The following is a 72,089-nucleotide window of genomic DNA, read 5'->3' on the forward strand; positions in this document are numbered from 1 at the left end:
GACACCAGGACACCCTACTTTGTCGCCTGTTATAACTCCAAGTCCACGTATTAAGAACTAGGTGTGTTGTCAGAGTGATACAGATGGATTTAGCAGAGGCTCCCAGCAGAGAAGGAGTTTCTCTGACTGCACTGGTCTGCTATGAAGACTATTAGCAGGGACAGGGATGGACATCATTTTGCTCCCATAGGAGCCTATGTCTCTTCTGGGGGTAGATTCAACTCTTAGCTCTAGTGACGTAAGTCTTGGGGTGTTTGTGCAAAAATGGCTGTTACTTATGATCAGCGTCCGTAACGGTGAGGTCAGATGCTGCCCTGTCCCTGGGGAGGAGATGGGGTGACGCAGGCTGGGGCGCAGGCTGAGCAGTGTCACCCGGGATGCCAGCTGGGTGGGAGGGAACGACGGAGCTCACCCCGGCAATCTGGCACACCAGGCTGCAGCTTCCACTGCTGTCCATGTGAGGTGGAATCTCAGGGATGACTTGTCGCTGTGAGCACACTATCACCTGCCATCTCCGCTGGGTGGGTCCCCACTCAAAGTGTAATTTAAAAGTGGAGGAAATCTAGGGCAGAGCCAGAGACGAAGCTGATTTACCTTCAGTGATAACAAAATTTTGGCAAGTTGGTTTCAAAACCCTAAGTTTTGGAGAGTTTTTGGGTTTTTTTTTACTGATTTGAGGGGTAATTTTCTCTTGTGATGTTGCTTGTATTTGGGATTGTAGTTTATGGGTCTTTAAGGGTTTATGGTTTGTTCCATTAAGCCTATATGAAGTCTATACGTTCCATTAAGCCTATATGTCCCTTATAAAGAACAAGGGACTTCATATACTTCAAAAATGAGTTTGCCTCTTCTATCTGAAAAAAAAAATTGGCCCTGAATTTTAACTTCATTTTCTCACCCCTACGCTTCTCTTGCTTTTTCCCACTACAAAGGGAAAGCAAGAAATGTTTCCTGCTGCTGTTTTTGTCCCTAGCTGCACACATTTTCGTTTTTAGCTAGTACTCTGTAACACGTATATTCTACAAGCATGCATGTGACAGACTACTGACAAACGCCTTTCGACAAAACAAATGCAACCGTCAGGGAGGTGCAGGACATAAGCCACCTTCCCCTGTGCCCTTGTTTCTCCTCTCTGTAATTTTAGGGCTGTTCCCTGCCCTGCCAACGGCATGATCTGGGAGTGCGTTCCTGCTTTGGGTCTGACTGAGTGCAGCGTGGGGGGAGGCTGGGGTGGGCACAGCCCCTTCTCCACAGGGAGGATGCCCACGCAGGTTGGCTGCTGGAGAACTGGGGCTATCTGGACCACAGAGGGTTGTGACCTGGTGATAGACCACAAAAAAAAAAAAGTTGCTCTGCCCTTCAGAGATGGCTGGCCCTGCAGCATTCACCCTTCCCGTGCTGACCTGGGTGATGGGGGACCTGGGCTTCAGGCTGAGCCTCAGCTCGGCTCTTAGCACTTGGGGAACAAGGGGTGCATGCACAAGTCCTTCTCCTCCACCATCCTTTTTGTCCAAGTTGAGCTTGGGACAGGTCCCACAGCAGTTGCTCTGTCAGCCTCCCAGCACCGTGTTTCCTTCCTTTCCATGGGTTAAGGCATTGGGCTGATGATGCAGGGATGGTCTGTCAGTAATGACGCGAACTGGGTGATGGGAGCAGGACTCCAGAGAAGAGTCAGATGTGGGGGAATAGCAGTCCCTGGCCGGGATGTGTTCCCCGGACCCTGGCTCCTCTTCCTTGCTCCCAGGAGGGAGAGGGGTGCCTGGGGAGCTGCCCTGGCCATGGGGGGAGCACTGACCTGCATACCCAACAGTACCCGTCATGAGGAGGCTGAGATGGTCTTTTGAGAGGCAGGCTTTAGGAATCAAGGGATCAGATGATTGATATGAGATAGGTCCCTGTTTACTTTCTGATAGCCTGTTACGTCAAACACCGTCATTGGTGAGTCACCTACCCGTCTGTGACTGTTGTCGTTGCTGGTCTAAATATAAATGTCAAAGGATGTTGAGCTGTAGGAATAAATCAGGCTGTGCTGGGATGTGTGTATCCGACAGGTCTTCCTCTTCTACATGTCCTTCTCCCTCCGTTATTGAGGCTGGTATGGTCAGTGAGAAACAGCTGCAGAAACCCAAATGAAAGCCAGAAGTACAGGTTATATTTTCCTATGGAGATCTGGCATAGCCACACATTGGATCTCTTCTTGCTGGTACTGTCAAAATTATACCTAGGAAGAGAGAGAGAACGGTTTGCTTTGACAATGTGTCAAAGGTAGAAACACTGAGAGACTGAGCAGCGTTTTCACACCCTTTTTTATACATACAGAATGTGTGATTTTTAAATAAGCACCAGAGAGAAAGTGACTTTGCCAAGGCTACCAGCCACTGCTCGTGAGCCATGGACACGAGTATTCTGTGGGACTTACACTGGTTCACGTTAAGGCACTTTAATTAGCCTCTCAAGTTAGGAGTTTCAATTATGAACACAAATAGTCATTGTCCCTTATGTTTTATCTTACTGAGCTTTTTTTTTTTTTTTAGTAAAATCTATTTTTTTAAGTCAATAAAATAATGATGAAGAAGGCCAAAAGAAAAACATCAGGAACCTGAAATTGCCTGTTTACTTGCCAGAAGCACTCTGCTCTGGCAACTGCAGTGGTTTGGTTTGGTTTGTTTTTTACCTGTTGTGCTCCCTTTACAGCATCTGAAGTGGTAATGAATTTTAGAATGAGCTCTGCCTGTGCAAAAAAAATACATCTTGATTAAAAAAAAAAAGTTTATAAAACCCTATAGAATGTAAATAGAGGGGGCTAACGCTGCTTCACGTTGCTACTCCCCTACTGAATGCTGGTGTGAGGATAATCCTGTATTACATGATGGAGGATGGTTAGAAGATCTATGATAAGGTTGTCCTTGGTGCATTTCTGTAAGGATTTTCCTTAAGGATTAAAGAAAATCCTATGGAAATATTAAATTTTATAGCACATATCTGTATCTGTTTCAGTTTACTCATTACCATCAGAGCACTCTACAATAATGACTCAGGCTGCTATTTTCAGGGGAAAAAACGACAACAGTGCGTGTGGGCAGAAACCACCTCCTCCAGCAGCGCTGCAATATTCAGGGCTGCTTCCCTTCGCACCAGACGCCGGGATGTCTCACGCATGGGGCTCACCCTCAGGCTTCAGCCCCTTATTTTAGAATACTGCGGTAATTTTTACACTTTGAGTATTTTGTAAATAACGCCCTTCTGGGGAGTCAGGATTTCATACTCCTTAGCCGTGCATTTACGGTTGCTTCCCTCTTTGGCTGATTTATTCTTTCCTGTGCTGTGTGTTCCTGATCTCCCCCTGTCGCTCCTTGGGGCCGCAGTGGGCTTTCCTGGGTGCGGCTCCCTGTCTGCAAACAAGGAGAAGCTTTGTTCCTGGTGGGGTGGATTTCCTGTGTCTTCGTTCATCAGCCCCAGTTTCTGCCTCCCTCTTCTCAGTTATACTTCTTTTCTTCTTTCCTCTGCCATAGGGCAGACCTAAGAAAGGAGTTCGGCTTCTGAAAAGCAAATCAGCACCCAAAGCTTCATCCATCCTCAACTTTTGACGGGGAAGCATGGAGTTGTATTCGGTACAGACAGTACTTAGTCCCTGAAGTCTGAAAATGTAGGAAGGTGGGAGACAACTGTGAGAAACAGAAACGCCAGAAAAATGTGGAGGATTTGGCAGCCCCGTCTTTCAGTCTACTGTGTTATCCTGCAGAACAGAATCGAAGACAGACATATGAATGTGCTAACGTTGAAGTGACTGGATGCGAGTCTGCTACTGAATTACTTTGGGGGATTTTTTGGTTTTTCAAGGTTAATTTTTTTGTCATCGTTCTGCTCTATTTAGTTTCCCTTCAGATAATAGTAATGAAAAGTTACTGTGCTCCAGAACAACTCCAAAACTTTGTCTTTAAAAATACTCATTTGATACTGGCCTTTTTTGGCTAAAACCGTGTCAGATCTAATTGATTGCTCTCAGAATGCTATTGCTTTGTGTCACCAGCCCGGGAACCAGGCTGTAGTCATGAACCTTTCAGGAAAATCCATCATAAGAACACTGATAGGAAGCTGGTTAATACCAGTCTAATGCAGTTAAACAGATTATCTTAAGAGTACATACCTCTGCAACCCCTCTATAACTGTAGCACCTGGACTACCCAGGGCTTTTAACCATTATTCTGCTGCAAAGAGGGGAAATTCCAAGCCCTTTGGATGCAAAAAGTAAAACTTGTCAGCAGGTGTCAAAACAAGAGAAATTATTTCAAAGTCAGACTAATTGTTACCGAGTATTGTGGTTACCTCTGATGGGAGACTATACTACTGCGTCCCTCCGTGTCTGAAACTGCTTACAGCTGCTCTCTGCAGTTCTCATCGTGCATGCAGTCAAATCTTCTTGTGTCTGCCACCGCCAATACAAAGCAGTATACTGCGGGGATACCATTTACCATCACTGCAAATAATGCTGAACTCATTACGAAGCTGTTAAAAGTGACCTAAAATTTATCTGCTCTAATTAATGTAATGTGACTGTTGACCTCAATAGGCTGACTGAACTCACAAAAGTAGTTTCAGTAATAAGAAGCAAAACAAAATGTTATTTGCTGTAAATACATAGAGTCTCTTGCCTAGGAGGAAGAGAGTCAAACTGAGCACAGACCTGAGCTGCTAACTCATGCAGACTGGTGGGTTTTTCTTGAATTGGAACTGAAGTCGAACCATTACTTCAAAGTCCTGGCTGTATGTGATCCAGAACAGGAGTGCTGCCTGCCTGCCTGCCTTCCTGCAAAGTATCTCTAGCTACTGCTCTTAAATCCTGACGTCCTCCCGTGCCAGCCCGCGTAGCCCACGTCCCGTTGGCAGCTGCACGGCAGCACCATGTCCCAGTCTTTTCCCTGCACTGAGATGTCATCCTGCTCTGCCCGAGATGCCATCCTGCTCTGCCCTGGGTTGCTTTGGAGCTCCATGCATGGACTGGTGCAGGACAGAGCTTTCCTGCCACTGGCTGAGCGCCGTAAGCCCAGACTTTTGTGGGATTGAAGGGGCAGAAGTGTGCAGAGCGGACATCTCTTGTGATGCCCTGGGGCAGGCAGGACAGCACTGCAGGCTGTGGTACAGCCCATCACACTCTCTCTGCCTTCCCTCTCTGGGTCTGCATACTGCTGCTGAAGCGACTGCAGAGGGAAGGGGATGGGAACACAGCCCAGCCTCACACTGAGAGTCTGCTCCTGTCCCGTAACACATAAATCTTGTGTTCACAGTTAGGTGGTTCGGTGTGAGCAAGTTTGAGGCGGTTCGTAACTACCCAAACTGGTTAACAAATATTTACTGACCTCCAGCCAAGCTAAATTGCAATCATGCTGTCAAATGTGGTAATTCTGCCACTTCCCTGGTGTGATATTCAAAACCATAGAAGTGAAAATTAAAGCTTTTATCTTTATTATGAGATTAATATGGGCTGAGGCTTTGTGGTTTTCAAAACCTGCTTGTGATAAACATTGCCATGGCAATTAGACAATCTCGATGCACAAGGTGAGAGGGTGCTGGCTGTGTGGTCATCCTCCTCTTCCTGGGGCTTGCTGCTAGGGCATCCGGATGCTAAAGCTCAGCCGGGGGACTGTAGGCAGTGGGTCCTCCCTTTTCAGTGCCGAGCACCAGTCAGGTTTTCATGCAGTTACCTGTGGTTTGCACCACAGAGCTATAAACGTGTCAGTAGAAACAGAGGAGTTTCTAAGTGGGCAGAAAATGGTGTGATGCTGCACACATCCTGATATGCCTCTGTCTCCTTGGACTTTGCTTTTTCTTAGCTTTCAAACTCATAGAAAACTTATTTATCTCCAGTGAAAGCTGTGCCACGCTGTGCTGTGCCACGCTGTGCTGCACATATTCCTTGGCCTTCAGGACCATGCTGTGCTGCCCATATCCCTTACCATGGGGTCCCCTCAGCCAGCTCACCATAATGGAAGAGCCTGGAAGTGGCACCTACTTGGCAGCAGTAGTGACACCATAAGCACATCCTTTATCTTGAGTGAAGCAACATACTTTCATATAAATATCCAACTGAAAATCATGTAAAAACTCTAAAGACCACCATGCTGGTGAACCTCATCCCCGATGGGAAGTCTGGATAGCGTGCCGTGCCCTGATCGCAGGTCCATCTGACACTGCGTCATCTTGGGGTTCCAGTGTCAGAAAGAACGTAAGATCTCGTAGCTTGCCACCGCCTTTTCTGGGATATTAATGAAGCAGTTGCCCTTCTTTGAGAGTGTTTGTCTTTCTTTTTTGGGATCCAAAAAGAACCAGCACCTCTTGGTGCAAAGCCATAGTCCACTGATATTTGTGAATGTGATTATAGATGATGTAGAGAAAAATCTGTTCCTAAATATATGCCCATCCAGTTAGGCCGCCACTAATACTGTGCATCATTAAGTCTTAGTCAGTGTAATATTGTGCTGTGTGGGAAGGAATCCCAGGCTGAATCTATTTTGGACCTCTAATGGTTGATTTACAATGAATTATAGTAGCAGAGTTCAAATCTTTATGATTATTGCCGAGCTGGACTACTATTAGGCGGTTTTAAAAATAAAACTTGCAGTTCTAAGAGCGTCAGTGAAGTTCCCTAACAGCGCCCTGCTTGACCTTTCAGCAAACTCACTGGATTTCCTGAGCCGGCACTCCCAGACGCGGCGTATGCAGCGGGGCGATGCCACCCAGCATGGTGGCTGCTTCGTGGGGCCATTGACCTCTCCTTGCTGGTTCTCTGCTTTTCGTGAGGCTCTTCATGTTGTGTTGCAGTGCTCAAGATCTTTAAGTGTCTTCTTGGAGGAAACAATAGGAAACTAAATTGCTGGGTAGAAAGGAGCCTGCAAGAAATAAAAATTGAGGTGTAAAGAGAAATGAGCCACCAAGCGTGGTCAGCGGGTTGAAGAATCAACCGTGTTGTGCTTGCAGAAGTGTGGCTGGGCTCTGCCATACCTATTCTGTTCCTCGCAGAAGTTCAGTCTTCAGAAACTGGCGAAGAATGGGAGCCAAATTTCGCTGTCCTTTTCCAGAGCTTCCCCCAGGGTCAGTTTTTCCTGTACCTCGGCCAGGCCCTATGTGTGGGCAGGTGGGTTCAGACACTAACGATAGTCTCAGCTGGGCTACAGGAGTGTCTTCACAAGAGTTCCCTTTCAAGGAAACGCACAAGTCCTTGGCAGTTATGTCCGAATGTGACTCTGCTGTGTATCTAATCCTGATTAAATACGTGACAGGTGTTTTTTGGTTTTGTTTTGCAGGAAGAAATCATTCCTGTTTTCAGCTCTGTACGCTGCCTTTATATTTGGTGGTCGGCACCTAATGAACAAACGAGCAAAATTTGAACTGAGGAAACCACTAGTGCTCTGGTCCCTGAGCCTTGCCGTCTTCAGGTAGGCATGTCTTCACACCAACTGCCTTGGACAGTAGTCCACAAAGAGGGTTTGGGGTTCTTCACATGCAACAGCACCGCTAATGCAACAGCAAGCTCCCCCCAAAATGGCATTTCTTTAGTTCTGCAGTTCAGGGTTCTGTCCTGATCCACTCCTCGCCACTGCAATGATCCCCTTTGACTTTCTGGATCATACGGCATTTGAAGAGGAGAGGAATCAATAACCCTCTTGAAGAACAAAGATGAAAATAAAGTGAGGACATGAGAAAAAGTGCTTATCATTGTAATAAATTTACCATGAAAGCTACAAATGGAAATAAACACATTGAGATGTTAGTCTTGTTCTGTAGTTAGCATGACGTTTATATGTGTGCACATGTGGAATATTTAGTGTAGACTCTGATCTCTATTACCATGAGGCAAACCTAAAGTCACTGCTTTGATGACAGATAAATTATGCCACTGTGATTGAAATCAGAACCTGGCTTCTGGTTATTCTATCACAAAGAGCTTGTGAATGTAGCAAAAGGGTGGCCTCACAGGGAAAGGCTATTTTTTGGCGATGCACAGCTCTCGTGCGTTAACTCTGTCACCGAGTATGGGGAAAGTCAGGTTCAGATTCTTGATAGTTGCTGAAGTCAGGATGAAAAATGACCAACCTGGATTCCACTTTATCTGCTTAATATGCTAGTTTTTAATGAGACTGAAGATAAATGAATGAATTAACAAATGCTTATAGAAATAGCCCGTTCAAACACACAAATTTTTAGTACCATTTGCTAATAACAGTACACAGAAGACCTGAGGACTGTCCTTCATTTTGGTACCTATTGGGAGTTTAAGTCATAGTTCACTCAGCAACATGGAAGCCATTTCCAAACCATTACCAGACATTGATAGCTGTACCTTTTTCTAATATCACTGTAATAATTAATGATTATATTAGTTCCCAAGTACCTAACACAGGGTTGCTTACTGACCAGCTGTGAACGGTACATGATTTTTCACAGGATGGGAATAATTTGAGCTGAGAGTTTCTACAGAGTAAAATAGGAGTGAAGAAGTTTGATTTCTTTTGTGGCTTTTCCTTTTTCTCTCCAAAATTGTTCTGTCGCATTGACACTTTCTAAAACCCTGTCAGGGGAAAATAAATTGGCTTTCTAAGTTGTCTCATCCAGCTAGGACGTGCTAACAGAAGAACTTCGTGTTGGCTTGATTTTAATAGAACGTCAATGCTTTTAAAAACAAATATCCTAGTGCTGACAAAGCTTTGAACAGTCTGGGTAACTTTGAAAGCAAGTTCTAACACTGTGAAGATGTATAATTTTCATCTGGTTGCACTTGGCGCTGTGCTTCTGGCTGTGTGTCTAACTACCATGGTTTTGCTGTTAGGGTCCTGTAAGCAATTGTCGTCATTTGTTCCAGAAGCAGCTGAATTTCATCAGCTGTTGAAGTGGTTCCTAGGTGGCATGTCATTTGTGGATCAGTTTGTAGTAGTGATTTGTAGCCAGCAGGATCCCAAAATGCATATTCCAATTACACTTCCTTAGTGAATGTAGCCACTAGAAACTAGCACGCAAAGTATTTGTAATTTAATTCCCAATCCAAGGGGGGGGCAGCATGATTTCAGAACCATCCTTTGCAGAAGGTATCCAGGGTGAACTTTTAAATCACATTACTTTGAGATGGGTTTGTGGCTGACATTCACAGGGTGGGGCTTTTAAGCAATTTCACTAATTAATTTCCTCCCAAAGTCATAAGTGATGCACTGATCAATGAATAGCAAGAATACACAGTATGCTGTGAAAGCGCTGCCTGGATGGACTTTGAAATGAACGTGTTTGTTACTTGTATCATACTCGTTCCCATCCTAATAATACGAAATAGCTAACGCATGGCTGGCATGAGCTGCTGAGTGATGCTGGGTGAGATCTAAAATGTGGACTTCATGTTTTTGAAGCTACAAGTTGCCAGGATCAATGGGAATGTGAGATGTTTGAACTACATAAGAAGCACTGGGCATTTAAGCTGCTGGATTTGCTGATGAGGACCAGTTGATTATGAAAATTATATGGCTGTACTTAGAAAGATTTGCTCTTCTGAGGCACTGAGTAGTATGCAGAAGAGTGAAGGACAGAAGGGACAAAGTGACCCAAAATGTTTGCAGGAAGACAGTATGAAACCTCTGCAGCTTCCATAGTAACATGCAATCCTATACAAAACCAATCCAAACACAAAAACCCTTGACTTCTTGCCAGGAAAACAGAGAAAATGCGGAATAGTCATTAAAACCTGAGACGGAGACTTATAAAAAGTGTTAACTGGAACATCCATTTCCAGGTGTTTCACCACCCCTGTCCTTTCTAGGGCCATCGGTCACTCCCAGACTTAATGACTCTCTTGGCAAGCTGCACAAGACTTTGAATGCTGTAAGCTTTCCATGGTAACTTGGATCTTTTTTTTCTTGCTCCTCACATAACTAGGTGCTTCATTTACATATGCTTGGCCCGAAAGACATTTCTTCTTCCTCTGAAGGTCCACTCAGATGGATTTAGATGCTGATGTTCTGCCTGTAGACTTACTATGGATCCAGGAAAATGCTCTGTAACTTTAAAAAGACCTCCTCTTTGGGTTTCTGGGATGCTGAAATATTATGACTTTTACGATACCTTGCAGAAATTCTAAGAAATGTATTTGCCTGCCCTGAGTGGTTGTACTGAGGAAGAAAAACCTGCCTGGAGAGCCCTCAGTGTTCTGCCTCAAGGTCAGTGTGAGGCTTTTCTCCGGAGTCCTTGTTTATCTGCCTTCTAGCACTCCTACCGTTTCACCTGCTTCAGATATCCTCAGGAATAGTAACACTTAGTGGAGGCTGGAAAGATGTGTTTTGGGCTTTAAAAAAAATAAAGGAAATTGCCTGCAAGGCAATGACACGGTCCTTCTTGAGAATGTATCCCATATGCCTTGCTCTTGCCAAAATCATTTAAATGTGGTAGCAGCTACAGCGGGGAACTTGCCACGCTTATAAATAAACAAAACAACTACACCACCCTAGTGAGCTTGCTGAGCATTCAGGAGCTCAGTCAAGAGCGAGTTTTGTGTCAACACTGGCAGCCAGCAGGATTTCTGAGGCAGCAAAGCAGCTTTATTTCCCTTTGGAAGCTTCGGCTAGCTTGGAACATTTTGTCTCTGGAATAAGGTTACTGCTTCTCAGTGAAAACTTCTGCAGGAACAATATACAGTAAATCTTGCTTTTCACTTGGAAACCGCTGTGAAAACATGATCTTCTGAAATCTTTTGCTGAGAAATTAGTTTGGGATATTTTTCTTGGGTTGTTGGGTTAGGTTTTTGTGTTGTTTTTTTTTTTGTCCCCAGCAGGTTTGTTGACTTGTTTCCAGTATTGAAGGTTTATTGTTTCCTGAAATCTTTTTGGTCTTTTGTTTTGTTTTCTACGCTTTAATTAAGTGGTTTTGCCCAGCTTGGTTATGTACCAAGGTCCTGGGGGAGCAGCGCTGTGCTGCTCTGTGTCAGTGGGAACCGCTGGTAGGAAGCTGACACAAGAGTTCATTTTTCAGTCTCGTAAGACCCCAAGGAAACTGTTGCTGATTCACCTACACATCAAAGTGACAGTCAGCTCTGTGTTTCTGAATATTTCCTGCGGTTAAAAATCTGCAAAAACACATCAAATCTGCGTTGCTGGTTTTATATTCATGGCACTTTGAACATAAAGTTAGGGTCATTCATTCACACCGAAGAGTTTTTTACTTGGAATATATCAACAGTGTCATGCTGGCAGCTCTAGGAATCAGCAAAGCTGAGACCAGGACTCTCACAGAAGGACACAAGGTCATTAATTCATGTTGTCATTACGTCTCAGCTGGATTGTTGTAATTCCTTTTATAGGTCTTAGCAATGGCTCTATCAGGGAGCGTACGCGTGTGTTTGATCGCCTTGCCTTCACACAAGCCAGCAGCACGGCACTGTTTTGGCTGGCTCTGCATCCTTAAGGGGCTGCCAACAGAAGTCTCAGGGCCAAGGTACTAAATAATAATAGTAAAATGTTGTCTTCCCTAGGGAATACCGTCACATCAGTATGGGAGAGGAGGAAGCTAAAACATCCAATGTGATGCGGTCATTTGTAGGCAGAGGCTAAGCCTGGCTATGACGGGTGCGGTGGGATTTCTCTTTATCTGGCCAAACCACAACCATTAACGCTGCTGTCATCACCTGAGATTACTTAAATCCTAATCCAAATTCAGCTATGTTTTGTGGCAGTGGTGGAAGTAGCTTGATGTCAAGTTTCTTCCTGGGAAACACTGTCTCTCGAAGTAGTAGAAATGGTATTGGACGTAGCTGAAGGGTGACTAGCTGCTTGCCACAAAGCTAACCAGAGACTCAAAAGCAAAGTGTCCCAACAGCAACAGGTCTTCTGTTTGAAAGACAAAACCAAGAAGGCTCACTGGAAGAAGGCTATTCACTTTGCTTTTATGAGATTGGTGTAATTGATTTGTGCCTGCAAGCAGAGCAGCATTTTATAGAGGGGTTTGCATTTGTTCTGCATAGAGCTCCTGCCGGGGCAGTCCGACACACGTCTTCATGTGAGGAGCTCAGTCCTGAGCTGAACTGAACAGAAAAGACTAAACATAAGTTTAAATGTAGGATTTGTGACTCTGAAATAAGTTCTAGTCATCACGCTTATAAGTAGGAAAACTTATGAAGAATGATTCAAATTTACGTCCTATCTCAAAGCTGCCGTTCACAGGTACTTGCCATGGAGATTAAAACACAATTTCATATGTTGCTGAGCAACCCATCAAAATCTTAAAATATTCTGAAATTTTATAGATGTCCTGACAGTACATTCCAAAGGAAAATTAATTCCTGAAAAGGGCAGCATTTGCCAAATAACATTAAAATTAACAAGCGGCATTTAAGGTGAATTAATGATTTTCTCTCTTATAAACTTAGAAGCAAGTGAATCCCATGTGAAACATTCCCTCTTCTCGGTAGGATGTTTCTCAGAACCCAAATTAATAAAATGCTTAATATAAACCTACTTAACAATTTATTTCTATAGGACTGGGTTCAATTTTATGTACTTACCTGATTTTCTTGTACCAGAGATATTGGAAACATCTTTGTACTGACCATTTTGGAGCAAAAGTTGAAAGTTGGGTGAACAGCATGAATTCAGAATGGTTGGAGATAAGACAAAAATCTCTTGGATGAGACTTAACAGTTTAAGAAGAAAAAATTATTTTCTGTAAACTGAACTGTAATCCCAGTAGGGAAGTACAAACAATGCTATGTAGGGTGAATGTATACATTGCAAGACAAATGCTAGCTGCATTAAAAAACAGTGTAGAGGTGATAAAAATATGCAGGCTAAGAGCAATAAAGTAATGTCAAGAAGGTGTATCTCCAATATGTACCTTATTTCTTCAAAGTAAGACGATCATCCCATGACAAATATCTTTATTCCCAGAATTGTAATTGATGCCCTGTGACAAAACCTTGTGCCCATCCTCTTTTGAGGTCTGGGAGCCAGACCTTCCCTCTCCATTTTAAATGGGGAACAGACTGAAAAGTGCGTTTGAGCAATAAAGAACATCTGTCCGGTGGCTTAAGGAGGGAACTGTGCTAGAGAGAAAGCAGGTAATTCATTCAAAAGAAATCAGACCTCCTGTCTGTCCCCCGTGGCAGCGCTTCTGCATTTCACTCAGCCTCGGTACGTGGTTCGTGTGCATGGACAAGGGTCCTTCCCTGTGCAGAAATCCCTGGGGAACAGAAAGCTCCATGTATTTTCTTCGCAGTAAGTCCCCAACAGCTTGTGCTTGTTGGAAACAGTGGGAATAAAACCCTGAGAGGTGATAACTTGCCTGACCTGTCAAACCCAGCATTGCCTCCGCAGAGGAGCGTGTTAATAAACAACACTGCCAAAGCCCCAGCGCTCACATGGGGGGTCGTGTGCGGGCATCGAGCCAGGGTTTAGCGAAGTCACCGTTTTGCGACGAGTTTAACATCTTCTAAACAAATGTGCATCCTCCTGCCTGTACCATTCAGCATCTCCCCTAGGTTGCTGAATAAATAAAATATATTTATTTTTTAACAACTGAATAAATAAAATATATTCCTTATTTACCAAAGGCAGGCGAATCCCTGAGATCTGAACTTCTCTCTGTGTTTGTAGGAGTACTGCCCCAGGGAGGACAGAGGGAAAAAGGAAGATCAATGGCTCCAGGCCTGTATTTGCCATTAAATTTATGGATCTAAGCAGCTCATTACAGCTGTATTATAACTTCTAGCTTCTTTAAGCCTTCTTTATTCTGTCAAATCCTAATCTTTTCCTGTAACTTAGATTTTGCTTACTTTGTTATCTGCCTGTTTTACAGCTTTAGCGATGGCTGGCTCCATTGGTTGGCTTGATTCTCTGCTAAATCTTTTACTTTATTACTTTTTGGCTTTATTTGCCTAGGATAATTTCAAACTCCTGAATACATACATTTCAATGCTGTATATGACAGTTACTCTACCAGCTTGATACATTTGATCCTGTAAGTGTCTTTAATTTATCCTGCAGAAATAGATACCCCACTTTTTTCGGATTATTGTTTAAATCACTGCAATATTACAGTTATTCTAAAATTTTCTCGAGATAATGTTAGATGCTGAGAGTAATTTCAGTAACGACACAGGAACAAGTACAAATGCCCCTGAAGCATTCATTAAGGATTGCTTAAGAGGTATGCTGTGCTTCTGAATCCTCATGGGCTACTTTAGAAATCCAGAGATGGATTCCTTAATTCTAATGAGATTTTGCACCAAACACAGAGCTTAAGTTGAAAATTGATTTTTTTTTTCCTTTTTAGTAATTTAGCCACAGTTCAAACTTGCTGAAATAAATAACTGAGAAGTAGGAAATCTTTCTTGACAGAAAAACATCTTACTGAGTATGCAGCCTCACAGGATGCCAGGGATCTTCAGCCACAACAAAAGTCCGATTATTATTTAGTGATGGAAGAATGAGTTATTGCTCAAGAAATAACAGCTTTCATCAAGAAATATTGTTCCTGCAAGTTCCTGCCCTCTGTGTGCCAGATAATTAGGGAGCAGCACCAGGTAACAGCACATTGAGGAGCACAGGACAGGATGATAGGTAATTACTATTGATTAGCTTGTAACTGACTCTTTGGAAGTCAGAAGAGATGCAGAGGTGTGTGGGTAGAGCTGAAAAATTATTTTTTGTTTGTGGAAAGAAGACAGTTAACATGTTTGTCAGCAGGGCATGGTTACATGGGTGTCCCTGTAAGCAGGTGATGCTGTTCTCTCGTGTTCCTACAGTGATGATTGAGTGCAGCTGCCCTCCAGCCTGACCATTGCTCCTTGTTTATCTCTAGCAAAACCCAGTGGGCCTTGTGTAGCCACTGGGTATTCTGTGTAGGACTCTCCATGCAAGTATAACCCTTTTTACCTTCACCAATTACTTTCTCCTCTGTTGCAGAGACTACTTGTAGGAATCCAGCCCTGGTGTTCGTTTTTCTGCTTTACAGGCGGTGCAGGTTCTTCCACCGGCTCATGGACCTTTGCTTTATTGATTATTTTTGTACCCTGCTCCTCAGGATTGTCTGAATATAGCTAATCCCAATCATAAAGAAGGCAGGTCTGGGGCATCAAATTGCATTTCCTGGAGAGGGAATTCAGGCACTGTGAGGGGGGACTGGAAGGCGGTAGCTGCGGTAGATTGGTTTTTATCTACACATATAAATAAGCCTTCCGAGTAGTAGTTGCAGCAATTGGCGGAAGTGTTGAGCTTGCCACTTTAGCAAGGGAGAATCAGATGGATTTTACTCTGCTGTGGTGTTAATGTGATTAAAATCTCCAGATGACAGTGTCCATTGATCCAGAGCCCTGCAGAGACGTCGCTGTTGGGGTGTGCTTAATGAGGTCTCTGGAGAGGGAAGGAAATAAGTGAAGCCTGGTTTTCTTTCCAGTTTTGTCAATAAAAAGGACAAAGACATGGTTTTGGGTGCCAGGTGAGTTGCGACTAGGAAATCTGCTGACAAGAAGGAAGGGCTGAAGGGAGTGGCCCTAAGTCAAGGGATTTATTGCTGAGGAGAAAAAAAAGACTGATGCAAGGAGCAGAGTATCTGCCCTCACTTGAAAACCCCAGAGTAAGCTGTCACTGTAATATACCTCATTTCCCTCTCCAAAATTTATCACATGGGAAAGTCATAACCACCCAGGCATGTATGCATATGCTTATGGGTATATAAACCTGCACAAATGATAAATTATTTCTTAGAGCCATGTAAAATATTTGCACAATTTTTAAATCACTCTGAGCTGGCCTGGCTTCGGGTTTTGGTCCCAACTGAAAAGTCAAATGATTTGCATTGAAAAGCTCACTAGAGAGACATCTGGATCAGATACAGTAGGAAGGTATGAAAAGCAGGGCTTGTGTGTTTGGTTCCGTGATGGGAGGGTTTTTTAGAGGTGGAAGGGGAATTCTCTCAAATTTTGCTTTGGGGTTTTGATAGGACTGAGCCCAAACCTCAAAGTATGCATGAACTTATGCAAAGAAAAGTTTTCTGCCAAAAAGAGCGATAAAAACTGCAAAGATCAGCACAATGTCTGCTCACACACATGGTGCCAAGGCGTAGAGCCCCCAATTATAAAACACTTCAGTACTGCTGACCACCAGGTTTTAGGGTAGGTCAGCGCCACGCTGAGAAAAGAATATGTTGTTCCTCATCTCCCCTTTTCTTACCTTTTTGTTAAGAATACTGTGGCTTGTGCTCCACCCTGAAGGGGACTCCATCACCTTCAAGGAGGACAAGGGAGGACTCTGCGGGTGAGCCACAGGACCCATCTGTTCTCCTTCCCCAGCAGGAGATGGGCAGGGGCAGAGGCTGCGGAGCAGCTGGGCAGCAAGATGGTAGAAGGAAGGTTTTGCTGCTGGGGCTTGTTAAATTCTTGGTGTTCTCATGTCCTTGCAGAGATGGTAACTATTCCAGTAAGTATGTTTTTGGAGGCACCCAATTCTGATATTCGGAGCTGTAACAAGCATATAGAATGGGAATGGTAATTAACACAGTGTTGGTACGGTTCCTGCTCCATTCTCAACCGTATCCTGAGTGTACTTCTGATCTTTTGGGTAAGTCCAAGGATTTTCTGTCACCCTCTAAAGGAACCATATTTGAAACGAGATCCAGCAGAAGGATGCAAACCAGTGCCTTAAGTGCCTTTCCAGTGGCTTCCCAGAGCAGAGCAGCTGCTCAGAGCATGGTGCCACGTTTGCACTCTGTAGCCCCGAGGATGGCTGGAGACACTGCCGCCTTCCCTGGTCTTTGTTTGCCCTGCTGTGACTGAGAGGAATGAAATCGTTGAGTTGGAAGCAGAGGAGCCACAGAGAGTGCCCATCGCTGGTTATCACGTACGCTTCCTTGCAGAAAATGAGCGTTTTCAAATAATCTGTTCCCTCATCTGGAGAGGTGAAATTGCCAGTGGGAACAAAAGCGTTAGTCATGTCAAGCTTTCAGGGAGCTTAGGAAGCTTAAAATGTTTCTTAGTCTAAAACATTAGCGAAAATTGTGCTCTTAATTACACTAGTTTAGTCATTATGGAGAATATAGATACCTTGCGGCCTTTCAGACGCATGGACTGAAGAGGATGAGTTCTGTGCTCTTTTTAAAGAGTGAGATTAGCATAAGTGCTCTAAAAGACTGTTTTGTTAATTTTTGAAAACATGCTTTTAAAGGTGTTCGCTTACCATAGGAAAAAGCTACATCATGGGACCAAAGCACTTTTTCCATCATTTTTTCTTGTTCCTGCCCATTGTAGAATAAATAATGGTCCCAAATAATTTTATCAATAGGCTAGGTCTTGGAGGACACAGGTGCACAAGGTGCTTTCAGTTATCTGCTAGCAACTGAATTGTGATAACTGAGCCTGTGGTTATCCAAACACAGTTAGAAAGGGGTAAAATGTGGTAGCACTAACCTCCTCCTCTGATATCACAGTTATACACTAAAATAGAGTTTTACACTGAAATTTTTCTGATATCACAGTTGTACACTAAAATAGAGTTTTACACTGAAATTGCCATAGAGAAAATAAGCACATAAATAGTTACCATAGTTCCTCAGCACCAGGGAAGACTCGGTAACATGTTTTCATGTCTGTGCCCAAAGTTAGTTTTGTTAAAGGAAAACAGAGGAAAATGATAGCCAGTGTGTGATTGATTTTTTTCCCCCCAGTGAAGCACAAACAATATAGAGTAGGAAGGAGTTCAACTTAGGTGCGCAGTAACGTCGTGATAGTCCTAAATCCCAAGCATACAAAACCCAAGCATTGCAGTCTTCTGCAAGACTGACTTTGAAATAAAGAGATTTTTTTTTCTTTTTACGATGAGAGTTTAGGTTTCTGGTTTTGGCCATGGTTGGCTCACTGATTATATCTTCAGGCTTTTTCTTCATAGACTTGGGTAAATAGAAGAAGCCTTTTAAAATGAACTTCTCACAGAATCGGTTGCTGCTGAATGGGATTAAATACCTGCATTTTTGTGGTTTTATCAGCTGAGGGCAGTAGTACAGGAAAAAAGGAGTTTTAAATTAATGTAGCCACTGAATTTTCCACCTCACTAGTGTGGTTTTTTTTGTACTTGCTCATGTCGCAAGGAGTTAGGTGTTTAAAACCACCCCCCACCGTGGATTCTGATCTGTACCTGATTTTCTTCTGGAGTTCACTGGTGCGAGTAAGGGGATCAGCAGGGAGCATTAGTACAAAACAGCCACGATAGTGGGAACAACTGCAAAAATTTGGTGAGAGAGAACAACTCAAATATTTTCCCTTAGGTCAGGGACAGCTGCTGGGGTTTGGTCCTATGTAAATTCAGGGGGTGGGACTGTGGAGGGGAGGTAGAAGCAGGGATGCTCTGAAATCTCACTTTGTAGGTTTACATTCTCTTTGGCTGGTGTCCATCTGTGTCCGGACAAATCCACGCTGGTATTTGCCTAATACATCAAGGGAGAACAGAGGGAAAGCAAGAGTCCGACCAAGTCTGTGGAAAGCATGTGTTGCTCTTATCTGGTCTTTCGGCTAGTTGAGGAAGTTTGCTAGGTCAGGAAGTTTTTGTCTGTTTGTGTTTCTAGGACAGTAGAACTTTGTAAACTTGCACTGTATCTCTCTGCACATCACTGTATTTTTAGGTCTTGAAAGCATGCTGACAAAATAGCAGATGTGCAGACAAAGAAAATGTGATGTTAAGAGGTATAACGACAGCTTTTATGTCTATAAACTATTTATCTTTAAAGTTGTAAGTGTGCCTTGGGTAATTAAGATGGAGGGTTTGGGACTTGAAGGTTTTGAGAATAACTTTAAAAGTGGAAAGAAAATCTATAGTAAGTCAAAGGAGACTCTGAAGAAAATTCCTCCTACTGGAGTGTGTTTACTGTTAATTCAATAATATTGTTTTCACTGATACAGTGTGAGGTCAGACCTCTTTCTGCTTACATCAAATGGACCTCATGAGTAGGGCACTGAACCACAACTCCTCATGTTGCACAGCGTATGTCATCCTGGCTCAGACACAGATTTTTCACGGGGCGCTTAAATTTCAGTTTGCCTCACCTCCTCTGTCTTTGAAATGAGTCTCATGCTTAGATACCTTATGAGGCTGTCACGAGAGTGAGGGCAATTAAAGACTGCGAAATATTCACAAGTACAATGCTGAAGGCATTGGAGATGCCAACACGGAGAGATGTCTGAAGGAAATTAGGTCTAGAGCCTGAAGAGACCCCAATTTACGAACAGGTTTGTACTTGGCAGTTCCTCAGACAGGGATGTCTGAGCTAAAGCAGTTGTGGGTCCGAGTATTGCTGAGGTATGGGTAGTTCTGGGGCAGCCCAAGCTGGAGGTGGTGGGTCATGTGGCTGTTGGAAAGCAGACAAGACCAAAATTTTGGTACAGCAACAGGAAGGTCTGTTTAGTGGAGAGAATGGAGATGTCCTTTGCATCACAAGTGGATTCGATGAGGAGAGAGGATCTTCCGGGGAGGTACCTGGTCAGTTCTGGGAGGTGGAACAGGGAAGTGCTTTGCAAGTGTTTTGTAAGAACAGTCTTTCTGCAGGATTGTGTCTCCTTCTCTACATCACTTACCTTGGTGTTGCTTGAAAGCACTCCAGAAATGTTGAAGGCTGATGAAACAACAGCCTAATCACATTCATTTTCTTTGACATTTCTTATAAAAATAACAGTTGGGCTAAGTTCATCACCTGTAATTGAACAAGTGGTTCTCTAGGATTTCAACGTAACTCACTATTAAGAAATCCTTTCTTTTAGATGCTTGTAAAGTGCTTCATAAATGTTAAAATAAGAGTTAAGAATGACCAAATCCATAGTCAGTACTATTCTTGTCCAAACTTTTTTGATCACTTAGGTGAATACGGTATCGCTGTGTATCCTTCACTGCCCTGGAGACTGATTCGTTTAATTTGGAAAATGTAACCCTCAGTTCCACAAACTAAATAATTTTAATAACAGGTGCAGACTTACAAAGCTGGTTCTTCTAGTCAGTTATTAATCCATAGGAATATTTCATACAGTCTGTCCTTGTGTCACATTGACCATTTAGGATGTTGGGTGCCAGGTCCTTTTCTAGGCTGCTTTTCTATGAGATTAGAGGACATGTCATGTTGCACTGACTTTGCCACAGCTCTCATTAACTCATTGAGATCAAAATAAGGGCCATTAATTCCACGTAGGTCACTGAACAACAACCAAATGATATCTTTCAGTCATTGCCCACATTTCATTCATACTTAATGATCGGTTTCTTCGTGTGTGGCTTCTCACTGTACAGTAAAAATACTGTGATTTTGCAATCAAAGGTAAGCCGAAAGCAACCTTATAGTTTCTACACCTGTTTAAATATGAGAAGATCCATGATTTTATAGAACTGTGTTTGACAGCAGTCAAGGCGAACTAAGATAGGATTCACATTTGAGATAACATTTAGGTAGTCTGATAACCTTTTAGTGAAACTGTATATTAAAATTTGTCATAGGATTAATTAATTCCTCCTCTCTTTTGGAGAATTAAGTCCACCTGGAAAATCCAACCTTTTTTTTTAATATTGCCCCATACTATATTGCACATTGCCCAGTGAAGGTAGTTCTGCTCCTCCCTTCCCCCCGCAGCCTGGCCAGATGTGGAGGAATGTGCATATCATTGGAGAAAAAACACGAAAAGAGTTAAGAGGTGATTCATTTAAAAAAAAAAAAGAAGGGGAGGAACAGCTGCAATGAAATCTAGCCAGTCCACAAACACCCAAGAGTAGCTTGAGTGTCGGAAAGCAAAGCAAAGTAATTGCAAATTCTGGTGGGTTGTGCTGCTCCTTTGCTATGTTCCTGCACACGTCCACCCCCCAGAAAGGGGGGACCCACAGGACTTGTGCTCTGTGGTACCCTCCTCTGAACGTGTCCCTGTGGACTCTTAAGTTTAAGGAAACTTAATTAGCCAGGAAACATGTTTCTCACTTGCTCTTTGCTTCCGTACTCTGGAAGGTTGGTGTATGGCAGCAGGTCTCACCAGTCCCCTCCCTGCCGTGGAATGAATGCCAGCTCTGTGGGGCAGACTCTGGGGGAGGCTACTCTCATGGTTTTAATTCTTCTCCCAGCCTCGAAACAGTCTGGCATGTCTACCCACAACATGATTTTGGAACAATAGATTTTAAATAAGCACCCAGGCACCAGTAAAAGTCAGTAGGCTGTTGGTCCCTAATTCTGGTTGGGACAAAGCAGACCCTAATGTCCTTTCCTCATTTGATACCACCAAAACAAACACTTTAACCTGGATATTCCATTTCATTTTGGATAAACTTTAAAAAGAAGCTCCCGTCACTACAGCCATATCTCAGGACAGCTGGAAAAAATTCAGTTCCATATTTTTTGTACAGATTATGAAGGCAGACTCCATAAACCTCCTGATTTAGCTACTAAAATTTTGTTTGACTGCCTTTTGACAGCGTTCTCTTTTTGACACAAAGGTTAGCAGTTTCCCAGAGTACTCTGCTCCTGCGGGACTTGAAGCCACCGCAAAATGTCAGCACAGATTTTCAGTTTTAGGCCAACACTTCATTAAATCTTCCGTCTTTCCCACTGGTTTGATAGCAGAAGGTAAGAGTGATTTGAAAGAAGCTTGCCCTTACCAGGTGGAGAAGAAAAGCTCTGTAAATACTTCCAAAGAACTACAAAACAGACCTACTGGTTATGGTGCAACATTGCTTTGGTACAAACTTATTTTTAGGAATTAATCAAAGAGCACAGTGAGCAAATGGCTAAAAGATGAGAAATGTTTCTTCATATGGAGATGCACCCACCTCAGTACATGTTGCTTGGTAATACCCAGAGGTTCCGAGTGTCTGTACTGATTTGGGGGTAATTTTCCTGCTGGGGAGTTCAGAGCTGTCTGATGAAGGTGGCTTCAGCTGCATTTCTTTTCAATAATCTTAGCTCAGAGAGTTGTTTCTCTTATAGATGCTTTTTCTGTGCATTTTCCTAGTATCAGTTCCTATTTTACATGTTTTCTGTTGCTTAGCTCAGCACAGAAATATTCTGTTGCCCTTTTACAGTAACTGCTTTCTGTAGAGGTGCTCTGGGATGGCACTGCCACTCCTACCTCCCAGACCAAGGGTCGCTGTGCATCCCATGCTCCTGTGCTGCGCCGTTATCACCACAAACTGTTCCTCCTTGCTGAGGACTGCAGGTCCATCAGAAGGGCACAGAAAGGCCATTTTATTAAGAGACGAGCTTCAACAGCAGAAGGGAAACTTGAAATGACCACTGAAATACTCCAAAAAACACGAGAGGTGAACACGGTTTGATTTGTCATGAAGGAAGGTGTAGGAAGCTCTGTGTTCTTCACCTGCTGATCTTTAAATATTTCTTTCTAATTCAGAGTGCTTCCTCTGTAAATATTGTGCGTGCTAAAATGAGAAAAAAAAAAACAACAAAAAACACAAGCAAAGAGCCTGTTTCCCTTTTTTCTCACCATTACGACAGAATCAGGCTGCAGCCCGAGGGCTGAGGTCCCCATGCAGGGTGACCTCTGCTGCTCTCCCGGACCAGCGGCTGCTCCGTGTGGCTTTCACAGAGGAGGACCGTGCCCTCTCTTTCACCTCCTGGTGCTCCCAGGGCATAGACTCACCTGCTGGGACTCCTGAGAGTCGCCGTGCAAGCAGGGCAGGGCAGAATTAAGATTTCTTTTCTCCTCCAGCCCAGCCCCAGGCTGGGCACTGGAGCCAGACTGGGAGCTGTGGCTAGGTGCCCAGCCGGCTCACTGCCGGACCAGCCCGGCACACCCACGGCAGGGCATAGCCTGACACATCGGAGACTGGTTAAACTGGCTGGGTGCCTGTGGTCTGGGCCATGCCGAACAGCCTGTGGGCCTGGGTCAGGAGGGCTCTGCTCAGAGTCCCTACCAGCCGTTAATTCTGTGCGGCACAGCTGGGTCTCGCTGTCTGTGGGCTCCCTGCTGCTGGTGCTGTGGGCGCAGGATGGCATGCTTTCCAAAGCAAGGACACTCCACTTTTGACAGGTAGCTTGTAGCTAGTGTATGTCACCTTCACCTTAGCCATGGTCAAGACTCTTACCCTCTTCAGTGCCATCTTTACCTCGTTCTGCAGTGTTTGGTTAGTTTAAGGGTTGTTTTAAGACACAAATCGGAGCAGAGAATTTCTACTCTGATTATCACAGCACTAAAATCCTTTAGGAAATGTTGCTATATCTATGCTGAACCATTGTTTTTGGTTTTTTGGGTTTGTTTTTTGTTTTTTGTTTTTTTTTTTTTAATGTGGAATTCATATTCCCTGCTCAGTTCTGCAGTGTTGATCCTGGACCAGGATGTCCAGAGGTGTCAGGAACCAAGTGCAGTGGTGGGTCTGCATAGAAAGCAGTCCTAGGAAAAGTGGGCCATGTCCTCCTCGCTGCAAGGAGGAGCTGAGCCTGCTACAGTGGGGCTGAACTGAAGACTTGAGCTACCTGCTGCCCTCTCAGGAATTCACATTCCCTGCTCAGTTCTGCAGTGTTGATCCTGGACCAGGATGTCCAGAGGTGTCAGGAACCAAGTGCAGTGGTGGGTCTGCATAGAAAGCAGTCCTAGGAAAAGTGGGCCATGTCCTCCTCGCTGCAAGGAGGAGCTGAGCCTGCTACAGTGGGGCTGAACTGAAGACTTGAGCTACCTGCTGCCCTCTCAGGCTTCTGAGAAACAAGTACTTTACCCTCTCCTGGTAAGTAGGATGGAGGGAACAGAAAGTAGTAATAGGTGGCTTCAGCCACCAGCGCCTGCTTTATCTTCCCATCAGCTGGATCCCCAGCCTCAGTTTCCCTCCTTAAAGCTGCACCTAACCCATGCGTCGGGTGTGTTTTGAGGCTCTCTTGAAAACAAGTTTGTGAGGGAAAAGTATTAGTTTTTATTTTATGTTTTGATCATATTATGGACAGTAAAATATCAGTTGGGAATTTGTTAATCTACTGGAGAAGGCACTGCCTGAAGGGAGGAGAAGGTAGGGCTTTTTGAGTCTGAACAGATGAGAAAGCTGCATGAGCTGGTGCGGTTTGTTTCTGATCAGGCTCTCTGGTTGCAAAAGGCTGTAATTGTACAGTAATTCACTGCTACCTTATTTCTAAAATCCCTGCAGATGATTCCACCAGACAGACTGCTTTGGTAAGCAGTTCATTTCAATACCTCACAAAAGCTACAGCAGGGAGCAGGGCGAGGACAAAATGAAGCAGAAGTGATTTACTGAGCAAGCAGTGTCATCGCTCTGCTGCACATCATGTCTTTGCAAGATAGAAATTTGTTGGTTGATCTTCCCTTACAGAACAAACAGGATTAAGTGGCAGAGGCACAAAAAGCAGTCCTGGCTCTCTGGGAGGCAGATTTGCAGGCATGCATTCGATCTTTTTCTGTCTCTGGTGGCGTGTGCTTGTTGGTGAGGCAGTGTTTTGGCATGCAGCGCGTCTCATCAACAGCTACCTGCTCACGGCATCTCTTTAGGTCATTGAATCAGTTACTTCCAGCTGGCCTTCCTCCATATTTATAAAGCCTTCCCATGTGAATTATGCGGAAATGTAACTTGGTTTTTACTGATAAAAAGTTCACATTAGTCTGACTCAAATTGTGTGGAGCAGTAGCTGGAATCACTTATTCTAGAGTCATAGAACTAGAGGAGGCCACCGTGCTGGGAAATTATAGAAAACTTAAGTGTGAGTGTGTGCGTGTGTGTGTGTGTGCGCGCATCCACGCTCCAAGGAGAACTCTACGGTAGCTGCTGAACAGAAAGACAGGAAGAATTACATCGTTGTGATCTCAAGGACAGCAAAGTGAACCTCTGTAATCCCCACAGGGCAAGTACTCCTTGGCTCTGTTATCAGTCCATATTAAATCCCTGGGTGTCCACACTCAAGTCACATTTAAGTCAGTGTTTTCCTGTTGCTCGAACAAGCACTCTTCTCATCTGAGTTTCTGTTCATGGCACAGAATCCTCTTTGGTTTTAAAACTTTAATTATAAATGATATTTTAGAAAAGCAATACAGCTTTTTTCAGTATAGGGAAAGGCATATTGCTTGCAGCTATTTGATTTCATAATTTAAAATTTCCTTTTTTTTCCCCCATTTTAATGTTAGCACTGAAGTATTTGCTAATGGGAGAACCAGCGTATCATTAGATATTCTGCCTGATCTTTCTCCACCCAGTTTTGCCACCACCCAAAACATAGGAGCAAGCAGCAGCCTGCCCTGGCTAGCTTGAGGAGTTCACTGCCTCGGGAAGCGATCAGATCACACCTCTGTCAGGATCTCCTGTCTTCCTGGGAATGAGAAATGCAACTCCTGAGAAAAAAAAAGGGGTATACGTTAAATGCCAGGGAGAAGACACAGAACGAGTTGCACCTCATTTCAAAACTCCTCCTGCAGGCTTTGGCACTCTGCCAAGTTAAAAGGACCGATCCCCAAAAGATGTGAGAAAAGCGTGCTGAGAGAGCATTTCTGGGAGGGAACAGCCCTGCGTGGAGAGGATGCACCATGGGCTGCATAGATGCTAAGAATGCTGCACACTCTCTTCTGCATGCAGGGGTGGATGAACTGAGAGACTGCAACCTGCTCCTGCCTGAGCCTGGGAATATGTGCGTTACTTTGGGCAGTGCTAGTGGGAAAACCAAGCTCAGCTAAACTCCTTCGGCACACCTGTATGACGGCAGGATGGTTTTTTATTTGCACATAGTACAAGAGGACTCATCTAGTGGTAGAGCCCATGAGCAAATACCACCATACAAATAGCAGATAATAATGGTAGCGTCTTAGGTGCTCGCTGTTTTCTGAATTTCCTGATGGCACAGTGAAACTTCAGGCATCAACACGTAGTGGTGTGGGAGCCAGGGTGTAACACTTCTGCCTGGGTGCGAGCTGGTTGTAGAGCCCTGTCTATGATGGCACTGACAGAACCCAAGGAGCACTGGGCAGTGGTACTCCACGCATGCAGTGGCCAAGGGAGAGCATGGGGCATGGCTCTTCAGCAGCAGGCAGGTTTGACTCGCTATATCAACGCTGCAGATTTGGAAATCTAAATACTTTGTGCAAAAAATATAAAAAAACCCATCACACTTAGATCAAAGTTTTTATGCTTGACAAGGTTACTTGAACTAGTCTGACCAAGTGCCGTAAGAACTGCCATAGACCTCAACTTTTGAGGCTGCCTTGATGATTTTAAGACACATTTTTTAAAGAACACTGGCTTCACAAGACAAGGACAAGTAACAGAAAATCTCCAATGTCAGATGAACTGTTCCTTATTTCACATACTTTGCATAAATGGTAGCTTGCTTTGACCACATGTGTCTACACATCAGTTTTAGGTGGCTTCGTTTGCTCACTGCCATGTGACAATCACGGAAGATGCCAAGGCAGAGCAGGAACCAGGGGATTCATGAGTAGGACAGGGACATAAGGAAGTTAGAGGGGAGATAAGATGGAGCTGGGTAGAGGCACAGGGACATATGGTGTAGGCATAAACTAAGACATACTCAATCCCAAAGGAGATCAGGTCTTTCTGTGGTCCATTTTTCCGAAAGCTGATTGTTTCACGCAGTATTCATCGTGGCTTTAGAAGGGCCAGCAAGCTGCAATGGTAGAAAATGGCCAAGCATGTTCTTGTCATAAAACAGTGAGGCAATTCTTTCTGCAAAGCTCCTCAGTGCTGAGACAGAAGCCTTAGTTCCTTACATCAGGTGGATATCTTTGACATCTGTAATTGCTCTAATTAATGCCATTGCAAATCTCTTGATGTTTCTCATTTACAGAACACTGTTCCCTTGCATCTCACTTTGCTGAGGTGAGAGTGAATTTGCTGTTTACGCCTTGATTCAACTGGTTGGTTCTTCTGTTAGCAATGACCTGTCAGGAGTTGAAGTCAGCACGTGCACCAAAACACGAGCTCTGACTGAGACTCCCCACCAAAATGTGTGCACCTTACCTGGCTTTCTCTCTGCTCAGAGCTCTTGTGGGTGTAACAAGCACAGGGAGAGACAAGAGAAAGCTCTGAGGAAACCAGAGGAGGGAATTGGTCCTGATTACATTGATGATACTTCTTTATCAACTCTTTGTTAATCTACTAGAGACGGCTGGGACTTGTAGTCTCCCGGCCGTCAGCATCATAACTCTGCATGTTGTGTTCAGCTGAAGCAGATGTCTCCCACTGCTCCTGAAAACTGAAGCATCATTCCTGTAGTAATGAAATAAAAAACATTGACGTTACCATTCCAGACTTTCACCAGGGGATATGGCTGCAGTCCAGTTTACGAATATGAGTTCAGAATAACTTCGTAGAGGCCAGCAGAGGTGCTCCAGTTTTAAAGCTATCTCCAACTTATTATTTCAGCACATTTATGGCCTTTTTCCTATAATGATTTGAAGTGATGGCTTGTAGATGTCAAGTATCCATTCAAATTTCTTCATTTTCTCTTCTTGTTTTAAAGTATATTCGGTGCTGTCCGAACTGGTGCTTATATGCTGTACATTTTGATGACCAAAGGCCTGAAACAGTCAGTGTGCGACCAGAGTTTTTACATTGGACCTGTCAGCAAATTCTGGGCGTATGCATTTGTGCTAAGCAAAGCACCCGAACTAGGTGAGTACCCTCCCTCTCTTTTTCTCACTGTGCATATTTAGAACAGAAATGTCTGTGCAGGAAGCACAAGAAGGGTCTCAGTGCTGTCAAAACCTGATTTGAGTCTTAGAAAAACTGAGTAAACAAAGCCAACCCCAAACTCTGCATGTCTTAGTCTCTAGAGGTTAAGTCCAGCTTGGCTGAAGTTAGAGCAGTGTGCAGTTGAATAAATCCATGCCCAGCCCAGGAGTAAACTGCAGGGATTATGCACAGCAGGGCAGTCAAGAGGTAAGGGCAGTCTGCTCCGTACCTCTTCCGTAGCTACTCGTAGGCAAATACAAGTAGTGTAATCAGCAGTCGCTCACCCTGTGGGCGCAGAAGCGAAGGGTGGGCTACAGCAGCTGTGTCAGCAAGGAGTTTTGAGTCGGGTTCTGCCTCCATTCTGCAGCATTCGTCCTTAAATACACATGTAGGCGTACAATTGTGAACAGTAACGTGCTTCCTCCCTAAACATTGAGAGCTGTGGCTGTCTGCTTCCTCCAAATAGAAACCAATTTCCTATAATAGCCCTAGCTTTTCCAGTCCTGATTCTTATAAACTCCTGTCTCTCCAGCAATTTTTTTGGCAAGGATACTTATGGTATACATAGCAAAGCCAACTTAATAGCCAGTCTGCATGTGTTCTCATCCCAGGGCTTATTAGTGCAAGAAAGGATTGTTTTAATGGGAAGGAGGAGGCAGTGATTTAACAGCCCTCCAGCTTGTATTTCAGAGGACGCCCTTATTAAATGCCAAAGGGCTGCAGCACACGCTGGGTTCAGGTGTACAGCCAAAATAAGTCTTTAACTTTCAGCAGAGAATTTGATTCAGCAAATTAAAGGACAGTAATTCATCCTTTTTTTACAAGGAGCCCCATGGAAAAGACAAGCGGTAATGGGTACAAGTTACTCCTGGGGAGATTCCCATTGGACACAAGAGAAAAAATTTCACAATGAGAACAATCAACCATTGGAATAATCTCCCCAGGGAAGTGGTGGATTCCCTAACATTGGACACTTTTAAGATTCAGGATGCTGGGCCATCTTGTCTAGACTGTCCTTTTGCCAAGAAGGGTTGGACCAGGTGATCCTTGAGGTCCCTTCCAACCTGTCACACTGTGATTCTATGGTTCTATGATTCTATGACCAGCATCAAAACAAAAGAGACAGACACCAGTTGCCTTACCGTGTCAGAATCCCTTGCTTTCCTGCTGCTTAAATTACTGCAAAAACCATAGAAACTTAGTTGATGAAACTGAAAAATGTCAGCTAGAACTGCACAGCAACAATAAATTGAACATGTGATTACTTACTAAAATATGAGTCAACATCGTGCAGCTAATGAAATAAACAGTAGCATGATGGCTTATTACAGACCTAGTGCAGACAGGGTGGTGTTGGCTCCACTCATCACTAATATTCATGATTTGGATTTCCTGGGCTACATATACATAGAAATTAGTCCCCAGATTCAAATCTCAGGGATCTTTTTTGCAAACACTGTGTCTATAACAATAGAAAACAAGTGGAATATATACATGCATACGTCTGATTGAGACAGTTCAGTAATGAGAAGTAGAAGGAAGAAAAAAAGCAGGAAGGAGGACTAAAATTTACTTTTCTACAGTAGCAACATGAATTTTCAGAGAAGGATGTACATTTCAGCATAAACCAAATTTCTTCCTGGAAGCATTTCTTTTCTGGCAGTTACATACCTTTCAGTATTGTAAGACTCATATGCAATATCTTTTTGCATAGTAGCTCAAAGGGCTGAGTTCAGCTGAGTTCAGTTTGCAACTAGGCACTTGAATTGGACGAGACTGCTGTGCTCTTTGTTGAGCTTGCATTTCTCTTCTAGTCACAGTATATAATGGATAGTCTCACAGCCAGAGATGATACATGTACATTGACCCACCTCACCTCAGGCTTTCATTGATTACGTTGCAGCAAAGGGCTACCACGTAAACCCATAGAGTTTTCAAACAGGTTGGTTTTCCAAAGATTGCATAGAGACCAGGCGCCAAGCTGGCTCAATCAGACAGGCTCTCAGATCTAGAGCTGAGGTGGTTTTTCATGTTCCAAAATAGCATAGACTCCAGCAATAGCAAAGAGAAGAGAGCACTGCAGTAATTATGGAATTGTTCAATGTGTTTCTCATTTCCTCCCCTCCTGTTTTTTTCCTTTTTTTTTTTTTTTTTTTGTTTTGCTTTGTTACAGGTGATACAATATTCATTATTCTTAGGAAACAGAAGCTCATCTTCTTACACTGGTACCATCACATTACTGTGTTACTTTATTCTTGGTATTCCTACAAGGACATGGTGGCTGGCGGTGGCTGGTTCATGACCATGAACTATGGAGTACACGCCGTTATGTACTCGTACTATGCCTTGCGGGCTGCTGGCTTCAGAGTCTCACGCAAGTTTGCCATGTTCATCACCTTGTCGCAGATCACCCAGATGTTGATCGGTTGCGTGATCAATTACCTGGTCTTCTCCTGGATGCAGCAGGGCCAGTGCCATTCCCACGTGCAGAACATCATCTGGTCCTCTCTCATGTACCTCAGCTACTTTGTGCTCTTCTGCCATTTTTTCTTTGAGGCCTATATCGGCAAAACCAGAAAAGAAAGGAAGGTTGACTAGTGGTAGAAACGAGACAGAAGCCATAGCTCAGGGTCATCAAGAAAAATAAAATCATAAGAAAAGAAAACGGCACAAGGAAACACACATATATGTATGGTGCAGCTAAAACTTGGCAGCTTAGGGAAAGTTAGCTTGGTTTAACCCAGTAAGTTTATGATCCTATCATGGTGAGGACTCACTGAATTCTACTCTATCTCAAAGGACTGCTGATGAAAGACAACTTCCTTCTTGTACCTGTCTGCTCTAGAAAAGAAAGGAGAAAACAAAAAAAGAGAAAAAAGAAGAGACGCAAAGAGAAGAAAAGAGAAAAGGAATAATGTTGAGGGAAAAAAAGTACATTAAATAAGCAGTGTGTTTCCCCAGGGTGGAGGAGAGACTTCAAAAAAAAAAAAAGTTTCTAAATCCTTTCTAGTAGTTTTTCAGCATTAAACTTGAACAAAGCAAAGAGGTGACAAAAAAATGTATCTATGATAACAGTAGGATTGCAAAATTATTTTCCACAAAAGGTTGATACCTTTAGCCAAAACAAAACCCAAAGGGATGTTTCCTGAATGGAAAGTGGCTGAACTCCACGCTGTGGTCATGAATGGGAAAGAGAAGAGATTGATTTCTCCACTATGTACTCTGCCGAGGGAGCAGGTCTGGGATGCGGAGTCGCTTCCCTCAGAAGGTGGAACGGAGCAGCTCTTCTACAAGAGTTTAACGTGAAAAGATGCGCTGTTGCAACACATATCTCAGAGAGTGCATTTTCCAAGTGCATTTTTCAGTTAAAGGCAAGGAATTTCTGAAGCAGGACAAGTCATAGAGGGTTGAATCAATCGATATTTGCTAAATCCCCAGGGGCTACTAGCAGAGGGATGTTCAGGAAGGAGAGGGAGACACAACTCCCCTCTAATGATTTTTAGCAATTATCTATTAATCTCAATTAAACCCGCAGTGATGCTGAATTAAACGGGGGAAATCAGAAGAAATCCTAGTTAGTGAGAAGAGAGTGATATATCTGCCCACTGTTTTCAGAACAGAGCCCTGTGGTACAACACGGAGTCTATTTTTGTGGACACAAGGGTACCTGCCCGGGTGGGAAGCGGTGGCAGGACTGCGCGACATTGGGTAACACTGTGCTTCTGCATCTGCCTCCGGGGCAGTGCAAAGATGTTCAAAGTGCCCTCCTCTGGTCATGTGGAGATACTACTACAAAACATACTTGGAATAGGTTTTTCTTGAGATTTGTATAGAAAAATTAGTCTAAATGGAGTATTTTTGCTGCAACAGCTTAACTCTAAAGTCCAGAGAGAATTATCTGTCATTAAATATGTATCTCTTTCTCTGCAGAATCTGTACTGTAACATCAGACTAACCACTTAAGAAGACCCTCTCTCTTCTCTGAAGTCAGCTACAGATATAAGGAGAAACGTATTTCACTCTGAACCTTAGAGAGTTAGTTGAGAACAGCCATATTCTTTCAAAGACAAGTAGATTGCATTATCTGTGATATTCCAGTCCTTACAAAGCCAAATAAAATGTGTAAAAGTTCCTAGTATTTCAAAGACGCAAGTATGTAAACTTGATGTTAAATGTGTTAATGTAGTATTCTAAATTGTATCAGTTTAGGTAGTTTAACTAAACAATTAGAAGAACTAGATCAACAAAATAGGGACTGCTGTTCTGCGTAGGATATACACACACCTAGAACTACACCCATATACACATCCTGTGAATTGTCAACAAGAAAAAAAGCCCAGTGGCAGAGAATCACGTTTCCTGGCTAATGCAAAAGATTGTCATTATCTTTCTTGCTTTAATTTGAGATTGTACAGTACAAAGGGTTTTATTTTTAATTATGTTTTTTAGCTTTAATTGTGCTGTCATTCATGAAACAGAGCTGCTTTAGTATCCTGTTAAAAGATGACAAGGGCTTTCGGTGTCTCATTATATACAAAAGAAAAAACAAATAAAGTTACATTCCATGTTATGTGAATGGTCTTACAAATCAAAAAGCCTTTGCAGGCTGAAATCATAATGATAAGCAGAAAATACGTTTACATTTGTGTTATTTAAGTTATTGATGTGCTGACGTTATTTTATGGTACACAGCAAATAGCAAAATGTGATAAATGAAGCTATGATATTCATTAATAGGACTACTGTATACGTGGAAATATTAGACAAAACCAATTAAATGTGTAAACCATTTTGTTATACAGCTTGGGAGTAGATAATTATAATGCTGAATAAGCCTTTTTCCTCATGCTTAATTTTGCCCTGGCTAAACGGCAGGTTAAAAAGACGGGTTAGGAGTAGAAAATGCAAAATTAGAGTTGACCGCATTTAGATGAGAAGCGTTGGTAGAAGCCCACCATCGTGCCATTTAGACCTCAGTCCTGCGTGTCTTAGGTCTCTCAAATAATGCAAGAGGGAGTGGAGGTGGTCCGGCACGTGGAGCCGAAGTTGGAGCAGAAATCTTGGACCCCATGAAGTCAGTGGAGGTTTTGCTCTGCTTTGAACAGAGACAGTGTGTCTGACTGCCTCTTATCCGAGCAGAGGGGAAGGACCTACCGCACACATCTCCTGCTTGTTTGAGGCTTACAGTTAATGTCTTAAAAACACCATAAACTTTATCAATACGAAGTGACACCGCAGCTGGGCAAGGACTCGCAGCCTGAGTTTAACACAGGCAGAAAACAGGGTGGGTTGCAACCAGCCTGCTGTGTTTCCTACACTGTTTTCTGTAACTGCATAAGAGAAAAAAACCCACCCCTGTGCATGCTGGATGGCAATGCTGGCAATGCCGACACTGACTTCAGCAGAGCAAGAATTCCACCCACTCTTACCCCATCCTCCCAAAGCCCTCCTGGGTACCTCTGCACCTTTCCCAGCACCTGCTCCCGACGTGGCCACCGCTGGGGCTTGGCAAGGGGCGTCTTCCTTACTGCCTGGGGAGTGGCTCCCGTGCAGAAACCAGCGCAGGTGTACCCCAGCGTGCTGGGGGATGCGGCGCTGGATCCCCTGGGTGTCCCGCTTGGTGACTAGGCTGCAGGCAAGCTTACCTGTACGGAAGGGGCAGCAAGATCAGGCACCTAAGGGACAGCGGCCAGTTAGGGTACATTTATCGTCACGCTGGAAATTGTCAGTCACACTGCCATTTGCTTCAGGAGGTGACACATCGCACGTGCATTTACACAGCTCCTATGGCCCTGCTGTACAATTGGGCTTTTCTTCTGAGGTTTTCCACTGGCGTCAAATGTGGTAGCTGGCATTAAAGAAATCGAGGATAAGACCAAAACCAACTTACACTGTTTTTCTTACTCTTTTTTTTTTTTCTCTAAAAAATGCACGCTTGATACTTCATCACATTTAACCCACTCGCATGTATTTAAACACTGAGCCAGCCAACCCCGAACGTAGTGACACCTCAACAATACTCCAGCTGTTCCAACCTATGAGCCACAAGATACAAACACAGCTAATTTGGTCCTATTTATTTCCCCTGCTTTGAGCTTTGGGGTCACACTTTCAAATCTACCAGAACACTTTTTTTCATAACCATTTTAAATAAAGCTGTAATTCTGTTGCATTCACACATGCCATGGGGAAATCAAACTTCAATTACCAAGCATTATGGGACCTGTGACAACCCCAGGTGCTGGAAATGCTGTTAGGGGATTCACTCTTAAAGTCAGGGAAGTTACACTGGTGATAAGGTTAGTCTGCCACAGCTGAAGTCTGCGTTTTGTGTTCTGATACGTTAATCCAATGTACTGAAATAAAACCAGAAAGGTTGGCATGTTTATAAATGTTTATAAATACGTGAAGGGTGAGTGTCAGGAGGATGGAGCCAGGCTCTTCTCTGTGACATCTAGTGATAGGACAAGGGGTAATGGGTTCAAGATGGAACATAGGAGGTTCCACTTGAGTATGAGGAAAAACTTCTTTACAGTGAGGGTGACAGAGCACTGGAACAGGCTGCCCAGAGAGGTTGTGGAGTCTCCTTCTCTGGAGACATTCAAAGCCCGCCTGGATGCGTTCTTGTGTGATCTGATCTAGGTGTCCTGCTCCGGCAGGGGGATTGGACTAGATGATCTTTCGAGGTCCCTTCCAATCTCTAACATTCTGTGATTCTGTGATTCTGTGATTCTGTGCATGGATTTATGCTGAGGCAGCTGCGAGCAGAATGTGGCTCTTCCTGAACACTACCGATGCGTAGTGAATGCTTTAAAGAAAGTATTGTCATCTAGAAAGTGGAAGACCAGAAACTTGGGTAGTTCTGCAGCCTCTTTAAATTGTGCCTGTGCTGAGAAGGAAACCCCTTATGCTCACAGACCTTCTGTAGCTTGGAGTCACAAGTGATTTATGTCTGGGCTCACTGATAACACCCAGCTAGGAGCGGCTGGCTCCAAAGGAGACCTCTCACCAGAACCTCACTGTAAACTAATACAAGTTTTTCCTTACAAGATAAGAGCCAAAACGTGCAAAAGGAATCACTCAAAGAGCCAAGCGGGGTAGTAGGAATAAAGTATTGAGCACAAGTAGCAGGAGAGACGAGGAGGTAAATGTGGAAGCAAATGATGCACTGGCTCCCTGGGTGCAAGCTGTCTGTGGGCTTGTTCAGAGGAACATCCGTGGTCTAAAAACTTGTGATCTTCAAGGCCTGGGTGTATTTCATTTTTCTCTCCTGAAAGTAAAAAGCTGGGACAAGGCTTTAGTTGAGAGCAATAGAACCTCAGGGGTCAACATTCAGGTGGTTTACAGGCAATGAAGAGTGTAGGACAGCAGTTATTCTGACGGTGAGACAGCACCTCTGTATGCAGTGCCAGATACAACATCAGTGCAGTAATAGCTCTAGTAGTTGTAGTCTGTCCTGTACTTCAGAGCCTGTAACAGAAGTATAACATGTTTATATACAAATCATAAATACAGACATAGTTTAAATAGTAAAAATGGCTTTGATCAAGGAAGAAAAAACAAATTGCAGACCGTACCGCAAAAGCTCAGGACTTGGTCCAACGCCTACTGAAAGTGAGATTGTTGGTGAGATGTCCATGGGCTTCAGTGAGCTTTGCTTCAGCCCACTGCAGCCCAGTTGCAGAGGGCGATGCAAGACCTAAATCCACTTGTATTTGCTAAGTGGTGACATGACGTGAACCGTCAGGGCATCACTCAGGCCCTGGCATGGGGCTTCAGTCATATTTTCCAGCCTAGCATCAATGAGCCCTCTAAAAGGGAAGAATTACAACTCAGAATTGTCAGTGGGTTTCTCCTGTTTTATTTCAATACATTTTCCGTTCCATTTGTTTTATTAAAAGTAAACTCAAGGATGAGTCCCTGACCCTGCTGTTATAAATGCCCCGTTGTGGTCGGTGCAGCTGCACATGAGCACAGAAACCTTCTGCTTACAGGGGTACAGGCAGGATCAGTGCCTTGTTACAGACTTAATTTCCAGCAGAGCAAATATCACAGGGTAGGATTTGATTTCTTAAATTAAAGCAACTGCACCAACACAAGTAAGATTGGATCTGCACAAGAACTTGACAGCTAAGGGGAACCAGGGCCCCCCCCAGTGCATCATAAAGCTCAATAAAATGCTGCGTGAAGTGGGTGGGGTTAGACTGTATTTCCCAATGGGTAGGAAATAACACTCCCCCGAGACAGCGACCTTCCTGAGAAGTCTCACTTCTGTCCAGTCCTGGACAGCTTCAAACAGGCCTGTCTGCTGAAAAAAACACAACTCTGATTGACTTATCTGCTTTCTGAAAAAAGCCACTACATGCTTTAGGCTTTTTGGAGCCCTAAAGCTCAAGCTAGATTTCTATTCAGAAAAAAAATCAACCTTAAATATGTGTACAATAACTAGGAGAGAAAAGTATGAGAAATATCTTTATTTTACCATTTTCAAATGGCTATTTCACTACATAAAAGGAAGTTTTTATTTTTATTTTTTGGGGTATGTTGATATTCCAAATAAAATTTTAACTTTTGGTTCAAAATAAAATCTGTCTCTGTGTTTTATTAGTCTGTACCATCCATTTCATTCTCTATACTGCCACCAAGTCCAGCTATTGAAGAAGAGAAGTGTTTCTCCAGCTATGAGACTACAGTGTAAACACCCTTCTTTCATGTCTCAGCAAATCTCTATCAAGTTCATATTTTTGTGTACCACATAGAAATATGTTTTTTTTCCTTTGTGTGTATGTGTGCACAAACATCTGTATTATATGAGTGCTCATCACACAGATAATCAGTGCTTGAAGGCCTTGCTTCTTCACACTTTGGAAATCCTGATCTCTGCATCTCTGGTAAGAAACAGAATCCATGTCTATCATGATACCGCGTGAGCAGAGGGACTGCGCAAACACAGCCACGCTCGACAGCGAACCCGGCCAGCACAGTCACACAGCTCCTGATGGCACTGTCTGCTCTGTAATGTCTCTGCACCAGCCTTTTTTCTGAACGATCATGTGTCCTTTGCTCCCTGAGCATCACTTTCAGCCATCCCTCTGCCTGCAGCACAACTCATGCAGATGGAGTGCTAAATGGTGGGCATAGCCATATACCCCTCTGCACAGCAAGGGCGTTCATGGCTTGTTCTGCTCTTAATATTTTGCAGTTAAACCAAAGCAGTCTATAAAGGAAAAGAAAAGCTTTGCTGTCCCGTGTACACCCATCAGTAAGGTGACTTGCATCTGTGGCAGGACTAACCAAAGACTGAGGTGGGACCCAAACTGTAAACAGGCTGCAGCGTGTCCCTGCAGAACCCCCACAGCTCTCCCCCTGGAAGGTTTGCATTTGCAATTCATTGCTCAAATCCTTTCTGCTGCTGCAGTCAGTGTAATTCTCCATGCCCCAGCAATGCACAGTAGCTGCTGCCACCCAGCGCCACTGCCACTGCCACCAACCCACGGGGCAGATGATAAAGAAAGTTGCACTAAGCTTCTCCACATCCTATTTTGCACCTCTAGTAGGAATGAAACTGCAGAGCATGGTGTCACCTGTTTGGATCATGCTGCTTTAGGGACGTTAATGCGATTCACCATTAATAGAAATACCACATTTCCATGCAAAAATATTAATGAAGTACCAACACTTAACTGTGTCAGCTGCAGTGTTAAATTATGCAGAAATTTAATTTTACCTGTTCAAAATGAGCCATGTGGCTTCTCATGTATTTTACATGTAAGTCATCTAACCATAATGGTAGTAGGTGAGGTTATAGTAAAGGAAACAGTAATAGAAAATATCTGTTTTGGAATGTGTTATATAGAATATTTTTTTTTTTTCTGGAAGAACTTTAAACATCGCACATAAAGGATTTTTTGGGATCATTATTTTTTTCCTTTTACATTTACTAGAAATAGCAGGGGTCCTAGGTTTGGCCAGTGCAGTGCTGGCACTTACACCCAAATGGTGGCACTGGAACTGCTGAGGGTGTTTAAATACCTTTACCCAATTATTCATTGGACAGACAGCTAAATACAGTTAACAAAGACTTTTCTGTTCACCTCTCCTGCTTTCTCACTAAAGCTTGTCTCTCAACATGGCTTTATCGGTCTGAGATTAACTGAGCACATGTAGGCTGATGACCATTCAGGATATCTGTCTCTAAGATAGGTAAGGCCACAGCTGTTTGGGGGAGAGCTGTCTGCTTGGGAACAGTTTTTCTGCTGTATTGCAGAGGCTATGTCTAGGGAGATACAGGCCATTCAGGCCTGTTACCACTTATGAGGGTTGTGCATTTCATGAATACAACTCTCTGCCATTTTGGAGTTTTATTCACGGCTATTGATGGACGTAGAGTTTTAGGCTGGAAGGATGTTCATCACTTCAAGCATAGCTCATGTAACTGTTGCTTCAGGTGGAGCTTTTGCAAGCCCCAAGTAGACATCAGCTCGTCTGCCCCACATCTGACAGCCAGCACGAGGCAAGCTGGGGCCTGGACCCACATGCAACAGCTGGAGAGAGTGTGTCTGCTGGAGACATGCCGGGCCTGGCATCCCCCCGTTGTGGGAAACCTCCATCCCAGGGGGTCCCTGGCACCCTCTGTGGGCAGTGACTCCCCTGCGGAGGGGGACACGGGTGCTCCCAGGGAGCCTGGAGCAGACCCAGCAGTAGTTGTGATGCTATGGGTCTCCAAAGCTGAGACTATTTATTTAACTTTTCCCTCAGAGTTCTGCTCAGATACCTACAAGCTACCTCTTTATTTCATTTGTTACTTCTTCTGTTGGCATGCTCCATTTAGATGTCTTTCTCTGGTTCCAAAAAGTAACATAATATTATGCTCTGGCTTTTATAACTCTTTGCAAGAGCTGCAAGCTTGAAACTTCCAATCCTGCTCGCTGTTTGGCTGAGCTATTCCAAGTCACTCTTACCTGTACCTACTGGCGTCCAAGGCAGTAGTCGTAAATTGTGCCAGAGTAGTACAGATAGTCCTTCTTGAATTCATAGAGACTATTTATCCTGCTAAGCAATACATACCTTACAGGGATCATAACTCTGTAGAGGGAGGAATAGTTAGAATAACAAAGTCAAGATAAACTACAACTTTAGAAAGTAGCATTTATTAAAGAATGACTCATCAGTTCTTTCTTTAAGCATCTTCCTCAGTTACAGCTTGAGCTGGGTACTGTTATAATCATTAATTGGGAAAACTTCAAAAGCCAGTATATAGACAGGCACAGAAGAAAACATTTTGGTATTTTAACTAAAGCTAATCTATTGGTCATCTGAATGGTAGAATGGGAGCCAACCTTTTCCTTAAAAAAAGACATTTCACCAGCAGGACTTATTTATGAATCCTAAACTCTGTAGTAACTACTGCATTCTTAAACTTGTTTTCAAAGACCCAAAATGAAAATCTTGATGTCATAATTAGAAGGTAGAATGTAATTACAGGATTTGTGACCTACTCTCTAAGCATGAACCCTCTTCTAACAAAGTTCTTGCCACTCATTACTGAACTCATGTTTTGCTTGAACATGGGTGTCCTCACTTAGCCTGGCAGCTCTCCATTTGGAGCCCAGCTAGAAGATGTGCACAAGAAATGCCTCAAAGAACCTCTCCTGGTTTGTGAGAGACCATACTGGTATTACCAGGGAGGAAGGAGTGTTTTCTCTTATATATTCCTTTTCTTCCTTCACACATAAGCCTATTTGAGGTCTTCTGGACAGAATATGAAGGAAAAAAACCCAAGTTCCCATGAGGAGCACCATGCTACAATGAGCTCGTACAGTGGCGGGTGTGGATGAGATGTCATTCCCAGCACACTCCCGCCAGCAGCGTGGCTCTCTGCGGTCCGTGAGCAAAGCCTACGGTTGGGTAACGAACAAAAGCCAGGAGAGAACATGACTGGGAGAGTACCTGGCTGCCCAAAGCTGCACAGCTTCCAGAGGAAAAAATACCTGTTTGACAATCTTTTCAAGCAGTCTGATAAGGGGAACACCCACCCCCATCTCACCACCACCCCCTCCAAATCCCTGATTTCTAGACAAGAGCTGAAATCAGGTGGGAGCTAGAAGTGACTGTAAATGAGTGAGTAACAAATATATGTGCCAACACGTGTCATCAGAAGAAAGTTAATGTCTCTGTGGCTTTCTCTAATCATCCAGGTATGTAACCCTTAAGAAGAAGCCAGCAGGTATTTTGAGAAGGAAAGAATCCTTATTTTATCTTGCTCAGGAAGTTGAAAATGGAAACCAATGGATGTGGTGTGCTACAGTTTTGCACAGAGCAGCCTGCGCTGCTCTTCCATAGTAGCATGGTTGCTCACGCCGTGTGACACTGTGAAATTCAAAAGTCATCTCAACAGTAATTTGGATGCTCTGTAATTCGGATGCTCTCTGAAGGAGCTACCCAGAAAGCCAGCAGCCCAAAGGGTCAGAAGTGGGACCAACTACCACAAGTGGCCATCCAGCACTTCACATCCCTTTCCACATTGCATCTCTCCTGCCTTCTTCCCTTTTTCCTTCTGAAGCAGTGGGAAATTGCTAGCAGGGCTTCCCAGGGGATGAGGGAGGGGTATTCCTCTTTTTGAAAAAAACCATTAAAAAAACCCAACCAACAACAGTCATAAATGTGTTAGAGAATAATGAGCCTGAGAAGCTCTTTGGAGAAGTCAGTCTGCAGAGGTGCCATGGGAACTTGACTCAAATGCTGTGCAATTGTGCTATTTGCCAATCCTTTTGTTCAGCACTTGTCTATTCTAGGCTAATGGATTTGTAAATTTTTTCATTTTGCCTAAGAGAGAAAGGAAGCAGGTTGCTACAATACCTGTGCTCTCTGTGGATGTTATTTTTTTCTCTAAGTTACAGTGTGGGAGGACAAACTTCCACCACAGGACTAGCATTCAGGAGTTAAAGTCCCTGGGAAAATAAATTACTATGCTAACATAAAGGGAAGAACTAGAATTAATATATGATTGTAAGTCATTAATGCAAAAAAAAAGTTAGGAAAGAAGGAAGGAAAAGAGGAATTTGTTTCCCTCAGTTTAGGAAGAGCCCATAGCAGGATCAAGTCATTTTTTTCTGAATTACGGGAGTAATCTTTGGTCCTTCCCTCCCCAGAAAGGACCAGTACAAGCCAGGTGAAGTGTCTGCAGAGTAGCATGAATGCTATGCATTGCTGTTAGAACAGCTCAGTGCATACGGCCAAGAGACCAGCCTCCTGCTTCTAATACCATTTACCCTACTGACTGAAACTATGCAAAGTATTTGCTAAGAAACATAAAGCTCATGATTACCAAGGTGTATGCTTGGTAATGGGGCTACAAAAGTTCGCTTTCTAAAAATGAACAGATGGGCTTTATTCCAGAGAAAATGCCCAAAAGAAACCCTCAAGCAGCTACCAGGCAAAATTATTAGAAGCATAATCAATCTATATGTCATATACGAAATCAGTAATAAATTATAGTAGAAAAACAGTAACTCTCTAAAAAGCAACTGGTATTTCCCCAATAGTCACCCTGGGCCAGTGTCAGAATTTAAATAGTTTTTCAATGGCAAGTGTTAATGTATTCTGTGCTAGGTATAAGATTAGGTGTCAATTTTTCTTTTTTTTTAACATAATGGGGTATCATGTGTCTTCCTACTGAGGTTCAGCATGGAGACAAAGGAGTAAACCACTACCACAGCTTAGATAGCACAGGACTACACCTGAAGAATAGGTTTTAATATTAAACTACAACACACTGCCTTTGTGCATCACTGAAAACTTCCTATGTTAACATAACATGTTTAACAAGTAAAGGTCATTTACTTACACAGGAAGCTTTGGAATTTTACTACTTGCTATTGGACACACCTGAGTAAGAAGAAAAAATTTGAGTCAGAAGAAAAGAAATGGAGAGAAACAGTGTCAGATTTGGATGGTTTGAACAAACTATTCTGTGCTAACTCCTGAGTCTTTGTGGCTGTGCTAGAGTTCACATAGCCATGGATTCCACTCTGTCACAGGGAGTCAGACGCTTAAAAAGGGGTGCCAAAAAATCCAAATTGCTCAAGTGTTTTTCCCAAGCAAGTGCATTCCATCTCAGTTTGGACACTGTATCCTTTCTCCTCAGTGGAAGCAGCTCACACACTTCACCTGTGTCCCCTGCACTCCCTCGTATGAACCCCTCTGCCCTGCAGGATCCTCGGTCCAATGCCTTGGATAGCTTCCTGGATTCTTCCATCACTACATGGACTCCCTGATTAATTTTTTTTATGCCAAACAGATAATAAATACAATGCACAGAAATGTTCAGGGAAAAATGACCACTCTGAAAGTGAGTTGCAGAGGGAGGTTCTCGTGAAATGCAGATTTCACCTTCCTATCGGACCTTCCATTGCAGCAGCCACGGCTTTCCTACAGTGCTCTCAGTAAGGATGCCCCACACATTTCTCCTTCTTTCCTCCTAACTTTATTGCTGAAATACATTTTTCTTTACACTTGTCAGTTTAATCATACTTTCTCCTTGTTGGATGTTATTTGACAATACCCTATATTTGAGGAGGCAGTGCCAAGAAATGTGCAGGTCGCAAACCAGTTCAAAAAAAAGTACCCAAAACAACAGCAAGTAAAAAAAAAAAATTTACACAATTAAGATATTAAATAAGCCTGCCCAGAATTCTTACCTCTATATATGCAGCAGTGTATAGAAATCTTAGGAGATGAATAGCTTGCATGCAGCAGCAGAATGAAATAGCCATCACCCAGGGACATCACTTTATACCAAGCCAGTGGGAGTTGTGTCTGGATTTCAATAACCAGGGTCGTGTAGTTAATCACGCTGGGAATATCTTGGGAATATCTGAAAAGAGATTTTTTTTATTTTTTTTTTGGTCGTAACTCAGATCCACCTCTGCATGAAATAAAACAGCCAACTTTTTTTTTAATTTATCAATGGGTGAGTTTCTAAAGGCCAGTCATGCCCAAGGCAGAGCTCGCCCGTGGTCCTGCACAGAGATGGGCTGGTGAGAGCAGGAGCCAGGAGCTGCTCTCAGGCACGTGTGTGGGTGTTTGCAGGTCTGGCATGTGGTTTGGGGATATATAAATGAAATCTGAAGAAGGCAATGCACCCACAGTGGGGCTGGCTGCAAGGAGTGGGGTTTGAGCCGTCAAAAACAAGGTTGTAAGCTTCTCTTATCCACCAAGTCCCTGCTTGCAGAAATGACCAATTTTTGTTTCATGGAGTTTTAATTTTCCTTGCACAGGCAACTAACTTAAAAATCAAACGATATTTCAGAGCAACAAATAAATCTTATTCTAGTTATAGAGGGTCAATTCCACGTGCTGAGCAAATTTACTTCCTCCAAGATTATATCCCTGCTGCTATACTTCATATACACTGCATATTTTATAGGACTTATTGAACATCCTATGACTGAGAAGGTGGAGTGACAACAGAGGCACATTTTATTATCAGACAGAACAATACCATATCAATCATTTGAGATGACTGGTCCAGGCACAAATGAGAAATGCCAAATGTCTCCTGCATCACAAATTGAATCTAATAAACGCATCCCTGTGTTTACATGCTAAGTGCTGTAAGTGAATTCGGGCCAGACGGCTGTTCCAGCTGCAGGGACGGCACACTTGAAGCTGTCCCAGGGATGGCACACACGAAGCTGTCTCTCCTCTGTGAACAAGCCCCCTCTGCTGGGCCAGCCGGACACGTAAGCACAATATAAAACTACTGCTCCCCAAAAAATTGAGAAGCTGGTGAAGCAATTCCCCATCAGCCGACCCTTCTGTAGAGAGCCCTTTTCCTGTCTCATGAAATACGAGTCACAGAAGGGGCCAGGTTTCCTAAAATGCAGCATGCTTTGATGAACACATACCATTTCTATCCCATGCAGGAAGGGAGCTGAAGGCCTTTCCTCCAGCTTTTGGAGGACCCCCAAATTTCAGGCTGTTTCCTGATGTCCTGCTGCATGCCAAGGAGGTTCTGATCCACCTCAGGGAGACGACGTGCCCCAAGAAACATCTCGTATTACCAATCTCAGACTGCTCCTTTCATCTTCGTGGAGATGATCCTCCAAATACTGAGGGACATCTGAACTGGGCGAGGTGTCAGGAAGCTGGAGAATAAAACCCGTGTGTCCTGGTGAATTGGGCAGGCTGCTCTGCCACCTTGAAATCACTCAGCATCAGAGAAGATCTAGAGTAAAAACAAAGTTATGCTGTACTGTCAGCGTGAGTTTTCCTGTCAGGCTCTTCTACTCGAGCAGTTAAGGATGGTACGAACCTGTGAGTCCAGTATCTGGCCTGGCCACAACAAAGTCATTTATACAAGCTATGTGAGGGCCTTCCTGGTGGCTGGTGAGAGGGGTTTCATGTTTCAGAACTAACAAAATGGATTATCTTCACCATGCAATGTTTTATAACACATGCTGGAGATGACATTTAACACAAGCCTCTAAGTGAGAGCCAGTGATGCAGCCACTCACTCTGACTTGATGGAGATGAAACACGACAGCAACCCAAATAAACACAGGGACTATCGCTGGTTTGCAGTAAGTCCTTCCTACACATGGCTTGCTGAAGCTGTGTGACAGCATCTCACAAATACAAAAGTGAAAGCATCCCCAGTGAGCAAAGGGAAGAACTGGAGAGGAAAGGTCCCCAGACCATTGAAAGGTGAGAGTGCAAACAGCTGAAATGTATGATTGAGGAGGAAGGAGCCCTATAATTTTGTGAGGACTTCAGTGAGAAGAACGAGAGGCAAAAATACTCCAGGAAAGACTTACAACTATAATTAGTTTTGCATATGGAGTCATTAGTAGAGGAAGGAATTTAATCAGCATTGTCAGAGCATGGTAAAAATGTCTGAAATAGTGCAGCTAACTTTACCCTTTTGTCTTCTCCTGCCCCCTATGCACTCTACAAATTTGGCTCTTTCATTCCCTCCAAGAAATTTCTTGCTCGGACCAAGCCTGTGTCTAAGGCATCTCCTTCCAAATCATGATCTCAATTCAGCCATGTGGAAATAGCTCTTTTTCACTTCTAAGCTTTCACCTACTTGAATTGTAAACCTCGTTGTTGTGGCTCTGTGTAATTTTTTATTCGTTTAAAGCCTGTCTTGCATCCACAACTGGAGCTGGAACAACTCATTCTCAACAAATAATGCATCCCATGACATAGAGTCCCTTGCCACTTGCAGAACATTTGAGACCAATTGCAATTTCCTCAGACGAGTTTCTTGTTCTACCATTGCCTCAAGAATTATTTTGTTTATAACTAAAATTTTCATTGTAAACACCATCCTGCAAACATCTATGCAACGGTTTAATTTACCAATTATTTCAATAAGTACAAGTATAATTATCTACCAAGTCAGCTTGTAAACATATACTTAATGTTCCAGACTGAGGCTTGCTCAGCTATTATTGGTCATGTTTGGGACTGGTTCCAGCTCTTGTCTGGGAGAGCAAAAATAATTGGGTAGCTGACATACCTTTCTGTTCCACTGAATACTTCTGCATCAGATTTTGAATTTCACTGTTCTCAGATATTTTTCCCAATGAACTTTGTTACAGGAGAACAGACAAAACCAGACACAAACCTAGCTGCCAAAATTCACTCAAACATTAGTTCATAGCAAACATATTTTTGCAATACCCACTTTCAGACATATGGCTATGTACCCTCAGCCAGCAACAAGGACTCTCATTGATAGTGCTAAGGTCAAAATCTTTATGGTTATATTACGGTGTTTATACCAGCCTCCTTCAGAAAGAATAGAAAGGCTTGTTAACAGGTTCATAAATCCAGGTGAAAAGATTAACCCAGTCATCCAGGCATGAATATTATTACTGAATATATATGGTTTTAGAACATGGTAAATAACCAGACCAGTGTTTACTGCTGTGTGCTGAATGCAGATTGGAGTCACTATTTCCCTATATATTAAGTGATAAATATTAGATCCTGAATACCTATCAGCATTAGATTTCAATATGGCTTTTTTTCTACTGGGTCAGGTTAAACATCTCCTGGATTCCTGATTATATCAAGTAGTGAGCAGAACTAACATATGGAGAAAGCAGCTCTCTGTGTTAGCACGCTACAGAACTTGCCTTCGCACTTATCCGAAGTGACAGCACCTCTGGGGATAAGCTCATTGCTCTCCTTTATTTAAAAGCTACAGTTTCTTTTCTTTAAATGTACTTATTTTTGAATGGCAGACTAAACAACACCTGTTATATCCTCATTGAATCTGTGTTAAAAACCTCACATCTAAGGGGTTTAGTCAATAAAATGAAAGGAGATGTTAGCACTAAAGAGAAAGGCCCCAAACCAAACCCCAGCACACGATTCTCTCAGAAATGAAAACTACATGACATGCCTCCAACGGAGTGTAGAGCCCAATTCCCTGGCCTCTCTGCAAGATCCACACACTGAAATCTTGAGAGGTACTGAACCCCTTGGCAAACTAAACAGCTAGTTTTATCAGAGATATGGTTAACTCCTGGCTGTCCATGGACAGATTATCCAGGTTATGGCTCAGTGGGATCCTGCTTTCCCAAAAAATCCTTTGACCACCACTCAGAGCTCAGCATTTGCATCCATCACCATGCTGCCCCTTGCAGTTTAGAGAGGCTCTTGATATCTACCCAAATCTATTTATAAGGTTTTTAAATCTTATAAGGTTTTACCCCCTTTATATCCTATTAGTACATAGGATTAAGAACTGGCTGTGGACAAACACTTCTTGAATGTTTTGGACATGAATCTTCAAATTTTCCTGTAAGAAAAAGAACTTTCTAAACCAAGCCCTTCAAATCCTCCTTTTTTCTCCAGTTACACTTTTCAGGATATAAATTAGTTCAGTTCTTTATCTCTTCGCTTTCATACCTGCCACACTAAAACAATAGCTCTACTTTCTATTCCTTTTGTGCACTTTTCATCAAATTTCTTCCCAGTTTGGGGAGAACATAACACACACACAAAAAGAAAAAAAATGCTGTAAACACCTCCTTTCCTAAAAAGGAAAAAATTCTGCACAAATTCTCAAATGTATTCAAGGCTGTTGCTATGCATTTTCTCAAAGATATGTCAAATTGCCAAATTCTGCCAACACTTCCCCAAAGGTTTGAGATGAGCTCTGTGAGAAACACCACACAGGTTTTTAAGTTACATGAATTGGTTCACAGCTCTTTGTTCCATGGCACTGTCTGCTAGCACTACAGGCTGGGGCTTTTAACAATATTTTACAGCTACAAAGGAAAAGTTCCCTGGTTTTGCAACCTGGATTTGTAAATTTTGCCATGCTAGTTGTCAATACTAGGAATGTTTATTGCTTGGGAAAAAAATGAAGGACAAAACAAGGGAAGAAAGTGTGAAGCCAACATGAAACACCTGAGATGTCACTGCCTTTCCAGTGATCCGCCTGGCTGCTGCCTCAGAGAAATCTTTCTAATGCTCAAGTTGTCTTCCAGATGCAAAAAAAAAAAAAAAAAAAAAAAAAAACACCTGTAATCTAGGAACCAGGAACAGGATCTAGAAAAGAAATAGACACTTTCTCGATAACAGCAGTTTACAAATCATTTCTCCTCTGATTCCCCAAGCTAATGGAAAAGCACCTGCTGGAAGGGACCCTGTGCCATTCCCTTGCTGTGATCCTGCCCTGCCTGCCTTATCAGACAAACCCCTGAGCTTCCTCAGATATGCTTCAAGCAGATGGAAAAAAAAATAAAAATCAGAGGCTTGGAGGACCCCGCTCAGCGTCAGCGAGTGGCTGCTGGGCGACCCTCTCATACTTGTGCTCTGGCAGACGTGCCACTCGCACAGCCCGGAGTCACGTCACCCTGATGATTCTGGCAGGGACCTGGCTGAGGCTGCTGCAGCTCCTTTCTCTCCTGCTCACTGATTTTTCCATCACTCAGGATGCAGGATGCCAGCAGTGTGGATGTGTGCAGGGCTCATTGAGAGATGGGGAGAGGTTTGGCCGAGGTGAGCAGGGCACCTTGGGGCTGGGGAGTGCTTCCAGTTTAGCTACAAATCCCAGTACCATGCATGACTTTTTTTTTCTACCTCATGTGTCTGTTTGTGGAAGCTCACAGCCCAACCAGAAACCACTGAAAGCAACAAACATGCACCATGAAATCTGCAGAGGCAGCACGACCTTTGGAGGATTTTGCCATTGTTACTGTAGGAGGAGGAGCGAGGGACAGAGGAGGGTTAACGCCAATAACAACCCATGAGGGTGCTGCTGGGCCACAGGCATGTTTTAGAAGCCACCCAGCTTTGCTCAGCACAGCCACAAAGCAGAGCACGTTGTGTGGGACGGATGTTGGTGCCTCTCTGCGAGGGCTGTGGCAGAATTACACCTGGCAAGAGTTGGGGAGGAGGAACCACGCCAGTCCCTGGGTCCAGGCGCAGGCTGGAGCTCCTGTCCCATAACCCTGCCTGGCTGTGACCCCCTTGGGGGCCTCGGTCACACCAGCCCAGTCGGAGGTGCGGTGGGAGGCTCCAGGGAGAGGGGTTTCAGTGCCTCAGAGCAGCCTCCTGGGTCCTGTTCGGGGATAGGCAACAGGTTTAATGCATTAACTCACACAAATAACTCCCTCTCTCCATGCCTCAGGTGCCCTGTTCATAAATACAAATAGTGTTTCTCTCCAGCCAGGATTCATTAACATCAGTAAAGCACTTAAGAGTTCGGGTGGAAGTGTTTTCTCTATAAATATAAATACGGGCCAATAATACTGCACACGGAGCTACCACTCCTTGAAGAAATGTAACTGAAATACATTTAGTGAAGTAGAAAGGTTTCTGGGGGATCTTTATGCTTCCAGAAGTTTCAAAAGGGCTCAGAGAGCAAAGGCTGTGAGCTGGCTCTGCTCCATTAGTGTAAGCCCTGCTCCATTAATTCTGGTCTCGCTTTAATCAGGCAAGTTATCAGATATAATTTTTCCAAGACAGCACTGGACATGTAACCCAAAAATTTCCTTTCTGAATGTTAACAATAATAGTCCCTTTTGCCAGAAGCCCTTTACAAATGCACACTAAAGAAAACAGCATCAGTAAATTAAAAAGGGCTGTTAGACACCTCATAATATTAACTGGTATTTTATAGCTCTTTATGTGTTCAAACCAACACACATGAATTACCCAGTCAATCCCAGCTGCTCAGGACTCTCTGCTCCGTCGCACCAGCCAGCTCCATGCTCCCTGTGCAGCCCAGGACCCTGTGCCAGGAGGAAGATGGACAGCACGACCTTACGTGTGCTGGCCAGCTGTCTCCAGCCCACCCGGCCACGGGCCAGAGGAAGATCCTGTGGTATTCAGACAAGCCAAAGACCACCTTTTTTGGAAAGCTTTTCCATGCATAGCCACTTGCCAAAAGCCATCCCTCCCTGGGCTGTAAAGCAGCACAGTGGCCTTGGGTGCTGGGCAAAGCTAGGCAGCAGCTTGCTGGACCGACTAAATACACCCATGGGGTCCAGCAGCCCCTGGAGCAGGAGGGATAGGAGACCCCTGGATCTGCCGAGAAACACAGTTTGAAATTCCGCCCCTCCAAGACCACACACAGTCTCCCCAAATCTTTGCCACTCTTACCTGCCCCTGAACATAAAGTTCCTTTTCCTAATGCAACAATACAGTTATAAACAGGCTAAGCCAAACACAGCTCAAGTGTCCCCTCCTCTGCTCCGGGGAGAGGGTAAGGGCGAGGGCTTCTCCCTTCTCTCAACAAACAGACACGTTCGGGCGGCTAAATGGGTTAATGCACGTGGCTGAGCCACAGGGACCGTCCACATGGGAAAAGTAAAGCAAAAGCTTTTAGCCTAAACCTCAGCAAAGGAGATTTGTCCTGTCAATTAAAACTTTGACGAATGTGTCCCACTATCTTTCTTCAGTCCCCCATTTCGCTGCCAACTGGGTCTCGTTTTGAAGCATTGCATGAAATCTTGGTGCAAGTTCCTGATCTCTGGTTGGCACTCTGCATTGAATAAAGCTACAGATAATTCTTTTTTTTTTTTTAAATAGAAATTATTTAAATAACTAAAATTATAGCCCATCAAGATCAAGAGCCAAATTGCCTTTGATTTTAACAGGATCAGGCTTTCAGGACATGATATGTATTAATCTGTGATAAACTCACATGTTTTAATGATGGAGATTAGCTGAAGTAGGAACTGCTTATCTCAGATCTCTAAAGATTCCCTGAATATGGGTCCCCAGATCCCTGTTTTGTGGGTTCACACATTGGATCCCTGTGATGCTTCACCTACCTCTGCTTTAATCTTCTGCAGTCAGTGTTAGTGCAGCACTGCGGGGTTGTGGAGTGGGAAGGTGCCAACATTTGGGCTTTTTAATCAAATCTAGATAAACTTTAACTGTAGCGCAATTTCAGAATGTCTAGCAAATGCGTTTAAATGTCTTAAGTCATAAACTACTCAAGCTGCACAAAATCCAGACTTTCAAATGAAACCCTGACAGCTTCCTGGAGCAGTCTCAGGTGTGACTCCGGCTCTGTGACCTGGGCTGGAGAGCAGATCCCAAATTCAAAGGTACGTTGTCTGTGTACCAGTGCACACCACTTGCTGACAGCACCCCAAATGTCCTGCACACAGGATTTCAGAAGTGACCCCAGAGCCTTGTGCAGGTTCAGTGTCATACTGCCCAAAGCACAGAAGGATCAAATGATGTCCCTTGGTCCCCCTCCAGAAGTAATGGCATCAGGTGAATCGCACAAACTCCTCCTGAGCAAATAGACTGAAGAAGATAAATGTGCACAGAATTTTTACACTTTTACCTATTAAAAAAATAAATCAGTGCATATGCAACCGGTTTAATACCCTCTACTGTATCTTTTTTCCCAAACCAGCAGGACAGAGCTTGATATGAAATTTTAAAAAAAGAAGCCTCAATTTCTGCACTACATTGTCACACTCCTGTTCTGACTCACTCTTTGCATTTTCGTTTCCTGACAGTGTCTTTTTCTGAATATACAAACATGTTGTCTGGTTGTTTAGAAAAGCAAAACTAAGTATTCAGTTTTTATCTTTCTTTTCCCCATTCTGTCTTCTCAACAACCCGACCCAAACCCCTCAGCTCAAGGCTCTGATCCTGCCCACAGCACCACCCAAGACACCGCTGGCAGTGCCTGGAGCTGCACACAGACATAAACCTCCCTCCCCGGCTCCTGCTCCTCTCTGGTTCAGCATGTCAGTGACAGTAGGGTCAGCAGGACTTTACCCAGCTCCAGCAGGTCTGAACCAACACAAGGAAACTCAGCCTGCCTCTGGCTGCACTTCATACCATCTATAGATACATGTGATACATGGTTAATCCCTGATCGTGCTTACGAGAGCTTTGTATTCATTATTCTGTGAAATATAAAATATTGTTTTATCTATTAAATCTTCACTATCTACAATTATTCCCCTGGGCACAAACGACAGTGAGTCAGCAGGCACAGACTCAATTATCAGTTTTTACTGTAAGATGATGATGTTTGTTGATATCACTATCAGACAGACACTGAAATGAAGCAGATGTTAATCTGAGGTTAAGCTCCAGGAGGCGCCTAGCAGTCTGACCAAAGGGACTGATGTTCATCAGACAATAAAAGAGGAGACCTCCCTCCCTTCCTCCCTCTCTCCAGAGGCCTGCACAGAGCTCACAGAAGTACTGCCTTGTTTTGCAAATTCCTCCTCGCACCATTTCCAAGCCATTCAACAAGCGGTTTGCCCCTTAATGCAGAGCTTTCAGTCCGTTCTAGCAGATTGTTTAACCTAACATCTTATTCTGCTTACATAGGAACTTTATGGTTGGGTTTGGTTTATTTTTCCCCAGCATGCCCTAAAGGGTGATGCCAGAGAAGTCAAAACCAGAAGTGAAGTGGTCACAAAGTCGCTGTGGTGTCACTGCTGTGAGCAGAAAGTCTCTCCCTGTTCCCCATCGCACCAGCATCTGCTTTAAGTAAATCCCCAGCAAGGCAAAACGCTGCTCTCTGCTTCAAACGATACAACACGAAGGAAAGGAACCTGGCGAAACAACAGCAGCTTTCTGTGTTTCTCGATCTGCCTCCCTTTCTAGCGTTGAGTGCAATGACGTGACAGCTATATACTAATAAAAAATATGCTGGCAGCTGACACTTACTGAAATGTATTAGTGTTTGAGATTAGAACTTGCAACAGGACTAGTGAGTAGGTACAAATGATCATTCAGATGGGTAGTTTTCAAAGCTGTTTCAGTGTTACGCTTTTTTTCCTAGTTTCAGTGGAAGATGAGTTTTAAAAAAAGGTGCTGTTTTCTAGATAATCACTGGTGCTGCATCCTACAGCAACACCATGCATTTTGTATTTATTATCACCATTTGCAGATCAGATAGGGCATTCTGAAGCCATACGATGCTGCAGCACCATCATCCAGGCTCTCCAGGACTGCTCCCAGCCCAGCAGTGACATGCCCTGGCCCCATGCCCAGGCTGCCTCACTAACAGGGTGATCCTGCTCTGGCCCTGGCTTGGGTAGACCTGGACAAGTCTGGCACTGCAGGGCATGGCATAAGTAAGCTTTGCACAGGAGCATAGTCCCATGAACCCAAAGAACCAGCTATCTTGAGAGGTACAGACAAAGCAGAGAGAAATGAGACACACATAAAGCACCACACATTGTCCAACATCAAAGAGCAGTTAAGCAGCGAACCTGGGACCAGAACAGAAAGTTGCTGGATTACATTGGTTCATGCAGTCCCTTAGGCCATATTTACTCTGTCAAGGTCAAAGTCAGAAAGAGTTTGACAGAACATGAAGATCCCCTCCCTGAGGTCCTGCTTTTACCATACCACCACCCCCAGCTTGACACCTGGATGCAGGACCCTCAACAAGCTAACGTTGGTGTATGTTTAAAACGATGCAAAAGGGCTGCTTTAAACTGCTAGGAATAGAGACTTAATACCTCTGGACACTGGCAGAGGCAATGAGGTGGGGGAGCAATGATCCTTTTTTTTCCCATTAAAAAGAGAAAAAAAAAAATAAGAGATAGACCAACCTTTGGAATTTCAACATGCGAGAGCAGATCATTTGCCAAAGCACCACATTCAATCTCTGTGCATAGCTGAAGGGAATTTGTGGTTTCATTTTGGGCCCTTTTGGACTGTTTTTCATGTCAAAATTACATATTTGCTATAATTTGTCTCTCTTCCAAGATTTACTGAAACAAAGGAAACATTTGAATGAGATTTGAGACAACTTCTTTCTCACCCGTCAGGAAGGTAATCCCCAACCTTCAGATAAATGTGGGCATGTGGTTTCCAGTATTCTCACTCCATATGTCTTCAGAAACACCAAATAGATCTAACGTAAGAGGACAGCTTTTCTCCCCGTAGATCAAAAGGTTACAGTGATGGACCTTGCCCAGGATGATCCACACTTTCATCCATATAATGCCTTCATTTGCACTCCCTATAGAAATACAGACTCCCTGGCACAGAAATCAGGAGACAGGTTGAAGACACCAACCCATTCCAGCACTTTCCATCTCATCCATATCAGCTGTAAAGCAGAACAAAAGCATAATGCCCAGTTCAGAAACTGAGCTCTACAGGTGAACAACTGCAACATTTTGACCGCTGTAACTCTGAAATGAGTAAGACACTTCATGGAGGTGTTTTGTCCTGACTCTCATTCTTGAAAAAAAATGGTGCTTGATGCTTTGTGTCAGCTCTCTTCCTCCAACATTTTGGAGTAAATACTATAGAGTAAACACTATGCCTGCTGCTTACATCTTACCCTGCTTGCAGGTTTGAAATCTGCCTTCACATGCTCGTGTTCGTACTGGGTTTGGGGAAACATCAGTGAAAGCAGAGAGAGCAGCTCCTGCAAAAGAGCAAAAAGGAAAGGTGGGCAGAGAAAGACGGGTTTGCACCACACCTCGTCGCCAGCCCCAGCTAAAGGAAAGTTTGGTTTGTGTATATGCATTCACATGAGGAATTTTTTGCCAGTAGAGCTGTTTCAGTCACAACCCACACTTATGGCACCCTGACCCTTGTTTGTACAGTAGGTACAGCCCTTGCCTTACCCCAGAGGCAACACTTTCCTCTGCCATAAAATGCAATGTAGGCATCAAGCTCAAGCAGCCTTGACACAACCAAAGCCTCCTTGTTTCCTGTATGAGCACAGCGTCTGACACTGGCAGGAACAGATCAGGCAGGGGAACGGCAACTGGACTGACAGCTGCCAGGTTGGCTCCACCACTTATTCCCTGGGAATGCATCTCCATGCCTTTGCTTTTCTTGCTCCGTGCCTGGATACCTTTCCAGAGCAGGGAGATGAGAAAAAAAGGGAAAAAAAAAAAAGTGTTTTATGTGGGATCTTCCCATTGGAGAAGGATGTGGATGTACAATTAGTTATTTCCAAGAAAGAAACATTGAGGTAGGCAAGATTTTCTTTGAAATCCCATTGACACAGCGATGCAACATTTAGCATGTAATACAGAAAAGTCTGTATGACACACTGTGGTGAATGGACAGAAGTTATACATAACACAAAGCCATTGATGCTGACAGACTTTTGCAAGAATGTTTACATTTATTTTTCATAGCCCCAAGAAATCGATCTGTAAAGACATCCCATAAGAGACTGCATTTGGCCCTGCAATATTGTCCTGTGGGACTGTGTTTCTCTCCTCCACCTGACACGTTTTACAGAGGGCATCAGCATATGGATTTGCACCTCGGCTGCGTCATGAGCAAAGAATTGCTATTGTTTTAATATGCTGCACTGGGAGACTTAAACATCCATATTGTCAGGTACTACTTTACAATTCCCATTAGATTTGTTGTAAAGCACACATTTATGAAATAAAATATTGCTGTATTCACCCATAAAACTCTGTTATAACACTACCAAGCATCTGGTCTTAATTAGAGGTCAGGAAATACACAGTTCGAGCTGGAACTCCGTCCTTTCCTAAACCTATTGTGTTTAACTTCTGCAACTCAGATGTGAACGGGTTCTATGAAAGTCTCACTGCCCTACTGAAAGCTAAGCACAACAGGCATACAGGTCTGGAGTTAGGTGATGTACTAGGGCCAATTCCACTTTTTGAGGCTTCCTGATGGAGCAACTTGAACAACAGTAGTAAAGCAAGACAAAGAGACAACACAGAACATCCTTGCTAATATTTTACACAATGGTACCAGTGTTGCCAAACAGGCACGTTTGAACTCAACCTTCAAATCCAAGCTCGATCTGAAAATCCTTTAATACTTTCTAAGATTCTGTTTAAATGAATTTAATGCTTCCTTTCTTTAAAACCACAATAGGGATTTTGCTGGTAAAATACAATCAGGATTGAGCACCAAAATAGGTTTTTAGTGTAAATCCATTTTGGGTCGTTCTGTTCATAAGTGAAGCAAAAATCCATAGGAGCAAAGAAAACAAATCAGCGTAATGCACATAAACAAAGTGGTTGAATTAATGTTGGACAGACAGCTTTGAACACAACATTTCTTAACTGTCAACTGATCAGCTTAGCTAGTAAATAAATGGATTTTCATTTGTGGGGGTTTTTTGAGCATTCTGCTATATATCTAGCATTCACTCATTCATTTCCACCTTCTTTTTTGAGGCTTTTCTCTGCTCCTACAGCTGAGGCATGCCCTCGCCTGGAAGTTTGATTAAAGATTAGACCCCAAAACCCTCCCCAATAAAATAAATGGAGTGTCAAAGTACAGGAAGAAAGATTAATCAATGCAAACACTCTTAAAATCTAAAAACAATTTGAGAGTTCTACAAAACTGGGGGCTCCAGAGGCATTTACCAGATACTTAAAGGCAACCTCGACAGGTTCCTTTCTGCTACGATCCTATACGTTCACATGACTCGTCACTGAAGCTTAGCCAAACTCTTGTGATCCGCAGAGTTCTGCAGGAAAAATCTTTTCAGAAGGTCCTGAAGGAAAAAAAAAAACAAAAACGGAAAGTCTCATACCCTGCCAGACTGGAGCTGTGACTGGAAATCTCACATACATTTACCTGGCCTCTCAGGTGTCACAGCACAGATTATGTCTGTTCAGAAAGAGGGAGCTGCTACTGCAAACTTACGTTTCTCTATCCAGCAACCAAGAAGACAAACCATACAGTCACATTTATATTTACCTTTTAGAGTTTTAAAGAAAAATGTATCCTACAGCTCAGAGCACCAGTAGGTGGATGCCACTTTCATCTAACATTTGAAATACTGAAGCAATTCACTGCTGTGTCCCTTTCACCTGACAGGATGGAAAATGTTCAATGAAGTTACACATTTTTGAGAAAATCTAAAGTTCCTATTTGAGAAAGTGTCAATTGATATTGCTTCCTAGCCATAGTGGTGAAGAAGACAAGTGCTCTTCCTCCATAAACCTGTGTGTTTCAATGGGGCTAGGTGGTCCCTCAGTAAGGCACACAGTAGATACAGTTCAGACAGGTAACCTACAAAAGGGTTGGATATTTGATCGACTTTCTCTATTAGTTTGAGTGTGACAGTAGGCACACGTGTAAAGCACAATCCAGTGTGAAGAAGCATTCTAGAGCAGCTCCATCACTGCCCTGCCTGGAGCTAATGAACCCCCAGAAATGGCACAGACAACATTCATCCACAGGCTAGGGCAAGAATGAGACTCTGTACCCCTGGAAAGAGCTTAGTTCCTCTGAACAATACGTTCAGCTTTGTGATATTTCTCGGATATATCCATTGTCCATTAGTACAATAACATAATTCATACCATTCTATGATTCTATGATAAACTGTTCTGTTAAATCCTTAAACTAATTCACTATGTGCTAATGTAAGGACAGAAACACACAAACACGCATATAAAAGAACCACAAGACATTGTACCAGAAATGGTAATTTCACACATGGAAGCGATCGAAGGAGAGGTCTATAAAGAAGAGCTTACATGAATTTGTGTTGTATGAGAGATGGTTTGGATTTGTTTTCAGGAAGGTCTATTCTGATGAACCATTGTCTTTAACCACTGTTTCTCCATTCTGTCTCCCTCTTCTAGACCATTTGCAGAATGATTAAACTCCTTATTTCATTCTTATTTTTATGACGAGGAGATTTGAAACCTGCCAGTCATTGTCATTTAAGGTGTTTCCTGTCCCTCTGGGCGTTTGTCTGGTTATTATGTTTTTGAAGAAGCAGACTGTGGATGCTTGTTATCTACGCACAGCATGCAGGATAAATATAGATGCTTAGTTTTCTACTAAATATGACCCTTTGATTTTGCAGATGGGAAGCAGAGGGATACTACCTGGGCTACAAAGCCATCTAAACATAAGGCTGAATGACCTGTAACAGAATGATGGATGGTGGAAAAAAGTACCCAAAAACCAAACCAGAAGAAAAAATAGACATTAAACTGGAAAAAGGTGAAACGTGAAATCTATCCCTTTTCTATAAACACATGTGGAAAGAATAACACCTACCCTTTTTATTCTTGGCTTCTTTTTTCCACTCCCCCCTTTTACATTCCAAGAGAAGATCTGCCAACTTTTGGCCATATCCCTTTCTCTTTTCTTGTTTGCCAGTATTAGTGCACTCTAGCACACATTCTTTCCTAAGACTTCAAAACATGTCATTTGTTAGGTCTAGCTGTTCAAAGAATGCAGCTACCCTTCCCTCCTTTGCTCACTGCAAGCTGGGTGGCACACAGCACATTCAAATATCCCCACTCGCACACAATGGGTTTGGTTGAAATCTTTAATTGAGGAGCCTCTTGAACCAGACTTCACACTGTATGCCTTGTGTTATTGAAGATCAGAAGACCTTGCACCGATACACATTCAAATGCTTCTAATGCTCCTTTTATCCTAAAATATACATTGAGGCAAACATACCTGTATTTTGCTTGTTGAAGCCTCCTGATGCAGAGCTTCAGTACTTCTGTTCTGTAAAGCATTTCTAAAATCTTAGAGCTGGATCTGCTTGTCATTACTCACGTAAACAGAGGGTGAATTCACCTCAACACAAAAGGTTAGCACAGTTTAACTGTTTGAGGATTTAAGTTGGACTCTGTGGTGAACAGGATGTAGACAGAGTGCTGAGTTTTACCAAGAAAGACTACTTAACCTCACAGAAAAATAAAATATTGAGTAAGTTAGGGTGTACAGTACCCACTCTTTGCGTACAATAATGTGAGAATGGGGTTAGATTCAGATGTGGTGTAAAATGAGTCAGTATTCAACTGTGCTAAAACTGCATCCACTTCAAACAGGTCTTACTCTGTCTCTGGAGCAGCAAGAAATGCAAATGTCTATCAGCTCGATTCCAAGTCCGATGACTTTAACGTTAGCTTTGCTTATAAGGATAGCCCTTCTGTGGGAATTTCTGTCAAAGATCTAAAAACATGCCCCACTGAGAGCTAGTACAATATAGGTGAGAATTCTTGTATCCTTCTCTCACTCTCTTTCTTCTCTTCTTTTCTTCAAGTGGGGAAGAATCTTGCAAGGACCTGCCCAGTTATTGGCCTGATGCCATCCCATGAGTGAGGAACAGAACCAAGTGCTCCTGACTGCTCACTACCATTCTATAATCCTCAGCCACAAAGCTCTGAATTTGCATTTTGAGGGAACGTTATATGGGATGCAAAAGAAGAGTAAGGAACCACTGGCTGGGTGAAGACTTATAGGTTTGGTTTATTATTACATCCAGCCACAAGGTGGATCAGATCCAGATCCAACCACCTCAGCATCTGGTAGTGGGGTCATTTAGCTCTGGGGTAGTGGTTCACTCACTGTTATGAAAATTGGCTCATCATGTGCTTTGATGTACTCACTTCCTACAATTGGTACACACTCTTAGGTATGAGGAAAGAGGAAAGAACTATTATGATTACAACATATAATTAGCAGTAGGGGCTGCCTTGTTGTATGTCTCAGTCTCCTGGAGGTGGTGTTTAGAACACTTCTGTGTTTAGGCAAACAAAATTGTCTTAGAGGTCAAAAATCATTGTATAGTGATTAAGGATACTGACAAAGCCAAAAAATGGATGGTTAATACCATGTTTAGGCTCTCATTTAGTAGATTTGCAGAGAAGAGTGTTACTTAAAATTAACTGCTGTTGGCCATTGGAGAAATGAGGAAAGATACTATAATCTTATGCAATCCCAGTTTGGTATGTTCCCTTGACCTGGATTAACCTTTTTCCTTTTATCTGTATTTTAATTCCAAACACCTCACTTAAATGCAACTGTATCCAGGTCTCTGCTAAAAGCTTTAATGACCAACACTAAGGGCAGCGGAAATACGTTTGAACTCTATTATGATTTCATACAAATAGAATGTAGAGATCCTTGAATCTCCCATAATTATTAGTGATTTTGGTCTCCAGGGAGAAGTTGAGCATCTGGCTGTATTTAGTTTATTGATTTCTTTTTTAAATGGCTACCTTTCAAGAGACATTTAAAATACATGTTTCTTCTTCTTGACACTCTTACCATTTACAGGCACATACACTGCACAAAGGCTGCACAGAACGGAGCCCAACTTTCTTTTGCAAACAAGAAGTAAACAGCAGAATGGCCATTAAAATCTTAGTCTAAATATTTTTATTTCTTTGTTGAGTTAAAAAAGGATAAATTTACATATTTTGTATACTTTCACTGCTCAGCATAATTATAACTGCTGTTAATAGGCTAATGAAATATCAGCTGTGCATTCTCTCCACTTATTACAGCACACTCAAATGTACTGGTTTGTGCAATCAATATTAACAAAGATCATGTCCATTACAATGTGCACACTGTTCTGTAGGCTGAATACGGCACATAAAACTTGCTGGTTTTAATCAATAAAACACCAAGAGCTTCATTAAAATTGCTGGATCATGAAACTACAAAGCTATTAAATCATTTGTTTTTTTTTCATAAATTTCTTTTTTATATGGGCATGAGTAGCTAATTCTCTTATAAATTATTAAGTATTCTTTTCATTGTTTGCATCATATTAATACCTAGGGGACTTATTAAAGGACCAGCAATCCATCTACTCCGTTTCCAGTAGCTGCTCACATAAAAGTAAGAAATTCCTTTACATGGTATCTTTGACTTACTTATGAAACATTCCATATTGGTTTGGATAAAGGTCATGTGGGTAAGGCCAATATTGCTCTATGGACTGAAAACTGGCTGGCAGAGAGGATCCCATAACCTGTAATGAGCGTACAGTGAGGGTCAGACTGATGGGGCCAGATTAGGAGTAACATGGACAAGCCTATCTGTGAGCTGAAGCTCCTGGAAGGCAGGTGGTATAAAGCTGGAGGCTTGGAAAAGTAACGGGGTCATGCAGCAGTGGGTGTGAAAAAAGACAGGGGTCTAGGACTCAGATGTTCTTAAAGTTAATCTTGGAGACGTATCCTAACTTCTTACCTGGAAAAAAGGCACCTGCCAGGCTACGGGGTCTTGGTCTATGAAGTGTAGAAATTCCTTCTAGGCTTTGGTTTAGCTTCTGCTTGTATTTACTGGAATGAAAGAGTCAGAACCATCCCCTCCAAAAAGAAAGCATGCAGGGAGAAGACATTTTTTGCTGTAACACCTAGGCTTGAGGAGGAAGATGTGATAGTGGCCAGGGTCCCAATACAAAAGGGCTTCTGCATCTTTATAGAGGATTATTGCAACAGTTGCCTCAAAAGTCAAGTTCCAAAGACTTGCAGTTGCGGGATATTGAGGGCCCCTAAGGCTGGCTAGGAGGGACTAAGGCTTTTCCCTGGTCTGAATCTAGTCCACCTCAGTACCGAGGAGTGCCTGAAAGCTAATCCCATGATGAATGGTCTTCACAAAGTTGGCTGTTCCTGGTCCACATCAAAACTGGCACTAAACAGCAGTCTCAATAAAAGATCAGAGGAACGTGAGCCAACTTGGGCTATCACCCCTGCAGATTGTGTTTGGGGTGCATTCCTGGGGCTCTGGGGGAGGCTTCTAATGCCACTAACATCTTTCTTTTTCACATGCACAGAGATAAAGATGGCAAGTTATCAGGGAGCGAAGCAATAACACCAAGTGTGTCCTGAAGACTAACTGAACAGAGTAGGCATCACCCTGAAGTAACAGGAGATAAAATGACTCCCAATAAAACAAAACCACAATATATGTTAACAGGGCAGAGGCTCCCCCTAATCCCATTCCATATAATTTTTTACTTTTTTCCCAGAAATTTTTTTAGAAACATTTTCATCCTGGAAGAGATTACCAGGATGGAAATTTTTTGCCTGAACAGATAAACTCCCGTGAAGTTGCAAGTGAGTGCAAAAGAGACTTAAAATGAGATGTGTCATGCATCCCTATGACTAGGAACCATTGCATTGCCTGTGTTCATTATGAATGAGCATGAATCATTCCTCACTTGTTTGCAATGAAAATATGGCTTTAGAGAATTGAAATGTCAATTTCAATAAAGTCAAGATTTGCTGAAATAAAAAAACCTCATTTTCTCCCTTACTATTCAGAATTGCCCAAGTTTTCTCACTTTGGATGTGTCCAGCTTTTCCCCCCCCCCTATGTTTCTGAATTCCTCTTTTACAGCTTAATATAACACATGTTAATTTCATTTTTAAATGTCAGAGTATACCAGTAGGATTTGAGGTTAATACTAAGTTAGCTACATACCCAGAATTCTAATAATTTTTAAAGCTTTGGGTTGTGGTTTTTTTGCATACCTGAAAAAAGTTTAACCAAAAAAACTGAGGATCCTCCAGGATTCAACCATTTGACTTCAACTGATTTGCATATAAAGCCCAAGAATAACATCTTGGAGACCAGTTTGAAAACATATTGTGAAGCATGGATAATATTTCTAGACAAACAAGTAGCAAAATTCATAACAGAGCCATTTAAATGTGCAGAAAAAGGAGTACAGGGCTTTAATGGGTTTTGGGGAATGTATAACTAAAATAATAAACTAAAACTTACTGTATTCAACCTGGCATCTACCTGTAAGCTGCAGAAGTTAATCCTCATTAACATAGAGTCTCTGAGTGGTGAAAGAAAAACCCATGACATCTGCATGTGCTGCACCAACACATTCCACGCTGCAGCTGCATCAAACCAATGGAGCTATCAACAGACACGATATGGGTTAACCGAAACCAGAATTTTGCATTCTCTTCTTTTAAAACAAGAGGGACACCAGAGACCTTTTTAAAATTTTATTTTATAAATCAATAGCTTTATAAACATACAAATAAACCAAATATATTATATTTGTGTGGAAATACCATCTCAAGCTTTTAGACTAAAGATTATTTTGAGTTTAGAGCTGAGTTTAGGAAACATTTAAAACTCAAACCACCCTAATTACAAAAACATATCAGCTCAATTTTCCTATCTTATTCTGTAACGAACACTACCAAATTTAAAATTAGATCCTTAGACTGAAGGAAAGCAAGGTAAACAAAATATGGGGGGATATTAAACTATTTTTGTAGGGAGGCTGAAACACTTTTGTTTAGACAAGATTCAAAGTTACAAATCTTTATTTCCTTTGAGTGGGGAAACTGTCACTGAACACAAGACTTTGATTTTAAGCACACAAACATCTTTCAGAGATAATCAAAGTGCAGGGATCAAAGTCATTTTACTGTCTAGCTCTCATGGAAATAAAATGTTTTATTGAATCGTAGCCTTTATAGCTGGACTCTCTTCCCATCAAAATATACAAGGTCAGTGATGAACTGTGAAAGACCAGGGGCAATATTAATTAAATTAAACCAATTAAATCTACCAAATAGTAATGGTTCAACCCAGTGGTTGGCCTCTCCTGAGCACACTTTATTATGCCGACTCTCCTCAACCACTTCTCTTTCCATGGAAGTACCCTTGCTGCCATTCACAGAAGAGAATGCATCATCGTTGCGACTGGTTCCAACTAACTTCTGGAAATGCCTATTTTAGAAGATTTTTCTGAATCTAGAACTGATGTGCTTAGAGAGCAGACTCAGCAATTCAAAACTACTAGCAAAAATCACTTTAGAAGATAAACAAGTGACAACTCTCTACACAACAGTGATATTTATTGCAATTCAGACACCTTGGTCTCAGAACTGACTCACAAAGTTACTCAAATGTGTAACTGTTTTGGACAAGAGGTAAGAGCCTTTCAATACTCTTTCTCATCATTGGCCTACAGACCCAGTAACCAAATGATAACATCCCATACCTTCCTGGCAGGATTCTAAAAAAACAAAAAGCAGGATGGTAAGCACACAAATTAACAATATTTGCCACTATTATCCAGCTAATGGACTAGAACAAACACTAGGTGGGTACTGTAGTGGAGTCTAAAGAAGGTGTCCAATAGTTATAGTAGTAGGCTTCAAAGTCAGAGGACTGAGAGATCCCTTACAATTAAAACTTTATTAGTGATACATCTGACCTCCAGATATTTTCCAAAACTTTCTGAAAGCAGCCTTAGGGTGTCCAGTGGTGAAAATCACTTGAGATGATAAACAACTAAGCTACAACTCTGTATACAACAGAGCTTTATAAGCGAGTTAGTTCTTAGTAAATAACTTGAAGGGAAATGTAGCTGTTAGAAAGCCAGTTACAAGAAAAATTGATGTAGTTTTCCAGTTGATCCCATGGATTTTATCAGGCAGCACAAATCAGTTATGTGAAAGTCAGTCCAACTGAGATGTTTTTTTGTTTGTCCCACTCCTGTTCTTTTGGAGCAGCAGATGACTGTATTTCTTTCCCCACACCAAGTCCCATATACAATGGACCAAGTTTTGCTGCCAGCCACGCTTCTGTGAGGCAAGGACACAGCTCGAGAACATGCATCCTCACAGGGCTGAAAGCAGACTCAGGCACAGTGCCTCAGTCCAGAAACTATCCTGTAATGCTCTGAAGGACCAACGTAGACTGGAAAATTTAATGGAAGAATCATCTTTCCCCGCAAACTTAATAGATGTGACCATCATTAATACCATGTGCTCACAATCCTCCAGCCCACCAAACCTGAGAAGTGCAAGACCCAGTTTGGTGCTCACTTTCAGAAGCAGATACAAGAATATCTCTGGTGAAGTCCATTGGCCTAACAGTAGTTCTAGGGAGAGGCTTAAAGTGTCCACGAACAATATTTTAATTAAAATATTAATTTTTGACACATTTTCCTGCATCACCTTGCATTCCAGTTTCTCTGCAGTTGTGCTTGTTGCCCATGTTCAAGGCAGTTTTCCGGATTCTGTGTTTGTATGTGTAAAGACCACTACTTGCAATAACCTCCATTAGAAAGTACTTACCTCACAAATCACCAACTAGTCTGTTTTCCCCTCAGTGTCCTTTCAGCAGGCAGTTAATGAAGTTAGCAGCAGTGACCCTTAAAGTGATACTTACAGTGTACTCATTGCTAATACATTGCTCACAGTAATTCTTCCAAGCAGAGATGACAGGGAAGCAGTGGCAAGGACTTCTCTGTTCTGTTCTGATTTGTGGTTTTTTCTAAGGCAGATTTTAACAAAATGAAGGTTGCTTCAGCATTTCATGAGTTCCCATTCTCTGCTGACTTCATCCTTCCTCCTTTTCCCACTCAAACCCAGGCTGCTCCTAGTCCGGCTGCATCAGCAGGCTGGCTGGGGTGAGCTTGCAGGGCTCCCTTTCCAGCAGGGGCTCGGGGGGGACACTCCAGGGAGCCTGGGGGGGCCCCTTGGCTGCTCCCGTGGGCTGGCACAATTTCTCACCAACGGGAACCTCTTGTCGACAGCCTTGATCTTTCTCCTCTTCTGCCAAAGTCTCTGGTGCTTTGTTGTACGTTACAGGCTGCCCTTCCACTGGAGAAAATGGGTACGTATTACTGAAAGCCGTTTGAGAAGCTTCACAATAATCAAGCTAAAAGAAAGCTAATGGCAGCCTTGAGAGAGGAAAGCTATGAAAGGAAGTACAGAATTGAGTTCAGAAAATTACAAAACCAATTCATGTCAAAAGAACAACAAAAAAAAGAGGCAAATCAAGAACTTGCTTCAGATTTTAAGAAATGACTTGTCTTGGGCAAATTTCATGGTTTTCTGTTTTAATGTACAAGAACAGGAAAATGCAAACCTGTGACAGGAAGACCACCTGCCTGGCAAAATTAAAGCCCCCGCTTCAAAAGAGCTCAGAATTGTTCACTGGCATGGTATAAGAACTTTCTTTAACATGTTAGAAAAGACATCAGGTTATTTACCAGTCTTGTCTAAAATGGTTGAACAACTTTTGCTAAAATTTTCAACTAGGAAACATTCAGATGCCCATCATGAGAAATTTCTGTTCCAATAGCTGTATCTGATAAAACTATAAATGGAAACAGAGCCTCCTAATGGGAAACATCAGGTTTCCTTCACTGGACAATACAATTCTACACATGTTCACAATATTAGTCCAACCAAGTAAATGTGAGGCACATTTTCTACTGATGAATCAAGTGACTTCCCAACATATGTCTGAGGACAGGATGGGCAATTTTGAAGATCTTGCAAGATGTCTGCCCATTCGAGCATCCTCAAACATTTGTCTTTGCGTATTTCTAAATGATGGATGCAAATGGGGTTCTCTAGTAACGTCTGTAGTTAGGAGGTACATATGGTAAATAAGACAAATGGATATCAGTCTTCCTCCATCATGTCTCACTATCTGAGCAATTAGGAGATTCAGTTGCCATCAAAAAGGCAGCATTTCCTCAAACTCAGAGTGGTCCAGCTGGCAACCTGGGGGCCATGGAAGCTCACTGTGTGCTTCTGTGCAGCCCGCTGCCTTTGCACCAGGGATGGGAGGCACACCATCATTCATCTCCTCTTTGCACCAAACACTCCCCAAGCAAACACCTTGTCTAACACAAAACTGCAGTTGCTGCCACAGGTCAAAAGGTTTCTGGGGAGACCCGGACTCCTCACACCGTGCCAGTTATCCTGCCTGAATAAGGGCTGCCAAAGTACCTATTTCCAAGGATATACATTCCCCATCAGTATGATGGGCACAACTCACTTGCTATGAAGCAAACCTGTGAAGTTCTATATAAATGCGAAAATATGATACTATTACTATCGCAAGAAGCATCTGGCTTCTTGTGAGTGTGAAAGCACTGCTGTAGTGTAATTTCTCATGAATGATCTGCAAAGTGAAGGGCTGAACGGTCTCTTCACAGCAATACAAACATGGCTTTCTCTGTGCACAGCAGCTACAAACAAGCCAGAAATATAATTTTCATTTCTCTATCACCTCTATCAGCTGCTGCTCCTGCTTGTACAAAGGTGAGGAGAGATCTAATAAGGAAGGAAATCCTACTCACCGTATTCTGAAGGACAGGCAGGATGAGGATCTGTTGTCTCACACTCAATTAGATCAACCGCTTTTGTCTCTGGAGAACTGCTGCACTCCTTAACAACTGCAAACTGCAAATACATACAATATGCACAAAATATACAGAGCCCAAATTAATATAAAATGAACCAGTTTTCTGAAACCCAAGAGGCAAACTAGAAGGGCGACACATTCCAACCACAGCAGGGGGAAAAAGGTCATCCTGGCTTCTGGGATGACCCTTCCCCTGCAGATAATTAAACATTTGAGTTGATGACAGCCCTGCTCTTGCTTTGGAAAGTCTGCAGTCCCAGTCCAGTAAAGAACTACCCATTCTCTTGCCTTGCAAATCAGTCTTTCCAGATGCAAGAACAAAAAGTACATGAAAATCAACCCTCCCCATAGTCCTGAGGGCTACTTTGAAAGTATTAGAGAGACCCACAGCCAGGCAGCAGGAAACCCCTGTCAGACACAGGGAGGGAAGCGAGCCTCCCTTTCTGCTCTCAGCACCACCTGGGGTGTGCGAATCCATCGACTCACAGCAACACCTCGGAAGCAGAAGACAGGACCCTCTGGGGGGACGTGATGAGCAGGGGAAAAACACAAAAAACAAGGGTAGAGGAAAGCAATGTGAAGCAATGTGCTGAAATAGTGTAGAGGGAAGAGGGAAACCCAGGAAAAGGGGGATGTCTAAAGAGCAGAGACAGGGAAGAAGAGAAAATGTCTATAGATAAGATGTTCCAGCAGAAGGACTGACAGATTCAGTGGTTCACATGGATAATTGGTGGATTTATGTGAACAGATCACAAATGTAGCAGATGTGACTATTTAGGCATCAGTTCATTTACATAAAATCTGTAGGTTTACAGCTGCTAACCTGCCTGTGACAGACCCCCAGAGGAGACTCAGCGACACACAGTTCTGCAAAATATCTTCGACTGTGCAAAGCAGAACACTTGCTGGGTGAAAAGCCTCAGAATAGTATCAAGATCCAGGCAAGTACAGAAGTTTGTCAAAGCTTTCATATCCCTAGGACAAACCTAGCCTGGCTTATGGGACTCTAATACCAATGTGAAAAAGTACCCAGGCGTACCCTCAGCTACATGTAGCCTCGCCTGGCAGAACAGAAGGGAACAGTGAATGACACTTGGACAATTTATAGCTATAGTTCCAGTATCACAGTACCTAGCATTTGATATGTGTGACAGCGTAAAAGCTCATTATCCTCTATATTAACCTAGATGGGCAAGAACAAGAAAGTCTTTGTGCTCCCTCTCCCCAGCCTCACAAATGAGCACTGTGGGCTACAAAGGGAGTGAATTTCATGAGCTCTTTACACGTACAGCATACACATCATCCACTCCCCATACAAAGTCCTTCATTAGGATTATTAAAGCTGTGTAAATCAATAGCACCAAACAAACTATTCCAGTGCTCTAATCGCTGAGGAGTGTAGAGTTTTCTGTCCCCGATGTAGTATAATCTCTTTTTTTTACCGAAAGCTCCGGAATAATCCATTTTAAGTGAAGAGTGGAAATGGACAACTTCCTGCTGCTTTTTGGCAGCTCTACAGTCTCTAACCTGAGTGCATGCATGCGTGAAGCCCCAGTGAACTTAATGGCTACATCAGCACAGAGAAAATCACATGCATGAAACCACAGGAATCCATTAGTGCAGCAATAATTAGCAAAGGGTCAATGATTTTCTCTTCCAGGCTGCAACAAGCCAATTGCAATAAATTACTTCGTTAATGTATTTGGTATCTCCCAGTACAAGAATGCATGGTGAAATTTAACATGAGTGTGTAATAGATGAGCAGATTGTATTTGTTTTTTGTTGATTCAGTCCATTGCTTAGCTCTCTAATTACTCGTATATTCAGCAAAAATGTCATTGACCTCTAGCGTTAACTGTGGGGGCAACAGCAGGTGGGGTCAGAGCTGATGAGCTGCAGGCCCCCCAGAGCACTGCTCCCGGGCAGCGAGCTGTTCTCAGTCCCAACAAGTGTTACTGATTTTCCCAGCCTCAGATATTTTGCAAGCTGTGGTTTTTGTCTCTGCTGTGAACAAATGATGACATAGCCGCAATTCAGCACATTTGCTGGCCGGTACCTGGAGGAACAAAGGGCTGGTAATAAAAGATCCAGAAGAGTAAGCAGCTGTCCAGCTAAGGAACAATATGTCCTAGCCAGGGTCAAGTCAATTCAGTACTCCCAACAATATGTTTGATAGTGCGTTTCGGTGGCTACCCGATGCTATTCACTTGCAAATCCTGCCAGACATTCCATCTAAACCATTTGTGAGGACTTTTTTGGGTTGATTAAAAATCCTTGGATTTGCACTATAAATATTCCATGATATTCAACCCCTCAAACAGACTCCCAAGTAGAACAAACTCATCTCTTTCTGGACTCAAAGATTTGGAGGAGGGTCAAACTTCAGGCCATTTAAAGTCAAATTCTTTAGTGACCATGACTACAATTCACATGGTTCTTGCACCTTTCCAGCTCTAGTTGGGTGTGGAAGGCTTTAAAACCTGGCAGCAATACCTATAGTAGAAAACCACATCTGCAGTTACCTCAGTAAAAAGGTATGTGCTTCACTAGAGTTTATTGCCAATCCCCTACAAGTGTAAACTTTTCCAGTAGTCACTTCGACTGTGCTTGCTTTGAAGAGTGCATGCTGCTTAGCTCATGGGATGTCACCTGGACAAGTACAGTGATACCCACGTTACAGTGGCTCATTCAGAGCTGCACAGTACATGTGTGCAGACAAACTCTTGGGTTAAACCACGGCCATTCTGAGAAAGGAGTCTCAAACTGGGCACAGAAGGAGCTGCAGGTGCCAATTATATCACTTTTGCCAACTTTAAGTTTCAATTGCTGTCACTCAGCAGTGTAACGTCATTTTAATGATAGTGAGAATCAGGTCCTGAGATCAGATCTTATGGGGCCAAATTCTCTGATGCAACTTCAAAAATGACAACAGAAACAGGCCAGTATAACCAGATCATGACGGCATTTCTACCTACACCAGTGTGAAATTTGTATTTTACGTTCCCTCCCAAACTGCCCAATAACATCCCGGTTGTTTTTCTTTACAAGGCAGCAGTCTCTAATACAAAGACATTTAATTTCATCAACGCCCAAAATAAAGTTCAACATCTCACAACACTTGGGCTTCCAAGAAGCCTTTTTTACACAGGGCATACTTTCCTGTGAAAATAACTCTGTGATACGCCATGTCATCACATTGCCATTTCCTTAATTTAGAACACAGTTCCCCAACTGTTGTGTTCAAAGCTAACAATAACACCAGCTAATGGCTGCAACACAGCCAGGCAGCTGTGAACTCCCAGGGATAACAATGAGGTAAGACGAACTGGGGTTCACAGCAAAGCACTCCGTTACTCTAGCAGTTATTTAATATATTTAAGATGTGAATTATTTGATGGATAATCTCAAGTGGATCCCTAACACTCTTTGATCCTTCCTGCTTCCCTCTCCGCTCCACATTCATATCGTTACCTGAGACTTGCTGCTGGTAGGTGTCACGTTCTCATTGTCCGCGCGGCTGCTGGCATCTCTTATCGCTTCTGCGTAGAGATTCTTCTTGTACAAATGTTTACTTCTGCAACAGAACAAAAGCTGAAACAAATTATTTTGCTTTGGGAGGGACAGATGCTGCCTCCTTTCACACATTATTCTATAGGTGCTTACAGAGGGGATATATATTTTGTTTTCTTTCATTGGTTTGAAAGGGTGTATTACTGTCAATTATCGCACTAGCAGCGTGTCAGAAACAGAAGTCAGTAAGAAGTGAGCAAATGTTTGATCTAATGTGCCATCTGTAAAAAGTCATTCATTAGAAAAAACAGTAGGCCTCATTATCTTAACTACCCCCTTCTGTTTTCTTACATTATTCTATTTATTATCCATTCCTCTTCTAAAAAGTTAGGTTTCAGCCAATACAATGAACAGGGTTTGTGGGTGAAGCTCAGAAATAAAAATCTGGCCATATATTTGTACACCACTGATAGTTACAACGATGAAAGTCACTTCTGCAGTGATCTGCATCATTTATGAAAAAACAATTTCAGAAATTACTGTGAAATAAACAAACTGAAAGCCTCAAAAAGATTTGAACTAAAATATTTCCAGGAAAAAGCATGACCAAAAGAATTAGCTAAAGGGGAAAAAAAGCCAAAAGCATAACCTGGAGTTGAAAAAGGATACGAAAGGATAAGAACAATCAGCTCTAAGTGTCTAGCTCCATCAATTATAAAATTCTTATTTTTACAGTTAAACAGAAATCACATATAAGGCAATACTAAAACCCCAAATAGGCCCTAACTTATAAAACACTGTCATAAGAAAAAAAGCTCATTTACACTGCTTGAGTTCCAAATCAATACATCTTTACTGACTTTACATACATGTTTTTTCTCCTCTTAGACATCAGCTAACAAAATTAATGTTACACTCTTCAAATTCCAGAAGTCTCAAGTTGTAACATCCTTTTGCTTGATCTATTTTAAATGAAATTTAATATACATGTGCCAAAGAAAACAGGAATTTTCCTTTTAGTTCTACATCACATTGATATACTAACTGGAGAAGTGCATCTGCCGTAATTATCACAGGTTTCTTCTTTCATGAAAATACAGTGTAAATAAAATTTGCTTTTTCCTAGAAACAAGAAAGACCTGTCTGCACCAAGGATTTTCTGCCCAGATTCTCTGTAGCATGTTCCTATACATTCAAAGATTCAAAAAAAAAAAAAAAAAAAAACTCCAGTAGAGGATGAGACTGGGAGTGTTTATATCAAATCAGATAGGAGGCAGATCTGAGGGTACATGTACAGAGCAGAAAGCGGAGAAGTAAGGCAAATCAGTCCATTTTTACTTTTCCCAACACTGGCACGCTGCTGTTCATGTTTTGTCACCTGGATGTGCCTGTTCTGCACTGCAGCTCATAGTGCTGACGAAACTGAAGCCTGTTACTCAAGAGTTATAAAATCCATCGCCCAGAGCTCACACACAGGCACGGTCCTCAGCAGGATGCTCCTGTCAAGAGGATCACTAATTCTACATCTTACTTTACGGCATACAGAGTAACAGATGCCAGACGGACTGGGCTGGCACAGGAGTCTTTGTGTGTGATGGAACATGAGCATGCAAGGCGGTGAAATCTAGTTGGTCAAGCACGGGCAAGAGGCCAAGGGTTTCTCAGTCCTAATCCCAGTCCTACCGTCACTTTTTGCAGGGCCTTGGCTAATTGAGGTGGAGGAATTGTGGGTGTGAAAGCCACGATTCAGATTTTTTTGTTGTTGTTGTAGGAAAAGAGCTGTTCCCTTGCTTTCCAAGGGAGATAGGCAACTTGGCTCACTATACTGTCAGACTACACAAACCTAACATTAGGAATAACACAGGCTGCAGTCATTGAACAAACCAACACAATACTTGGGTATTCTCCAGTTCACACATTTTTCATATGGGCAGGTGTAGGTCTCCAACTTCATTTCCTTCGATTAAAAGGAGACAGGTGCCTCCATTTTACAGGGGAAGGAACAGGACTATTGCACGCTTGATCAGTACATTTCAAAATACAGTAGATTATGTGAAAAAGCAGTATAGCAATTTCAACCCAAAAACTGGTTTCCAGACTCCAGTTAAATAGGGATTTTCGGCCAGTGGTTTCATTTTGATCTGGTTATGCCAGTAATAGCTGCAGTACAAATTCAGCCAAGTATGTAACTGAAAACTTGTTGTTGAGGCAAATAGTTGTATTGATCAAAAGCATTTGTCAAGAAAAAAAGGTAAATCAGGGAGAAATGACAAAAGAGAGAGGAAGGGAAGAGAATTAATATCTTCACACCTTAAACCCAGACATATTCTGGCTATTTTTCATGACAGTTTATACTATGTATATGGGAAATATAAGACTCTCACAATTTGTCTGTTCTCTATGTATTATTCCACTGATTAGCTTCTGAATCTCAGGTTACAAGAACAAACCAGGCTGTGCTGAGCTTTAATTCTGGACATCTACCATTAGTTAATAAGAAATGTGGCAGCTTCTCTACTTTTA

The 72,089-nt window shown here is 42.8% G+C and overlaps 2 protein-coding genes across 2 annotated transcripts in view; one reads left to right on the plus strand and one right to left on the minus strand.

The window, feature by feature from the left end:
- The first annotated feature begins 7,307 nt into the window (after positions 1-7,307).
- Positions 7,308-32,472, plus strand: ELOVL6 (ELOVL fatty acid elongase 6). Its single transcript, XM_010087442.1, has 3 exons — positions 7,308-7,433; positions 27,460-27,611; positions 29,845-32,472. The coding sequence occupies exons 1-3, from the start codon at positions 7,363-7,365 to the stop codon at positions 30,267-30,269; spliced, it is 648 nt and encodes a 215-aa protein (XP_010085744.1). The 5' UTR covers positions 7,308-7,362; the 3' UTR covers positions 30,270-32,472.
- A 31,802-nt stretch (positions 32,473-64,274) lies between these two features.
- Positions 64,275-72,089, minus strand: part of LOC104471930 (pro-epidermal growth factor-like) — a gene marked incomplete at its 5' end in the record, with an annotated part of 29,014 nt that continues 21,199 nt past the window's right edge. The window contains 3 exons of the mRNA XM_010087443.1: positions 64,275-64,498; positions 65,992-66,094; positions 69,528-69,630. Of these exons, the coding sequence (XP_010085745.1) occupies positions 64,275-64,498; positions 65,992-66,094; positions 69,528-69,630 (430 nt within the window). The remainder of the gene's footprint in view (positions 64,499-65,991; positions 66,095-69,527; positions 69,631-72,089) is intronic.

The sequence above is a fragment of the Pterocles gutturalis genome, unplaced genomic scaffold (genome assembly GCF_000699245.1).
Source record: "Pterocles gutturalis isolate BGI_N339 unplaced genomic scaffold, ASM69924v1 scaffold11001, whole genome shotgun sequence".
NCBI lineage: Eukaryota > Metazoa > Chordata > Aves > Pterocliformes > Pteroclidae > Pterocles > Pterocles gutturalis.

Coding starts and splice junctions, on each gene's coding strand:
- ELOVL6 (XM_010087442.1), top strand. CDS start 7,363: ATGAACAAACGAGCAAAATTTGAACTGAGGAAACCACTAGTGCTCTGG. Junction 7,434..27,459: donor CTGAGCCTTGCCGTCTTCAG/GTAGGCATGTCT, acceptor CTTGTTTTAAAG/TATATTCGGTGCTGTCCGAA. Junction 27,612..29,844: donor AAGCAAAGCACCCGAACTAG/GTGAGTACCCTC, acceptor GCTTTGTTACAG/GTGATACAATATTCATTATT.